The 72,089-nt window shown below is 35.7% G+C and overlaps 1 protein-coding gene across 10 annotated transcripts; it reads right to left on the bottom strand.

Annotated features, from left to right (window-relative positions):
- Positions 1-33,167: 33,167 nt before the first annotated feature.
- Positions 33,168-68,700, bottom strand: LOC109065259 (zinc finger protein 618-like). 10 transcript variants are annotated; one of them, XM_042757163.1, is made up of 14 exons: positions 68,235-68,698; positions 65,867-65,961; positions 60,552-60,604; positions 53,402-53,672; positions 51,749-51,826; positions 50,545-50,592; positions 50,299-50,388; positions 45,027-45,098; positions 42,454-42,543; positions 40,812-40,904; positions 38,166-38,210; positions 37,789-37,866; positions 36,780-36,902; positions 33,168-36,373 (listed from the first exon to the last, which is right to left on the bottom strand). In XM_042757163.1, exons 4-14 carry the CDS (start codon positions 53,637-53,639, stop codon positions 34,842-34,844), a joined length of 2,487 nt encoding a protein of 828 aa, XP_042613097.1. In that variant the 5' UTR covers positions 53,640-53,672; positions 60,552-60,604; positions 65,867-65,961; positions 68,235-68,698; the 3' UTR covers positions 33,168-34,841. The 10 variants fall into 10 exon arrangements, with proteins under 10 accessions (XP_042613097.1, XP_042613102.1, XP_042613104.1 ...); XM_042757168.1 differs by having other exon boundaries at positions 68,334-68,698; XM_042757170.1 differs by lacking the exon at positions 68,235-68,698 and adding an exon at positions 67,987-68,192.
- Positions 68,701-72,089: the final 3,389 nt, after the last annotated feature.

Below are 72,089 nucleotides of genomic sequence, written 5' to 3'. Positions count from 1 at the left end.
TACATAACCGCAATTGGCATTATTGGATAAATGGTTATTGGAGAGTGAATCCATGAGTGAATTTAATAAAAAACGAAATGGATTACAGCCTAGATAGTGGGCAAAGAGTGTATCCTTTATAATCACTAAAATACGCTGTCACTCATCTTAGTTTATCGTAATCTCACAACTAACACTGCTCAACTAATCTCTTATTTACATTATATGTTATATAGACAGGATTCACCATTGTGTTCATGAAATCAACAGTTCCTTTTCGAGTCTTTCACACGTCATTGTGACTATTTAGTCACTTTAGGGAAAACTCCTTTTCACCAAAATGCTGAAGCCTTAGAGAATTCTGCTCAGCCCCGCCCACCCGCTATATAGCTTGGCACTGAGCGCATGGAGAATCCTTCTCCTTCACCCAGCTATGCTGTCTTCAAGAAGCCTCTTATCACTCAATGTTGAAGGTCTGCTCTTCAGAAGATGGGGCCTGGATTGCTGTTTTACATTATATGGATAAGTTGTCTGTACACTTCTTGACCTCAGCCGCTGAGCTGCAGAGACAGAAGCCATGGCAGCTTGGGTTTGAAAGTTTAGGTAATGGGCCTGTGAAGTGTCAATTCTCACATCCCCTTTATTCACCTAAACCTCCCATGTCTCCCTCAGAATGAATATTCACCACCTTTATACCTGGGCTGCCCCCACGCAGATGCAGTGCTCCCTGAGTTACCCTCCAGTACCCTGTCTACCCTCCAGTAACCATAGACGAAAAGGACTTGGGTTCCAAATCACGTGGACTCAGTTCCCACGTTCTCATAATTCTCATAATTCTGTTGTGTTTTTGTTAAGGGATGACACAAACTTTTGGGTTGGCCTGCAAAAACCCATCATCACTGTAGCACTCTATTATTGTGATGGAACAGAAAAAGGCCCTCTTCAAACTGTTGCAATGAATTCTCTAGAATGACATTGTATGGTTTCAGTTTGTCCTTGGAACAATTACTAATTTAAACATTTTAATTACATACTCTTGGCCATATATAGCAGTGTCAAAATCCCCAGTCACCAGCCCAGTCCACTGGAAAGTACTTTTCCCAGCATCTCTTCTGGTCAACACCTGCACTCAGACAGCCATCACCACACTTGCCATAGATGATCTTACCAAGCGCTGTATAATCTTCCTTGTCTGGTCTCCTCAATCCCGGATATGAGGAATTACCTGGCTTCAGTTAGTCTTCAGTTCCAGTCTTCGCTAAGCCTTCACCGCACACCCGCCAGCACCTGCAGCTAGTGATGGGAGAAGCAAACCTTTTTGAAGCTTTGAATCAACTGAACCAATTACTTGACAAAAAATGATTCACTGTCTCAAAGAACTCGAAAAAACACCACACGCTGGTGACGCCTGCTGGTCAAAATGTGTAAATGCAACAAAAACTCAGGTTAAAACATGCCTAAAAACTTTTACAAACCCTTTGCACATGTTTCATGAAAAGTATAATACATTAAATGCAATAAAAAATAATCAAAAAATAAATAAGAAGTGTCTATTTATTTATTTATTTAATTTGCAGTGCTTCTTTTGTGTGTTTTATGGAGAGCTTGTCTAAACAGGCCGGTAAGAGACTATTATCTACTACTTATCCTTTTCGAAACACAAATGTTTGATTAAAAATATCTACAAATCCATAAAACTGATCCGAGATCAGGTAAGTGGTGATATCAGTGAACTCGCATGATTTACAGGATTACAGATTTCAAAACGTTTTGAAGCAGTTAAAACGTTATGAAATCAGATGACTTTGGCAGTTTTATAGGCGCTCCGAACCACTGTTTCAAAACAAATGATTCACAAAATGTTTCGAAGCTTCACAAAGCAGAGCTTCGAAAGCGCCCATCACTACCTGCAACAAACAAAGGACTGTTTATGCTCAAGCTAAGTGCTATCTATCTTCACTGAATTATATACTCACCTGTTTACCATACTGCTTCACTGAAATACCTGTGATTTTTTTTTTTTTTTTTTTGACATAATCTCTGAGTCTTCTCCTTCTGTGCTTGTGACACATAGTTATGCACTGAAAAATATAACATTTAAAACAAAAATCAATAACTTACAGTAATATTCATGCAGAACTGCAAGTGTATTTTTAGCCTAAACTCAATGGATATTGCAAACAAAAGTGATTTCCCATAAGCAAACTTGCTTTGGCATGTAGCCTAATGACTTTATTAAATGAATGCTACTATGACACTGCACTTACAGTTCAGTTTGGATTCATTAAGTTCATTAAGTTAAAAGCTACAGTTTCTATAGTTGGCCTTACACACGCACACACACATACACAAAACATGTTTGAATGTTAATTTTGTTGATTCATATTCACATATCACTTAAAAAAAAAAAAAAAGAAAAGAAAACATATAGTAGTTAGTCATAATCTTGTTACATTTCTTAATTTTACTTTCTTTTGTGAGTGCCATTATTAACCATGCACTCTTATCCCGCCATGAAATCCATCTCAGGGCACAATCATTTTGGATCCTGTTATGAAGCATTACTACAAGCAATAATTCCTATCCCAGGACATGTGTGATGTAAAACAGTCTCTCCTCATGGTTTTTCTAGTCCATATGGAGGTGGTTAGAGGCCTCATTAGCTGCTTTGTGTTAAGCAGTTACAGTGATGTGCTACTATAAAAACCCTGTGCTGGTGAATTATCAAGGCTGAGAGGTTTACAGCATCACCCTCTGACTAAACAACAGTTCTACAGCCTCAGTACAGTCACAGATGGTGAGTAGGACCAAACTGAAAATCAAACAACTGTAAACAGTATCTCATTCAAAGTTTTAATATTCAGAGTGATAACGTTTGAATGATGGTGATTAAAATATCCACCTCCACATAAAAAAAATAAAATAAATAAAAATAAAAAACTTTCTTTAACCTCTGTCTGATGGCATAATGCAGCAGTTTCAGAGTATCTGTCAATTTGACACCGAAAAGCCCATAAAATGTACAAATTCCCAGACACCACAGGTTTAACGCAATAAAGTTCCTAATTGGATATAATTAAAAGCAATTCTGCCATTCAATTTAAGCGCGTATGCAATTTATAAACCATCATTTATAAACCACCATCAACACTCATATCAGGAGAGAGGCTCAGGAGAGGACCCACACATTTCAAGTGCTGTAAAAAGCATGATTTTAAAAGAAATGTATTCTTGTTTAAAGAGGATATACTGCATTTTATTGTGAAATATCTCACCTGCAGTTAGAGATGTGCTGGGATAAACTTTTTGGACATTAATAAATTAAATGAAATAAGTAATTATTACACTTGTAAGACTCGCAATTTATAATGTTATTACTGAAGAACACTATCATTAAAATACCCAATAGCATGATCATAAAAGTTAAACTACAGACCAGTAACATCTATGCAAGTGCAAGTATATATAACTGGTTAGTTCAAACTTAACAAGAATTGTGTCTTCAGCCATCTAGTTTTCTGAAAAGATTTCAACGAATTTCATTCCCATTTATTTGTCCCTAATAAGCGTATTACAAAACAAACTGTTGCTGGTTCTTGGCCTGAAACCCACTTTCACATCATTTCTGACCCAGTTCTGTTCATTCAATATAAAACAGAGACCAGACAGAATTCAGCATGCAGTAATTTTAACTGTAAATGTAAATGTGTAGAACTGTTGATCTGTTTGACGTGAGTCTCTCTGGTAAGGAACTGACTGCCTGAGAGGTAGAACCAATAAAGACAGCTAGTCGTTTCCTGTTTTCAACAAACAGCTAGACAGTGTAAAACTGAAACACATGTTTGATAGGTCATCAGAGGGGCTTGATGTAAAACACAGCAACTTAAACTGCAAAGTAAATGTTTTACTGCCACCTAGTGTCTCCTGAGGTGAGACCAAGAGTGAGCAGAACTCCTCAAAATATTTAAATGTTTAATATAGAAAAACACATTGCATTGATTTATTCTCTATAACCTATTATGATTTGATACTGATGAATAAGGACACATAAGTTGCATTATGCGCAAAGTTAAATCTATCAAATGATGTTACTAAGCAGGTGTCTTAAACTACCCAAATGTATAATGAGTAAAAGCAGCTGGCCAGTCAGAGACTCTCCATCTGGTCTCCTCTTTTTATGACTCTCTAAAATCAGTCTATCTATCTATCTATCTATCTATCTATCTATCTGTCTATCTGTCTGTCTGTCTGTCTGTCTATTAAAGTAAATATAAAGTAAATTATTTACCTGAAGTACACCTTTTTTTCTTTTTTTTTTCTTTTTATTATTATTATTAATTAATGTATTTTACAACAATTTTTATCATGGCTGTCAAAGTTACCACGTAAATGCATGCAATTAATTTATTTATTAAAGGGGTCATATGATGCTGCTAAAAAGAACATTATTTTGTGTATTTGGTGTAATGAAATGTGTTTATGCGGTTTAAGGTTCAAAAAACACATTATTTTCCACATACTGTACATTATTGTTGCTCCTCTATGCCTCGCCTTTCTGAAACGCGTCGATTTTTACAAAGCTCATCTTTCTGAAAAGCGAGGTGTGTTCTGATTGGCCAGCTATCCAGTGCATTGTGATTGGTTGAATAACTCAAATGTGTGACAGAAAGGTTACACCCCTTACCATACTGTGATGCCATGTGTCCCGGTGCGACGAGACAAAATCAATAAAACCCAATACAAACGAGGTATTTGTTGGATCCAGTGGGGACATAATTACTGATTATAATGACTTATACTGTCTTTTTAAGCGTTGCATATCACGCCACGTAAAACCATGTCTGCATTTGTGATCGGAGAAACAACAAACAACAAGCGCTACTCTATACTGCTCAAAACTCGCATTGGAATCATAGGTGGCAAATTCTTTTAATATGAAAACGTACTTACAGGCTGTGAGTCAGAAGCGCCAGACTGTCAGCCTTTGTGCACAGCCTTCCCAGGATTAGGAAATAGTCCCCTGTAAAATGCGCTGCACACATCTGAATATTTGGGTTGAACTGTTCTGGAACAGTGTTGTAAATACAACTTAACCACTGATTTCTAGTCGTGTCCTCTTTTGGAAGGCCAAACACAGTAGTTTGAAACACACAGCGTCTCCACGACTTTGCGGCGGCGGCAACAATACTACAGCGGGAATCAAAGTCACTTGCAAAGCGATAGGAAAACTTGAAATTGGATAATTTATAGATCACGGATGTGACTGATGCAGTGCCCTACAGGACAGAGAAACTTTAGTAGGATGCTTATTGAGTAAATGAGTGAATGAGACAACTGAAAATGTAGAAACTGCTGACCAGCTAGTTTGTACTGTGTGCTGCTGCTGCTGTATGATGTTTCCTCCTTTTAAACAAACACAGATTATAAGATGAGCTGAGTGTCCAGCAGAGGGCAGATGTTTGATGAATTGACCCTCACCTGCACTGCAGTACAGTCAAAACTCTTCTTCAGAAAACGTCCTGTTGATTCTTCAGCTTGTGCACTGAGAATGTGATGTCAAAGCACATGACAGGAATGTCCAGAATCATGTGAAGGGAATCAGATGATCAGAAGTTATGGACTAGCTCATGTTTACTCTTGTGAAAAAAAAAAAAAAAAAAAGTGTGCTCGATTTTATGGAATGTGCACTTTTTACTATACTTCAAATTTTAAAAGTGCACTTGCAGATATTATAATATTACTCAAATCTATGGCCTCTTAAGTGTAATTAAAGAGAGACACTTTCATAACGGTTTCTTAAGTACACTTTTTATAAATGCACTTCGTAATAATGTATAATCAAACGTTACTTAAACTTACATTTTAAAACATAACGTTCTTGTCATGCTTTAAAGAAGTATAATGTTTATGTATTGACTAATATACTAAAGCAAAAATAAAATAATTGATTTTATACATAACTGACTATCATGTTTTATAAAGTGACTCATGTGATGCTCCTCTTCTTTCTATTTTATAAAGCATATTGATCTGATATTAATATCTTTATAGATACAGTAGGGTCACTGAATCTGACGGGTCAAATGTATAGCTACTGAAATGTGATACACCTCTTTTGTTTTCATAATAATTAATTGTAATGTTAAATAACATGACTAATGTGTGGTGTCAGCTCCTATTCTTTCTATTTTATAAAGCACATTGAAATCTTTATATCTTTATAGATACAATAGAGTCGCTAAATCTGACAGGTCAAATTCATAGCTGGCAAAATGAGATACCCTTCTTATAATGTTTAATAACAGTGATTCTGATGAACAGGGTGTGGAAGGGTCATTCATTCATTCTGGGTCCTCTGAGGGGCTCACTGTACATGAAACAAGCTTATGTCTGGAGAAAACAAACAATACAGATGGCAGCCAATCAGAAACTACTCAAACTTTGAGAACCATTTCTCCTTTCTTAGGTCACTTTTTTCAAAATACTTCATGCAGTTCTTCTTACCAACTTCCAGCTTAGCAAAGCATCCAAAATGCACTAAAAATACCAAAACACTTCATACATGTTAAAAAGTGAAAAAAGTGAAAGTCGTGACATTTGCCAAGTATGGTAACCCATACTCGGAATTGGTGCTCTGCATTTAACCCATCAAAGTGCACACACACACAGCAGTGAGAAGTGAACACACCGTGAACACACACCCGGAGCAGTGGCAAGGCTATATATCCAGCGCCCGGGGAGCAACTGGGGGTTCAGTGCCTTGCTCAAGGGCACTTCAGCCATGGGTACTGAGGGTGGAAGAGAGCGCTGTTCATTAACTCCCTCCCCCACCTACAACTACTGCTATCACCGAGACTCGAACCTGTGACCTTTGTTACAAAACCAAAACTCTAAAAATAATACCACACATCCCCCACACCCCACACCACACATAAAAACATTCTTCCATAGCAATACTTATGAGTTAAAAAATCTTTGCCAGATTTCACCTCCAATACTCACTCAACGCAACAAAACACTTCATATTAGTCTCATATTAGCTTGTTCCACCATAACAATGGCAACAATTCTCACTCAGAAAGCATACATTGTCAGTTATAACACACTGACCTAAAAACACTAACAACAGGGAGCATTAAATAAATTATGAACTTTTATCTTTGAAGTCTGAATGATTTTTCAAATACAATTTACTATAGAATAACACCTATGTACTTTGTTTTCTTTGCATATAGAACTTTAGTTGTAAAAAAAAAAAAGAGAAAGAAAAGAAAAGTAACACTTTTAGCATAGGTGAGTGTGATTTTACCAAGTACAACATGTCCCTGGATCAACATCCTTGTTGATCCTTGAACAACATTCCAATAAACCAATCAGAACTGAGGGATAATTTTTCATGAAATATCTGTTTTAGGCTTATGATCGGGGTTAGGTGTTTCTGATTTTAGGAATAAATGATGGGTAGGGTTAGGTTTAGGGGTAGGGACTGGGTTAAGTCTATATTTTTGGACAGTAATGTTGATCCAGGATCAACAAAAGATGTTGATCCAGGAAGATGTTGATCCAGGAACATGTCTTACTTGGCAAAATCACGGCGACCGCATAGCATAGGGACCAATTCTATATAATTAGTTGCCGATTAATAACATGTTGACTGTTTATTAATACTTATAAAGCACTTATTTATACATGACCATATTCTACATCCCTTATCCTACCCAATATCTAAACTTAACAACTACCTTACTATTAAGGGAAAGTCGTAGCCTAATGGATAGAGAGTCATACTCATAATCCAAAGGTTGCAAGTTGGAATCCAAAGGCTGCTGGCAGGAATTGTAGGTGGGGGGAGTGAATGTACAGCGCTCTCTCCACCCTCAGTTCCCAACCCTAACCCCAACCTCAACCCCCAACTGCTCCCCAGCACCGCAGCATAAATGGCTGCCCACTGCTCTGGTTGTGTGTTCACAGTGTGTGTGTGTTCACTGCTGTGTGTGTGCCCTTTGGACGGGTTAAATGCAGAATACGAATTCTGAGTATGGGTCACCATACTTGGCTGTATGTCACGTCATTCATTAATAAGCAGCAAACTGGGAGCTAATTGAGGCACACATTGCAGTTAATGGTTTGTTAATAGTGTTAATTATACCTTAAGAGAAAATGTGTGTATGTGTGTGTGTGTATATATCCCTGAAATTCCAGGGCTGCAATAATAATTTAAGAAGTAGTTTAATCACTGTGAGGGTTCTAGTCCTCCCCCTCTCCTGTATTTGGCTACAAGTTCCCATCAACCTCATATCTTATATCTTCTCTGGTAATGCATCTTGGAAAGTGCCTTCTGGAAAGTCTTATCCAACCCAGGCAGTATTCAGGAGAAATGTCTTCACACCCCACATTCATTATATCCAGTAAAGTCATCTGGTCATGTGGATGGTGGTCACATACCTTCCACTTCCACTCTTTTACGGGGTTTAAGAAGGGGACTGGAGGCTAGAATAATACTGACAAACTGGAATGTGCAAAAATGAAGGTAGGGATTTGATGCCCCTTTCTTTTTCTCCTCTGCATTGACAAGTCGATTACGCAGGTCATCCAGAAAAGAAATGAGCCTCTCTGTATTGTAGGGGCCAATGAGTGGTTTGAGTGACAGCAAACCATCACTGGACACTTCATACATTGTGATGTTAACTCCTCTCTGGCCTGGGACATCTCGTTCACTGTCAAATCACTTTACTTCTCCTGCAGCATGTTTTTGCCAGGTTGAATCCAGCTTCATACACAAAGATAAAAATGCAGCTCACTTATCTCCTTTACTCTCTAAAATATGTATTTTTACAGTAAGTTGCATCATACATAACAATGTATGTACCCTGTTTGGTTACTAACAGACATCTTACTTGGATATGTGTACAATGTGCAATTGCTGCATCAGTGTTTTGTGTTTCTCTAGAACCATATTTGCATTTCCAAAAGTGATATCATCTGCCAGCACTCTGTGCCGAATTTCCCCAAGTTTTACTGGATTGTTGGCAATTACCATGTCAACAATGGCAATTTCATGTACATCTAAAAGGATTTGTATTCTCCCTTCTCTGGGAGGCAACCTTTGAATCCTAAATTGCAACAATTATGGTAATATCTTCCAAAATGTCAGTACATGTAAAAATGTCAAGGTATTGTGTTACCGTAATATGTAGCTCAATTATAACTGAAGGATGCTCATCTCATCTGTTGTTTTGCAGGAAAATGTGTAATATTGATGCAACTGTTGAATGGTGCAAATATATGGTTGCACCCTTAGATCAGTCTTTCTCAAAGAGAGACCATGGCTTACAACATGGGCAATAATTGTTACCCTTATCACATCAGAGATCACTACTCTTGGATGTCTTCTCCTTTGTCCTCCACTAAATCCCCCTCTCTGTACCACTCCTCTTTTCCCACCAACTGATGACTTTGATCCTTATTTCCAAACAAAATCATTTAAACCCATCCTCTTTTACTAAACCACGTTAATGAGACTAAATGGGTAAGTTTTCAGCTGAAATTGCAATTAGCTGTGTTTGGAATGAATATCAATTCATTTTTCTGATAAAATGGTCTTTATTTCAAAATAATTTCTGCAGAAATGCATAAAATTTACCATCATCTGTTTTAAGTGGGTTTCTAAAGATTTTGAAAGCAGTGTGTTAACATTTGAAAAAAGTGTGCAGAAAATATATAGTGTTTTGCAAGTGGTGGAGTATGAATGACAAAAGAGTTCATGGTTTTTGGAAGATGAGGTCATTGAACGCATTTTGTGTAAAGGCAATGAAAAAAGATTAAAAAGACCATAATGGCACAGACTTCTGTTTTGCTGACTGTGTGAAGAGTTTTGACAATCAAAAAAAAAAAAAAAACTATGTTCAAAAGTTTTGAAGCATGTAAATTGGCTTCTAGGTATAGTTTTGCCAGTGGATGTGTCTGAGTGAGAGCTGAACAGAGAGAAGCAACTGATCCAGTGAATTAATGTGGTTGAAGGAGATCAACAATGTACTTTGGAGCTAGACCATGCAAGGCTTCATAAACATACAACCTTGAATTAGACTCTGTAGGTAACTGGTAACCAATGTAGTAAAGTAAGAATACGGGTGACGTGCTCTCTCTTCCTTTTACCCATTAGAAGTCTAACTGCTGCATTTTGGACCAAGTGCAAATGTTGCAAAGAAGAAGAAAATTCCACCGGGATGTAATAAGTGCATGAATCACTAATTCTAATTACTTATTTGAGAGGAACTGTTTTCATTTGGCCATAGACCAGAGATGGAAAAAAGTTTCCTTTAACAACAAAACTTATCTGCTTATCAAATAATAAGTCAGAATCAAAGCTAACATTCAGGATATTAAGACTATTGTGCAATATTAAAGACAAGGTACCTAACTGATTTTCAACATTAGTGACACACAATGAAGAACTAAATGCAATGGCCTCAGTTTTATCTCCGTTAAGCTTAAGCTACCATCATTAGACCTGACAGGAAGGTAAAGTTCTGTATCAACAACGTAACAATGATAAGAGACACTATATTTCTGAAAGATAAAGCCTATAGGAAGCATATACAGAGAGAGAAAGAGGGGGTGGGGGGCAAAATGGAGCCTTCTGGGACACCACATGTAATCAGTATTGAAGATGAGTTATTATTACCAATACTTTGGCCTTTAAGATATGAGAAAAAACAGCTAAACACAGGCACTTAAAGGGGTGGTTGATGAGCTTTTTTCGAAAGCTTGATTGTGTTTATGGGGTGCCCCTTACGAAAAAGAAGTTTATTCAAGTGTGCTATTAGTATACTACTTTTAAACTAAAAATAGGAAAGTATGCTTTTAGTTTACTTTTTATGTACTTCTCAGAAATGGGCTTTATGTACTTCTCAGAAATATACTTAAAATTATATTTAAGTATACTTGACTTATACTTACAAAAAGTCTATTTGAGCTATACTTGTGCAACCAGAATCCTTGTTTTCATTGTTATATGGGCGCTAGTACACATCTTCTGTACAGAATTTCCAAAAAAAAAAAAAACACAAGTGGAGAAGAAAAAGAAACAACAGATACTAACACATGTAATCTAACATAATCATCTGACATGAAACAGCATCAAAACTGTAATGTTATGGAATAAAATGATGAAGAGGTAATAATTACAGTCAACCTTCGGGGTGTTGATTGACTCCATCTACGTTCTCATTATCATTCTAAATCCAATTCATAGTATTTTTTCAGCTTTTTGTTCAAAATGTTATTTCTTTATTTTTTTATGAAACTTACCCACACTAAAGTGTTTAAGAAAAGAATGCATGAAGCTAAAATAAAATGTTTTTGTTTACAAGCAGATACTCTGTTCTTTCTTTGGATGTTTTGTATGTTCAGATATTCATATAACAAAAAATATACAAATTAAAACCTAAATAGGGACATAGTAATACTTAAAGTATGATGTAAAGTTCACTTAAAGGAAACTTATGAGTATACTTGCAGTATAAAACTACTAAACTAGTAGTTTACTAAGACTATACTTCAAACTGTACAAAGTATTTAATTAGTATACCTATAAGTTCACTTTTAGTATAATTGCAGTACAAACTACAAACATAGAGGTAAACTAGTTGTGTACTCAAAGTTTGCTACTGTAATACTTAAAGTATATTTAAAAGTATACTTTTATATACTAGAAAGTGGGCCAATTTAGTCCCAAGGAGTATTGAAACAGTACACTTACAAGTATACTACTAGAACACTGATATTTGTATACTTGCTACATAAAGTATACTTAAAAATATACTTGAACTTTACTTAAGTATACTTAATAAAAAAAACTTGAAGTATATTATTATCATGACAAAAACATAATTAAAGTTAAACTTAATTCTACATTATTACAAAGCACTTTTTTTTAAAGTGAGCACTTAGAAACATAATCATGAAAGTGTCTCTTTAAATGACTCGCTTTAAGTGGCCTTTAATTTGAGTAATATTTTCAAGAAGTATCCTTTTCAAAAAGTGTACTTTTAAAATTTGAAGTATACTAAAAGTGCACATTCAATTAAGCACATTTCTTTTTCACAAGGGTTTATTAAACATTATAGTCAGTTATTTTGAAATAAGTAATAGGGCTAACATATTTAAGTAGCTATGAATTTCACCTGTCAGATTCATTGTCCCTGCTGCATCTATAAAGATATTAATATCAGATCAGTTTGCTTTATATAAAAGAAATAAGAGCAGCTGACACATCACACGTCACTTTATTAAACATGATAGCCAGTTATTATGAAAAAAAGAGGGGTATCATGTTTTGGTAGCAATGAATCTGACCTGTCATATTTCCTGCCCCTACTGTATCTCTAAAGATATCAATATCCCGATTTGTCGGACTGGGGCTAAAAAGTGGCCCTGGACTTTCTGGCACAGAGCAGCCCACCACACCCAGTCCGCAATACACCACACCATAAACCCACCAACTCATTATGCACAGAGCAATTTTTAACACCACTAACTAACTAACATAAAAAATATAAAATAATACAGAAATATAAATGTTTTCTATTGTTTTTTTTTTTTTTTTTTTTTGAAATGCTTATCATTGAAATGAATGAATGATTGGCATACTACTTTGCATTAGAATTTGTCTTTCCTGGTGTATATGGCAAATAGTAAATACTTCTGAAGAATTTAAAAATTAAAGAAAAAAATTGACCAAAGCAGAGATTTGTTATATGGACATGTTATATGATATGATATGATATATATATATATATATATATATATATATATATATATATATATATATATATATATATATATATTATATATATATATATATATATCATCTTCTAATATGCTGATTTGCTGCTCAAAAAGCATTTCTGATTATTATCAATGTTCTGGTTATTATATGTGCGGCTTCATATTTTTGTGGAAAAATGTGATACATTACCATTCATACCATTCAGTATGGGGTAAGATTATATATATATATATATATATATATATATATATATATATATATATATATATATATATATATATATATATATATATATATGTATATAGTGCCTTGCGAAAGTTTTTTTTTTCCTTCATTTTTTTTTTTTTTTTTTTTTTTTTTTTTTTTTTTTACGTTTCGTTATGTTGTTGCCTTATGTTAAATTGCTTTAAATTACTTTTTTCCCCACATCAATCTACACTCCATACACCATAATGGCAAAGCAGTAAAACAGGTTTTTAACATCTTTGCAAATGTATTAAAAATAAAAAAAACTTTAATTATTCCATTGCATTAGTATTCATACCCTTATCTGGGACAGTTGAAGTTTAGCTCAGGAGCATTCAGATTGCTCATAGATGTTACTACACTTCGAGTGAAGTTAACCTCAATTGAATGTGTATGATTTGAAAAGGCACATGTCTTAATAAAAGGTCTAACAGCTGAATGCCTTTGCATAAACACAATTAATATTGATATTTCAACAATATTTACGCTTGAAGAAATATAGGCTACATTTGTTTACATTTTGCAGAACAGACGGAAGAAGATCCGTCCGTTTGGTTCATTGTGTTCATATGTTCAGCAACTTAGCCGTCGTGTTAGGAGTTTTCATTCTTCTCCTTGTTAGAGGTAACTTATACATATATAATAATTAATATACTTTAAAATATAATTTAATTCAGTTATGCAAATCAGAATTTTCATCAGCTGTTACTCCAGTTTTCAGAGTCATGATCCTTCAAAAAAATAATTCTAATATATATATATATATATATATATGTATATATATATATATATATATATATATATATACACACACACACATACGTTACATACATTTTATCTATATATCTAAATAATAATAGATTCAAGATTCAAGATTTCTATTTGTCACATACACGATTATATAGAGCATATATAACCAGCAGTGAAATCTGAGTCAGGTCCGCTCCATGGACAGAGCAATTATTAAAGAATTCAACACAGATGAAAATATACATAAATATAGGTATGGAAGATTGAAATAAAAGTAAACAATAAAAAATATAAGAATAAAAAATATATATATAAAAAGATGTATACTGTAGAATTAAATACAGAATAAAAAATAATGTGCATTAAAGTATACTATAGTCTTAAATATTAAGATACACAGGAATGTGCAAGAGGCGAATGTGCAAACAGGTTGACACTGTCAGTATGTCAATATGAGGTAGAGAATGATGACTATCTTACTGATTAAGTGGATATTAAGTGGAGACATGTAGATGTTAAGAGGCTGGTTTTGAGTTTAGGACTCTGATGGCCTGGGGGAAGAAACTCCTCCTAAGTCTCTCAGTTTTTGCCATCAGGCTACGGAAGTGCTTACCAGATGGCACCAAAGTGAAAAGATGGTTACTGATTTGATTTGAAGATTTGATTTGATTTGAAGAATTTATTTCACACACACTTCATCATTTTAAAGACAAAATTACAATAGTTACAGAAAGGTTAATGTGTGTAAAAAGGGGAAACCCCAAAGAAGCTATTAAAAGCTTTTAGGAGGGGTCCCAATAACACCATACAACATATAACATACAAGAACAAAAAGCTCAATCCATAAACACAAATAAATATAAATACAACAAGACAAGCACTACAGCAACAGACGATCCCAGCAGAAATATAACACTTTCAAAATGATCAAAAAGTATATATTAAAAGCAGTTTTTCCTTAAGATTTTTCTTGAAAACGGAGACAGAATGCAACAATTTAAGGTTTTCCTCAAGCTCGTTCCAAATCTGCGGACCTCTACAGACTACAACATTTCAATCGTCTTATTTTACCAGTAATTAAATGTTTTTTCCTTGTATGATTTTTTGTATGATATGTATGCTGGGTCGCGGCTGATTGGGACAAGTTCACATAACCTGTAATTTAATTTATGAACAACCTGGAATATGATACAGGCATTATGAAAAGTATTATATTCGGTAAGTCTTAATAGACCAAGGCGATGAAACAATGGACGCGAAGGGGTATTTGGCTCAGACCACGTTAATACCCGTATAATTTTTTTTCTGTAAAGACTGTATTTTTTTTCAGGTAGCTAGTAAAAGTGTTACACCATATGACATTGCAATAATTTATATGGGACTCAAACAAGGTTTTATATAAGATGACAAGTGCTGACTGTGGGAGAGAAAATGTCTTATTTTGAAAAATAATCCAACGTATTTTGATAATTTTTTTATTAACTGATCAATATGACATTTAAATTGTAGACATTCATCAATAAAGATTCCGAGAAATTTAGTGGTGTTTACTCTTTCAATAATTTGTTCATTTATTTTAAGACCGAAATGCTTATTTGCCAATTGATTTTGTTTGGAATGAAATACGATGTAGTTTGTCTTGTTTATGTTAAGAGATAATTTACTGCACCGAAACCAGATAGCAACATTTCTTAACTCTCTATTTATTATTTCTTCCATTTCATCTGGACTCTTATGTGACATAAATAAGTTTGTGTCATCAGCGAATAAAACCTTGTGTAAACCCATTGTGGAATTTTCAAAATCATTTATATATATTAAAAAAAGAAGAGGGCCCAAAATGGATCCCTGAGGGACTCCACATTTAATGGGTTTACTTACTGAAATTTGTTTATTGATACTTACATACTGCTGTCTACCAAACAAATAACTTCTGAACCAGCTAAGGGCTAATCCTCTAACTCCATAATGGTGTAATTTATTCAATAGGATGTCAAAATCAATAGTATCAAACGCCTTAGATAAATCTAAAAAAATACCAATACCGCTATCGCCTTTATCAATGGCATCATTGATCTTTTCAATCAGATCGAGTACCGCCATGCATGTGGTTCTTTTTTCCTAAAACCATATTGAGAAGAAGCAATAATATTTAATTTATCAAGGTAGCCATATAGCCTATTGTACACTACTCTCTCTAAAACCTTAGAAATTGTGGGCAAGATTGATATCGGACGATAATTGCACATATCATTTTTATCCCCAGATTTGAACACGGGTATAATTCTGGCAATTTTTGTCCTTTTTGGTACAATTCCAACAAGCAGAGAGAGATTAATACAATAATGGCTCCATGATATTAAATGCTATGGCTTTCAGAATTTTACCACAAATTTCATCCTCACCAGCAGTGTACAAACTTCGTAAATTTGTAATTATTTTATAGACTTCATCACAATTAGTTGGTTTCATAAAAAAAGAATTTGCATAAGAGCCCCGTAAATAATGGTCGAAAGTGATACCCTGAGGTTGAACTATTTTGTTAGAGAGTTTTTCCCCAATAGAGTTAAAGTAATTATTAAAATTATTTGCTAAATTAATGTCATGCGTATATTTATTATCCAAATTTGAGGGTAAGCCCACAGCATTAGGAAGCACAGCGTTGTTTTTGCTCTTGTTAAGGACTTCATTTAGCACTTTCCAGGACCTCTAAGAGTCACCATGTGATGCTTTTATGAGATATGTATAGTGGTTGTTTTTACTTTTCCTTATTATATTAGTAAGTTTATTCCTGTAACTAGTATATATATCCTTGTTCATAGCACTTGGGCATTTTAAGAAACGTTTATAAAGCTTATTTTTATGGGTGATGGATTTTAAAATACCCTTTGTGAGCCAGGGGTTAAGACCAGTCGCGTGGTGTCCCGCGTTCTTTTCAGGGATAGTCCAACAAATAGAGTTTGTAATTTCGTTTATCAAGTTGTCATAAGCAGTATCAGGATTGTTGCAGTCATAGACTGCTTTCCATGTTTTAGCCTGTAAATTTTCACCCAGTAGTTTCACTGGAGTGGATGGAGTCCTTGATGATTTTAACAGCTCTGCTTTTGCAGCGTTTGAGGTAGATGTCCTGGAGTGAGGGGAGAGTAGACCCTGAGATGCGCTCTGCTAAGTGCACAACTCTCTGCAGGGCTTTACAGTCTTGATTGGAGCTGTTCCCATACCACACTGAGATACACTGAGTCAATACACTTTCTATGGCCCCTGAGTAGAAAGTTTTCAGGATTACTGGTGAAACCCTGAATTCCTCAGCTGTCACAGATGGTACAGATGTTTACACCAAGGTACTTGAAGCTGCTCACCCTCTCCACAAGGGTTCCGCTGATAATAAGAGGAGTATAGAGCCACTGCTGTCTCTTCCTGAAGTCAACAATCAGCTCTTTAGTTTTACTCACATTCAGAGAGAGACAATTGTCCTGGCACCATGATGTTAGTTTCTCTACCTCATCCAAGTATGCGGTCTCATTATAGTTGTGAATGAGGCCCAGAACCACAGTATCATCAGCAAATTTGATAATAGATGTGGAGCTGTGGGAAGACACGCAGTCAAATGTACTTTTTAACCAGTCCCTCAAAGACCTTCATGACTATTGATGTGAGGGCAACTGGACGACAGCCATTCAGACAAGAGGGTTTATTGTTCTTAGGCACAGGGATGATGACAAATATTTAAAGGAGGTGGGAACCACCGAGGTAGCAAGAGACTCATTAACCCTCTGGAGTCTAAGGGTATTTTTGGGGCCTGGAGAAGTTTTGTCATGCCCTGACATTTGTGCTTTTTTCAGTTTCTTATAAATATCTAAATGGCTAAAGTCTAATCTCACTGCAATCAGCACAAACTAGGCTATAATAATATGTGAGCAGCATGTATGTACATGATTGTGTTTTTGAGAAAAAAAATGTTATGCGTGGTTAGTGTAAAACTAAAAATGTTAAATCACTTGAATAAGGCAATAAAACACATACAGAAAATTGGTTCCCAGATATTTTGAGAACTGGAGCTTGTAGCCTAGAATTTTTTTTTTTTCTAAATGATGTGAAAATCATCTTGTTTACTCACTTACAGAAAACAATATATTGATTTAAATTTTCTAAGACACTTTTTGTTGGTAAAAGTCATATGCGAGTAGGCGTCAACTATCATGAATTCACACCTGAGAAGACAAAGGCCTGCATAATGAGCTGCATAATGAGCCATTCAGTCAGCTGTGTCACTGAGAGGGATGAGTTACAAGAAAGAATGTGAGGACAAAATAAATGTATATAATTTTATGTTTGTAGTTTATTTAGAATATATTTAATTATCCCACAACATAATTTAATACTCACTTGTGAGTGCAGTTAAACAGTTTATTAGGAAAAATCAAAGCTGACTTTCAAACTGAATTTTTTGCATCATTACTCCAGTCACACAATCCTCCAGAAATCCTTTTAACAATCTTATTTTCTACAAAAAAAACATTTATTGTTATTATTATCATTATATAATTATTATTATTATTATTAATGTTGAAAAGAGCTGAGAATATTTTTTTTTTAGGGTTTTTTAGGGGGGATAAATTGAAAGAACAGCAATGATTGTTACATTTGTTACAGTTACATTTATTGGTACATTTATATTATTTACATCAAGCTTTTGAATGGTATAGTAGTGTATATTGTTATTGAAACTTCATAATATTTCACTTGATTATACATTTAGTCAGGAATTATAGTTTGGAAAAAGTCTTTGGAAAAAGTCTAAACTAGTAAAATGTTTACACGTTATGTGAAAACTAGTACAAGTAGGCTATATAAATAAATAAAAAGAGACTTACTCATGTTTATGATCTCTGCTGAATAAAGTGCTTCATTCTTTTTTCTGAGGAAATTCAAATCTCAAATCCTCAACCACATCACATCTTTTTGGGGTGAATTCCTCTCATCGCGAAGCAAACAGTAAAATAAAAAAAACTTGAAGAACAATCTCGCTGCGTTGTCTTCTGTTGTGTGGGCGTATTCAAAAGCCGCGCGCTTCAGTGAAACATTTGAATCTCAAAAGCGCGCTCGGCGCGGGGGGCGTGGTCGCATTAGAAGATAATGAAGGGAGACGTGAAAAACGGACATCGCGTTGTTTTCATATGGATTACTTTATCACAGAATATTTGTTTTCAGCAGCACTTGTTTAGTTTAAAAGTAGACATGTCAGGCTTTCTATAGATATCTCTCTCTCATGTCTCTTCGTTGAGTCAGTTCATATTAACAACACAAATTAATAACACATTTGTATCTGAAGATCAGCGCAGACAAAGGCTGCAGACAGCACTCCTTGTTTGTTATCTTTATTTTATAAGTGCACAAAGTTTTGTTGTTATTATGTTGTATACAAAAAAAGTAGACCCTTTACAGATTCGATTGATGTATTGCACTTATCTGTACGATCAAAACTGAAAGTGTAATTTAAGGTCTTTTCGGGGTTATCAGGAGAAAATACCCCAAAACGCGTATACGCGTTAATCGACTCCAGAGGGTTAAAGATGGATGTAAACAAACCAGCAAGTTGATCATTGCAGGACCTCAGAACACGGCCAGAAATCCCATCAGGTCCGGCTGCTTTCCTGATGTTCACTTGCTTTAGAGCCCTCCGAACCTCGTCCTCCGACATGATGATTACATGATTATCACTGCTCTGACTGCTGCTTTCAGACGCGCTGATCAGCAGACTCGCACTGCTTAGATTGTTTTCAAAGCGGCCGTAGAAAGAGTTTAACTTGTCAGCCAGCGACTAATCTGCTCTCACCTCTGCAGAGGATTTGTTTCCAAAGGCACAGATGGTCCTTAGTCCCTGCCACGTCGGGAGTCATTTAGCAGAAAATGAGACTCTATTCATTCCCTGTATCGGAGTTTGGCGGCTCTTACTGCGTGTCGGAGAGCATAGCACGATGCTTTGTACTTGCTCATGTTTACTCTGCAAACTCGCTGACATCAGATGAAGTTGCCCGAAACATGTCCCAGTCTACGTCATCAAGAGCCGACTGTAGCATGGCTTCAGAGTGGGCGGACCAGCGCATCACCGCCCTCTGCACCGGGGTTCTTGAATGAGCCTTTGTTTATGTTCCTGTGTGAGGAAAATGGCAACATGACCCGATTTGCCAAAAGCTGGTAGTGAGCGAGCTTTGTAGGCATTCTTAAACTGAGAGTAGCAATGATCCAGTGTATTCAGTCCTCTGGTTGGACAAGAAACATGTTGATAAAAGTTCGGCATAACCTGCCTGAGGATGGCTTTGTTAAAGTCCCCAGCGATGATAATAGCAGCGTCAGGATGTTTGTTGATGTTGCTGCTGAGCACATCTGTCTGCTTGTGGTGGAATGTAAACAGCATTAACGATGATCGATGAAAACTCCTGGGGAAGATAGAATGGGCGGCAAATAATGGAAAAATGTTCCAGATGAGGTGAGCAGGAGCGCGACAGAGTGGAGATATTCCTGGGGTCACACCATTTCTTGTTAATCATGAAACACACTCCTCCACCTTTGGATATACCGGCCTCGGCTGTTCTGTCCATCTGTAAAACAGAGAAGTTATTAGACGGCGTTACAGCAGTGTCCAGGACCGAAGTCATGAACCATGTTTCATACAAACAAAGGATGTTACAGTCCCTAATGTCCTGATGGAAGCTTATCCTGGCTCTAAGATCGTCCATCTTATTCTCCAGAGACTGGACATTGGCGAGCAGAATGCTCGGTAGTGGAGGACTGTGAGCTCTTTTCCTCAGTCTTTTGCGAATCCCAGCACATTTCCGCTGTGTTTCTTGATCCGTCGCCTTGGGTGGTTATTCAGGTGGCCATTGTTCATCTCAGCATTCCAGAGAATCTCAGCTGGCCACAATGGGTTGGAGGATAAAGTGTCCTGAAACAGGTCAGTGAAGTGGTGTCCAGTGTCCAAAAGTGTTTCTTTGTCGTAAATGATCAGTGCAGACGTTATGTGTGTTAAAAGAGAAAGCAAAAGTAAGTAAAAAGTAAATAAAAACACAATCTAAGTGGAGTGACCTGGACGGTGTCCGAACTCGGCGGCTCCATCTTGGAAGACTATAGATATTCTGTATATGATCCAAAGTAACTAGTAACTAAGTACTTGAGTAGTTTTTTTATCCGATACTTTTTTACTCTTACTCAAGTAATTATTCAGACTATTTCTTTTACTTTTACTTGAGTAAATATTTCTATAAGTACTTTTACTTTTACTTGAGTACAGTTTTTGCATCCTCTACCCACCTCTGGTGTCAAGCCACACATCTGGGGAAGAGTTCAGAAAAAATTCTGCTACATTGATGGGTCACAGAAGCATGTAGTCTCTGTTACCCTTAATGGAAGAAGTCTGAAACAACCAGGACTCTTCCTAGAGCTGGCCTTTTGGCCAAACTGAGCAATTGATGGAGAAGGGCCTTGTCTAGACTGGTGACCAAGAACCTGATGGTTACTGTAGTTGAGCTTCATGTTTATATGTGGAGATAGGAGAACTCTACAGAAGGACAAACGGAGTCTGGGATTGAACCCAGTCAAATATTTCTGGAGAAACCTGAAAATGTGTGTTCCACACATCCAATCAAACAGAGCTTGAGAGGTGAAGAGATGAGGAGAAGGATGGCAGATAATTGACAAATGATGATAAGCAAAGCATTAAAGGTCCTTGCACACCAAAATTTTCATCACGGACAGAAACCTTGAACACTGAGTCCGATGGGTATTAATCAATCTGTTGTGAAAAAAATAAATAAATAAAAATTCACAAAACAATACAAAATGGAGTCTTCAAGCAGTGAGGATAATTTTTTTTCCACTCTCTTCTTAAAAAGAGAAAAAGAAAGATGAAATATTTGGGGTCCAGGAAGGAGAGTTCCACCTTGCAACAGAAAATTGAACCCGATCTGATTTTCTATTTTTTTCTTGTGATGGACGAAAGTTCTTGCATACTCTGAAATTCAGAAATTCTGTGCAAAATTTTCACACGTTAAAAAAATAAATATGAACTCACGTTGATTCAATCATATGCACACTCCCTCTGAAACTTTAAATGGCAGGTCAAAACCAACTTGTTCAGTTGCATACCGCCACCTACTGTACCCGGGTGTGCAACTTTAGGGCTTCATGTACTTTACATACAGTAGTTATAATTGAGAGAAAAAAAAAATAATAATAAATAAATTCCCACACCTGTATACAGGTCCTTCTCAAAAAATTTGCATATTGTGAAAAAGTTCATTATTTTCCATAATGTAAAGATAAAAATTAAACTTTCATATATTTTAGATTCATTGCACACCAACTGAAATATTTCAGGTCTTTTATTGTTATAATACTGTTGATTTTGGCATACAGCTCATGAAAACCCAAAATTCCTATCTCAAAAAATTAGCATATTTCATCCGACCAATAAAAGAAAAGTGTTTTTAATACAAAAAAAGTCAACCTTCAAATAATTATGTTCAGTTATGCACTCAATACTTGGTCGGGAATCCTTTTGCAGAAATGACTGCTTCAGTGCGGCGTGGCATGGAGGCAATCAGCCTGTGGCACTGCTGAGGTGTTATGGAGGCCCAGGATGCTTCGATAGCGGCCTTAAGCTCATCCAGAGTGTTGGGTCTTGCGTCTCTCAACTTTCTCTTCACAATATCCCACAGATTCTCTATGGGGTTCAGGTCAGGAGAGTTGGCAGGCCAATTGAGCACAGTAATACCATGGTCAGTAAACCATTTACCAGTGGTTTTGGCACTGTGAGCAGGTGCCAGGTCGTGCTGAAAAACGAAATCTTCATCTCCATAAAGCTTTTAGGCAGATGGAAGCATGAAGTGCTCCAAAATCTCCTGATAGCTAGCTGCATTGACTCTGCCCTTGATAAAAACACAGTGGACCAACACCAGCAGCTGACATGGCACCCCAGACCATCACTGACTGTGGGTACTTGACACTGGACTTCAGGCATTTTGGCATTTCCTTCTCCCCAGTCTTCCTCCAGACTCTGGCACCTTGATTTCCGAATGACATGCAAAATTTGCTTTCATCCGAAAAAAGTACTTTGGACCACTGAGCAACAGTCCAGTGCTGCTTCTCTGTAGCCCAGGTCAGGCGCTTCTGCCGCTGTTTCTGGTTCAAAAGCACACGCCTGTGCACGGTGGCTCTGGATGTTTCTACTCCAGACTCAGTCCACTGCTTCCGCAGGTCCCCCCAGTTCTGGAATCGGTCCTTCTCCACAATCTTCCCCAGGGTCCGGTCACCTCTTCTCGTTGTGCAGCGTTTTTTGTCACATTTTTTCCTTCCCACAGACTTCCCACTTAGGTGCCTTGATACAGCACTCTGGGAACAGCCTATTCGTTCAGAAATTTCTTTCTGTGTCTTACCCTCTCGCTTGAGGGTCAATTATGGCCTTCTGGACAGCAGTCAGGTCGGCAGTCTTACCCATGATTGCGGTTTTGAGTAATGAACCAGGCTGGGAGTTTTTAAAAAGCCTCAGGAATCTATTGCAGGTGTTTAGAGTTAATTAGTTGATTCAGATGATTAGGTTAATAGCTCGTTTAGAGAACCTTTTCATGATATGCTAATTTTTTTAGATTTTTCGGGTTTTCATGAGCTGTATGCCAAAATCATCAGTATTAAAACAATAAAAGACCTGAAATATTTCAGTTGGTGTGCAATGAATCTAAAATATATGAAAGTGTTAATTTTTATCATTACATTATGGAAAATAATGAACTTTTTCACAATATGCTAATTTTTTGAGAAGGACCTGTACTGTGCTCTAAACCCTGTATCTTTAAGAAAATTAAAGAGAGTCTTACTACATTCCCACATTTTCTCATCTGCCTGCCACCCAAATCCCCTTCAAACTCCATTCTTGTTCCAACTCATATATCTTATCTTGCAAAGATTCTCCTCTTCTCTTCCGGCTTGTTCGGATGTTCTTGCTTACTGCTCTGTGCTTTGCTTCTTATTTCTGTACTTTTCTCCAATTTTTCTAAGATTTTTACTTCAGCAGATCAGCACAGTGCTCAAACAACAGATTTTTGGAAAAAACACTAAAACTAAAAACTCTTTGGGACTGGAATAATACTACAAAAAGAAGACTTTGCCTCCCACTGCCAACAGCTTACATTCCGGAGATGGGAAAACAACTGCCTACATTCAAACAGAAGAGAGAGAAAATGCCTCCTGTTAAATATACTTGTTGCATGAAATGTTGCAAACTTCTACAAAGGATTGTGGTTCTTAAAACAAAGTTACTTGCTGGACTTCCAAAACAGGCGGAACACAGCAGACTGTCATTACGGACCCCCTCAGCATACAGCCAGTGAGTCCCATGAATCTAGTGAATCTGTACAGTTTATACCAAGTGTAGAGGAACAAGCCGAAACTGATCGACACACTAATCGATGGCACAAACAAGGAGTGAGACCCAAAGGCACACAAGACATCAGATTGTCACAAGTTTCTCGTATTGCTGCCATAGCATCCTCTACCCCAGATTCAACTATGACAAGGCTTGTGAATACTGGTATTCTACCACCCCCTATACATCTTGAGAACAGATCTGAAGCATTAATGAATGAGGGTGAGGAATCCCCAAATGTGATTAAACATGGATCGGATCAGCCAACTGCTAACATCGCTACTAACAGGCGCTCAAGGTCGAGCAGACAGCGGCATTCAGCTCAGAGCGCAGTCGAGCCCAGGACTCTGATAGTGGGTGACTCTATTATCAGAAACATTAGTAGCAGAAATACAACAACATGCTGCCTTCCTCAAGCAATGGTCTCTGATGTGGAACTTCGGAACATTCTGATGAAGCACAACACTGCAAATCGAATCATCATCCATGTGGGGAAGAATGATATTCGGAAAGAGCAGTCAGAATTCCTTAAGAAGGACTTCAGTGAACTCTTTAAAACACTTCAAAGACTCAAAGTTAAGTCGTTCATCAGTGGACCACTCCCAGCAAGGGGAACTAATATGTTTTCACGGTTGCTTGGGCTGAACACATGGCTACAAAGATCGTGCAATATAAAAGGAGTGAATTTCATTGACAACTTCAATCTTTTCTGGGGCCATAGTCAACTGTTTAAACCAGACGGCCTCCACCCAAATAAACTTGGAGCTAGAGTGCTTAAGGACAATATCTACTTCTCCCTACGTCATCCTTTAGCAGAGTGTGTCAATCCATTCAGCACACACACACCTGGTCAGTCGTCATGTGGTTGACACATCCCACAAGGACACTGATAACATGACGCAGCCACAACAAGCACTGCTCATGGACACTATCTCGGCTGAGCCTTGCCCACAGAGCTCATCACAGACAGATTGTGATGTATCAAAACAACTCCAAGACTCAGCACCCAAGGACTACTTTCTGGAAAACAGCCAGGGAAGCCAAGACAACATATCACAGTCACCGGAAACACCAGAGACACAGCCCATCTCACCAGACACATTATCCCTTTCTCCAGCATCTCCACTTCTATGCTTCTTACAGAAGATGGAGGAACTGGTGTATGCTGGGACCAAACTCTCCCACTCTTTTGCTGCAAGTCCCCAGATATCAACTAAAAAACGGTGGGCCCCCCAACAACCAAAGCCTGTGGGCCCTGCTCCTGTGAGAGCTCTCCAACCGCTGCCACAACACCAGGGCCCAAACCCTTCATCTGCTGTAGGTGAACCAAAAAAAACTGATAGCAGCTCTCAGTGATATGTGTCGGGTCCCCGCTATAATAGCAGCAACATTCACAAATGTTTACAGAACAAGCGGGAACCCAGTGTGCCTGTAGCTTTCTCTATTTCTGTTTTATCAGGTGATAGAAAGTCTAAGGCCTTCTCAAGCCGAAGGGCTAACTCATCTAATCTGCGGCCTAAATGTGATATGCATCACACTAAGATTGCTGTAAAGACACAAAGCACTGCCATCAAGTTAGCATTTTTAAACATTCGCTCACTAAAAAATAAATCATTTCTAATCAATAACCACAAACAATCTGGATTTTATGTTTCTAAACAAAACATGGCTAGAAGACAGCTGCAGTGCAACAGTCCTCAATGAAGCATCCCCTCCTAACTTTACTTTCATGAGTGTCTGCAGGACTGTTAGGAGAGGTGGAGGTGTAGCTGCTCTATTTAAAGATGTCTACCAATGCAAGCTAGTGTCATTTGGTCAGTACTTGTCTTTTGGATATCTAGGGATTGTGCTGAAAGGTGCTCCACGTATTCTATTTATCATTATTTACAGGCCTCCAAAATACTCTCCAGCCTTTGTTGAAGAGGTCACAGAAATGTTATCAATGATTTCCTCAGCATTTGACTGTTTTGCTATTGCAGGGGATTTTAATATTCACATAGATAATGCAGAAAACAAAACTACAAAAGAAATGATAACGGTTTTAAACACTTTTGACCTGTTTCAGCATGTGCAGGGACCCACACACAAAGGTGGACACACTCTAGATTTGATCATTAGTAGGGGTCTAAACATTTCATCCATTGTTATTAAGGACGTAGCACTATCTGATCACTTCTGTATTTTCTTTGATTTATTGATCTCCGCTACCACTGTATCTAGGTCTGTCTCTGTCAGAAAGAGATGCATTAACGAGAACACTAGTGTGCTATTTATGGAGGCTATATCTTTAACACCAAGCATTTCTGCAGACTCTGTTGATCTGCTCCTTGATTCCTTTAACTCAAAAGTTAAGAATGTTATTGATGATATTGCTCCTGTAATAGTCAATAAGAAAATTAGCAGACAGAAATCAGTTTGGAGAAAATCAATAGCAGTTCAGAGTATGAAAAGACAATTCAGAAAAGCTGAGCGGATGTGGAGGAAGACGAAACTTGAAATTCACTATAGCATCTATAAAGACAGCCTTCATGCTTTTAATGTGAAACTAGCCACAGCTAGACAGTTTCTTCTCAAACCTTATAAACAGTAACTTAAACAACACTCGTACTCTTTTTGCTACTGTTGAGAGAGTGACAACCCCCCCCCCGCAAAAGTCAGAAGTCAGATTTCCAGTGATATGCTCTCAGACAGCAAATGCAATGAGTTTGCTTCCTTCTTTTCTGAGATCATCAATATCAGGAAGGCGATTAGCACATTTTCAAGTAATGCAGAGGTCAGACAGATTCGGCCGCAATATCAAAAAGATACTATGTCTATTTTTGAAGCAATTGATAGCAAAATTTTGGAAGAAATAGTGCAGCATCTAAAATCGTCAACCTGCTATCTTGACACACTTTTTCAAAAGTGTGCTTAACTGTTTAGAAGCAGATCTCTTAGAAGTGGTAAACGCCTCACTTCTTTCTGGGACATTTCCAAATGTGCTATATAAATAAACTTGCCTTGTCTCTCTGAATTATTTATTTTACACCTCATAATGATATGCTCCATCTGCATTTTTCACATCAGTAGCAAGCACTTTGAGAGGTGTTTTGACAATTCAGAGCCACCGTACAAGCGAACACCAAAATCCAGAATGGCGTAAACATTGAAGAAAACACTGAAGTTAACATTGAATCGCTCGGGATAATCCTGCAATATAATTCCTGCTTGAAGGTCTCTCCTTCCTTTCTACACAATCTCAGGATTGAATAGACCCAATATTTCATCTCTCTTTTTCTCTTTTTAAGAAGAGAGGGGGCAACAAATGCAATGGGTTAAGCATTATGAACAAGGAAAGTGAGTGTATATATATATATATATATATATATATATATATATATATATATATATATATATATGTATGATACAGGAGCTGTTTTATTTAAAGCACTATGATATATAGTGGTCTTCTGCAGATTGAGCAGAAGACCACCATGGAGGAGCAGAAGTCCACCAGGCCAGAGCAGAAGACCACCATGGAGGAGCAGAAGTCCACCTGGCTAGAGCGGACAGAGCAGAAGACCTCCACGACGGAGCAGATGGAGCTTTGGTCTCATCGACTGGTTTAGTGCAAATCAATCCACTTACGGCCTCCATAGCCGTGACAGGACAGGACAAGGATTTACAGATGGCCTCCATAGCCGTGACAGGACAGGCAGAGAGTTCAAAGACGGCCTCCATAGCCATGACAGGACAGGCAGGAAGTTCACAGGTGGATACTACTGACACCTCTGGAGGTTCTGCCTTGCTCAAGGGTCTCACCTCAGTGGTGGTACTGAGGGTGGAAGAGAGCACTGGTCATTCACTCCCCCACCAACAATCCTTGCCAGTACCAAGACTCGAATCCAAGACCTTTGGGTTACAAGTCTGAATCTCTATTTGATCAAAAAAAAAAAAAAAAAAAAAGCTGAATTTCCATCAGCCTTTACTCCAGTATAAAGTGTCACATGATTCTTAAGAAATCATTCTAATATGAAAAAGTGAAAAAAAAAAAAAAAAAGTGAAAGTGATGTGACATACAGCCACAGTATGGTGACCCATGTATGGTGAATTTGTGCTCTGCATTTAACCCATCCAAAGTGCACACACACACACACACACCGTGAACACACACCCGGAGCAGTGGGCAGCCATTTATGCTGCGGCACTCGGGGAGCAATTGGGAGTTCGGTGCCTTGCTCAAGGGCACATCAGTCGTGGTATTGCCAGCCCGAGACTTGAACCCACAACCTTAGGGTTAGGAGTCAAACTCTCTAACCATTAGGCCATTACTTCCCCACAGACTTATATGGTGACCACATATGGTTATTTATTATTAGAATTATCAATGTTGGCAACAGTTGTGCTGCCAATTATCATTATTTATTTATTTATTTTCTGGAAACTGCTATACTTTTTCAGGATTCTTTGATGAATAAAAAGTTCAAAAGAAATCTCGAAATCTTTTCTAACAATATAAATCTTTGCTATCACTTCTTAACAGTTTAACACATCCTTTTTTTAAAGTTCTAAAGAAAGAATAAAAATTTACTGACCCCAAACTTTTGAACTGTAGTGTATTTTGTTAGAAAATATTACTTTTATAAATAAATACTCTTCTTTTTAAGTTTTTATTCATTAAAGAATCCTGAAAAAAGGTATCACAGATTCCATATATATAAGCAGCACAACAGTTTCCAGCACTAATTATAAATCGGCATATTAGAATGAATTCAGAAGGATCATGTGACACTGAAGTCATGGAGTAACGATGTACTGGAATAATTATGCTGAAAATTCAGCTTTGCATCACAGTAATGAATTCGATTTTAATGTATATTAAAATAGAGAAATGTTATTTAATTTACATCATAATATTATTTCACAATATAAATTTTTTTCCCTGTGTTTTTGATTAAATAAATGCAGTCCAGGTGAGCACAAGAAACTCTAAAAAATTGTTCCGATCCCAAACGTTTGACCTTTAGTGCATATAAATTATTGTCATGGTGCAGTAACATAAAACATTCCCTCGTCCACTTGACTTGAATATGGTGCACTGTCAGAGAAAAAAAAAAAAAGTGCAAGATTTGTACCTTCAGGGGTACGACAGCTTGTCACTGGGGCAGTTCCCTCAGAGGGACACCTTTGTTCATTTTTTTACCCCAAATGGATGATTGTTAGTATAACCAAGAGTATTAATATGTAAACTGTTGGTATGATTTCCACTAAAACAGAAGTCAGGGCATAACATATTGAGTGGTTCATCCCCCTTTAAAAACAGCTTATACTGTAATGTAATAAAATATTGCCACATATAAATGCACTATGTATTCTATGCAATTGCTTGGAATTTAACGAAAGAAATGACCTTTAAGTGCATTACATGTCCAACATTCCACACTTTTTGGGAATTAAAAGGGACACTAAATGCATTTTTATGGATTCATGTAGGTTAGTAAGTTTTTTTTTTTTTTTTTTTTTCTTCACCAAAAAAAAAAAAGTTTAAATATGTGTGTGTGTGTGTGTGTATATATATATATATATATAAACTCCCTCCACCCTCATTTCACTGTCAATAACAGCTTTAATGGGCATTACCACTTTCAGAAATGCAAGTAAATATCCATTGTGGTGATTGGTGAACGTGATTGCACGTGTTTAAATGCTTGAGATGGCCAGCACTAAAAGAGCCTGAAGAAAATGAACCAATGCAACCACAGCGATTTCAACTGTTTGTTTCAGCACGGTAATTGCTTGTGCTTGCTAAATCTATGAGGCCTATCCATATATCTTTCTACAAGTACACTTATGGAACCAGAACACATTTTCTTCCTGGAAATCTGTGTATGTACTGATTGATTAGCAGAACTCTAACAATGATACACTTGGTGTCAGCGGTAAACACACCAACAACATATGGAGAATAATTAACAAAAGTCTGTTGTGAAATGATACAAACCAAGCCAAATATTCTTGTTTAATCGCTTGGGCACTTTGTTAAAAATAAACTTCAGCCATGCATCTATAATAGTTAGATTTTTTGGAAGGATGTGCATAGTATTCGGAAGTGCAGTTCCTCTACATCCAGGACCAGAACAACATCCCACAAGTCTTTCTTGACATCTCACAGCAGCATCGCTCTTGTAGGTGTTGGACAGGCAGGAGTTGTTCAGTGCACACCTCCTTAGTTTGAATATGCATGTTAAGGGGCATGTAGAGGAAAAGGAGTTGTGACTTCACAACAGGGGCATTATCATTTTAAACTGGGGAGTTTTCTTCAAACTTGCAGTGTTTTCATGGTAAAATAAACTCTTAAATAAATAAATAATGTAAATATTAAAGACTTTTTTTATGACAATTTCAAAGTGCACTTGATGTCAGAAAGTTTAACGTACACACACACACACAGATATATATATATATATATATATATATATATATATATATATATATATATATATATATATATAGAACAACACCTATAAATTTCAGTTATTGTAACATGATCAAAGTAATATAAAGAGTGACTATCAAAAAAATAAAAAAAATAAATAAAAACTTTTTTTTGCTTGTTTGAGGATATTTTATTCACACAGCACATACTACAGGAGTAGATAGATTCTTAGAACAGCGCAGTGTACTACTGACAGTCGATAAGGAGAGAAAAAACTCTATCAGTCATGTTTAGAAAAATAGTGTTGTTAAAAAAGTATAAATTAGACCTACCACTAAAACAACTTAATACACAAAATCAGGAAAAAAAAAAAACCTAAAAAAACCTGTCAAAGACAAATGTAGGCTGGACTAATGGGGGGGAAAAAACTCTTAAACAAACAAAGAATATTACTAATTGTACATCCATAAATAGTTGGGATTAAAACAGTGTTTTTTACTTTCAGAGACTAGTATTTGTCAACAGAAACTCTGACTGCTGCTCAGGAGCATGTTGCATTTGACCAGTTTTCATGTTTCCTCAAAAAAAAAAAAAAAAAAAAAAAAAAAAAAAAAAAAAAAAAAAAACAAAGATAACCTTCATGAAGTCTTACATATTCATAGACTGAGTTTATCAAAATAGCTGAAATGCTTGAATAGAAAACAGAGGTAAGATGTTTGGAGACTCTTTGCAAAGAGTTTTCTGAGACACTTCTGCCCTCTTGTGGTTACAAAGAAAGACGACAATATTCAGCAGCAGCTGTTTCTATTTCTGGGCCTGGTTTATCAAAGTCATTTTTACATATGAACATTTCTGCACATGCTAGCCAGTACAATAATCTATATTTTGGGGTATGAGAGATACCAAGTCCGATCAACATGCGCGCCTGCTCTTTTTCTCTTCTGCAGATCAGTTTTGTATGAACTAAGCTATTAAGCAATTCAGGTTCTATGGCCGCGTACACACTACTAAATACGGTTGTTACTCCTGAGTGCTTATTTTGCATTCAGACAGATCGGAACTCTTCCCCACCTTCTTAATGAGGTGGGGGAGGGGGATAAATAAATAAAATACTAATACTGGAACCGCGTTTAAAGTTGGGCATCAGTCGGGTTAGGTTTTGTAACCACGATCTTAAATAGCGTTTGTTCAAAGATGGCGGTGACTGACGCAACACTGTTTACAATGTGGTATACAAAGCTGTTACACACATGTATAATATACAAGGATGTATAATATATACTTTTTTTTTTTTTTTAAAGCTAACCCGAGCATTTAGTGTTCAGTACTTTTATTGTTGTTTAGATTTGGCGTGTGAACACGAGATGCTTACATTAAGTTATGGCGCCATCACGTGGTTCAGGGCTACATTTGACAGTGACGTGTGATTGACCTGAAGGCTTTGAGGTTGGAAGCGGTACATTTCAGTTTCCTGTCTTCGACTTCGTCTGGAACGAGGCATTCATCATTCTCAGGTAGTGACAAAAACATTAACATTAAATTCAAATAGCTCACATAGAAGAAAGCACAGGAAAAGAGGTAGGCTATGTGTCTTGACTCATTCCTACATTTTGACACAAGTCTTTCTCTATGGCAAAACAAACCTAATAAAACCCCCCAAAACTGTATGTTGCTCTCATTTTTAGTGACTTTACTGGGAAACCCAAAAGCACAAAGTAGGTTATAATAAGCAGAAAAGACAACACTGCAAAGAGTGTCAGCTTCAAGTGATCAACGGCGGTTTAGGTAAAATTGCACAATAACACAATGCGTCTTTGGTCGCTAATCTTTGGTCAAACATAGCGGACACCAAATAGGTTTAACTTTTGTCAAACATATTTATTGTTCACAGACACGAGATGCCAAAATGAGAGTTTGCTGTGCTTATCATAGCAATCCAAAATTCTGTGATGTGTACGTCAGTGTTTGGGATTAACAACCGTATTTACTAGCATGTGTGATTCTCAAACTGTCTAGTACCTACAACAACAGAGGAGTGCCTATAATGCCTGTACAGGTATTCAAAGTCAGTCCCCTTCTACATAGAGCAAATATTGCCTGTAACCATAGGAACAGATAATGATAGTCAATAGACTATAAAAGGATTTCAGTTTTTATTAGGGACTGTTCATATATGTGGTCAAGACAAGAACTCTCCAGTTCCGTCCACGCCCCATCCCTCATTGGCCCATTTCCTAAATACTTAAGAGTTTTGTCTCACTCTCTTTCTCACTACACAATACCACCATTTTACATAACCTGAGAGAGGTTGACAGCCCCAAGCGCACACCTCATGCTAACCCATTTCAGTGATGTGATAGACTACTTCACTGCCATTTCAGTCCTACAGCATATAAAACTCAACCCTCAAAATTTGGTTGTGACTCCTGAAAATCTATGTCAATCACTATTGTTACAGAATGTGGCTGTCACTCTTTTATAACAGATCTGCGCATGAACAAAACCTTATTTAGCACTCAATAGGACTGACAACAGTATTCTGTTGTTGTGTGAACATTTACTATGCGTTTGTAGATCTCCGCCACTTTATTAAAGATTAAAAATAAAAAATAAAAAAACACTCTTATATTGTCTGCATGCATATATCTGTATAATCACACAAAGATGTTCAAGGCATTACAAGACAAACTATATAATACTAAATCACATCTCTCCTTGGAAAAACTACTGCAAAATACTTTTGAAGATCATTTATTTTTATCATGGAAGTGAAAACTGTTACTTCTGTTCGTTTACTAGAACAATTTGAAATAAACAGTTGTTTAAAGGCAGTGGAAATTTATGAGGGCGAAACCGTTATGAGGAAGCATGAGTATTATGAGAGAACTCTACAAATCTGTTCGGAAATGGCAATTATTCACAATGACAAGCTACTTTTAAAAGATACTTTGGTCCTAATCTAGTTAATGTTATCTCTAATCTAATTACCTGCTGCAGATAAATGATGAAAATAATGGTAAGAGGAATCCAGTGCATAAATAATGAAATATTTGTTTAGCTTTATCCCCTTAAAAATGCATTCAAACAATAATGCAATTAGCTGCCTCTGTTCAATGAGGTTTGTACTGAGACAGTGAGAGACAGACAGTTTCTGCATTTCGTAGCCCTATTTTCACTTTTTCAGAAACAAGAACTGGAATAAAAAAAGAAAAAAAAAAAAAAAAAAAAAAAAAAATCAGATCTACTGGACCAGAACACCGCACAACATCAGATCATTCCTACTTCCATGACCCAATATTATTGGGGATCCAATCTTGGGGTTTAAGTGGCTGTTTCAGGTATTGCAGATTGTATTGTAGAAGGAAATTATCCCAGTGAGCTGTAATGAAAAAGAAAAAAAAAAAAGAGGCTGCTACAAAGGTGCAAGGCATCTAAGTCAGCTTGACAGTATAACTTCTGCTACGGAACATTTATTGCAACGTTATTGTGAGAACTGACAAAGTAAAATAAAAAAATAAAATAAATAATTGTAAAACCGTTTATCTATATGACCCTAGTATAGTTTTGAGTTCTGCTGGCCTTACACTCCTGAGGCTTAACACGAGCTTATCACACTCATCCGGTTAACTGAGATTACTGATTCAGGGCCTGCCTACAACAAGACTTACACCTCTACAAGCTTGATCTGCCCTCTGATAAACCACTAAAGAGGTATCGTTCAGATGTCACAGCAAAGAGTGTTTGTGGTTTTTATAAAGGCGTAATTGCAAAGAAATGGCTTTTTCTAAGTACCCCGTTTTTTCCTTTGCTAGATGGAAAGTATGTTGTGTATGATTTCAATAATCCATCGACAGAATTTCAGATGGATTCCACAGAAAGAAAAGACAGATGTTTGAACCACATACTGATAAAAACACCATCACAATTTTAAGTGGTAGTTCAACTGAAACATCAAAAACACAAGTTCACATCCATGTCCTCGGGCAGACTGTATCTTCATTGAGTTGCTTTTGTTGCAACTGCCTATGCCAAGCTACTGTATTGTCTGAAGGGGTGTTTGTGAATTGTGAAGTTGTCAATGTACCATTCCTTAGTAAACCTCTATCATGTGCCTCATTGATAGACACTTACTGTAAATCAGATTTTTGGAAGGGGTAATGTGAAGTGACCGGTACATCTGAATCAAAATGTCTCCATTTCAAACAGTCTATGGTGCCATTAGCTGAAAGCCCTGAGCCATCTCAAGCAAAATTACTCTTGAGGAAGACCAGCTTGTTCATCTCCTCCACAGTGACCTGCTGCTTTCTCTTCATTGCTAAGGTCTGCTCGCAGATGCTCATGCACTCTCCATGCACAGCTACAGCCGGTACAGCCAGCAACCACAGCGCTAACCTTGACAGTCTGGGGTATCGGTCCATGACTGAGCTCCAGTACTGCAACAGGTCACCTGTGCCATTGAAAAGTGGTTCGCCGAGGTACTGGAACAACTCTTTTCGTACCTGTGGCTCTTCACCATCACACGATGGCCTCTCCAATCCACAGTCCAGACGGCCACGCTTGGGTGCTGACGGTCCTTCACTATCCCGCTCGTCCACTGACGCACCCCCAGAACCACCGCTTCCGGCTTCCCTCATATTAGCAGCCATATCACACACCCTTGAGATAATGTCCTCGTGCTGGTACGCAGGGACTGGCCGCAGCTTCAGCTGTGGATCCAGGATCATTGCGACTTGATGGACACGTTCCACTTTGAAGTTCTCCTTCAGGGCTTCCAGGAAGTAGTGGCAAAGCTTACTGCCAGCACCCGCTTCACCGGCTTTGGAGGTGAAAAGTTTTTCGAGACGGAGGTAGACGGGAAGGACGTGTTGGAGCGTGGGGCAGCGTTCCACACTCAGCTCCTGTGCTGCCTGTCTTAGTGGCGCAAGCAAACATGCAAGCGTGCCAAGCAGGTGCTTGTTCAGGCCTTGCAAGAGTGGCACAGTGCTCTTTGAACGGCCGTACGCTTCACAAGTGGCCTCAAAGTTCTCGTGAACCTTGAGCAAGGCCTCTGCAACTGCATCCCAGCAGGGTGGTGCGGCAGGCTCTTCTGCAGCTTTCCCTTCATGACTGAAGCTGGTTGTCGCAACAATGTCGCGACAGGTAGCCAGAAGCTCTCCTAGTTCATGGAGCCCTCGGGCTTGCAAGCTGCGGCGACCGAGAACAGCCTGAACCGTGGCTGTTAGAGAGCAACCTGCGCAACGAAGGCCAATTCCGGTGCGACCGCAAAAGGCTAACAAAGACAAGCGTGGCTCTGTCACATAGACTGTTCGGATTTCTGACATAACAAATTCTGACAGAACATTCTGGACCCAGTGGTGTATCTGCTCAGGACTCTCCCTTAAAGAGGCCTCCTTGAGTCCCAGCACATAGCGTCGGAGTCGCACACCCTCTACTTGATACGCTGTCAGCAAATAGCAGGAGTCTGGTCCTATTGTCTGGGAATGGCAGGTCACTGCAATACCCAAGGAAGAGTTGGACCCCAGGGCGCAGGTAACTTTCACTTTGACCTGATTGTACATTCGAGGCAGCTGTTTTAATGCCAGCGAGCTCATATCTCCGAGGGCTTCACGGATGGAGTAGGCCCCATTACGTGAACCTGTGTCCACCAGGGTCTGCGCAAGCTTCAGGAAGTCTTTGCTGCTGAGGACGCCAAGAAGGCCGAGGTCTACGCACATTACTCTCAGCAAACGTTCGGCCACTTGTTGTCTCTCCTTTTCTGGGAGTAATCTGCTCTCTGCAAAATCAGAATGAGACAAATACATTAGGCTAAGTTATCTTTACAAATTAACTGACTCAACAAATGCAAGCCAACATATAATCAAAACCAAAAATATAGTTAAAAACTGCTAAGACATATACATGTATGGCACTTTTGCCTTTTATGAATCTTTAAATAAAACTTAAGAAGTGCATGCTGTGGATTAATCTGAGCCATCCCAGATTTCCAAATAAATGTAGAAAGTCAGCAAGACCATTTTAGCAACCAAAACAAAGTTACTAACAAAAGCAATTGAAAAATATAATAACTGGTTAGCTTTAATAGCTTTAATTTACTGGCCCAAGCAAATAATAAACTTAATTGAGTGTATTGTGAATCAAGTGTGAATGGACTCTGTTAATGCTGGTAAGAAAGAACTCACGAAATGACGGTACGTGGTTCCTCTGTTGTGCCGGCTGAGGAGATTTCCACATCTGCTCCTGTGTGGCCACAGGCGCTTGGCAAGGCTTCGGAGACTCATCTTTAACATGGTTCTCATTATCAGCTAAAATTGGATTAAAACAGAAGGAAGAAAAGAAACACGTTATGTACTCATTCTCTGCAAAAGCATAGGTATTCAATGAAAACCAATAAAAGAAACACATTCAGGGGTGAAAACAACTTACAAATGAGAATGATCAACTGATCAAGTTCCACACAGAATTAACCATTTTCAGATTTTCTGAGACGATTTTGACAGAAAATCTGTGGAATTGAGCATTCTAAAGTAATCAAGAGGGTTCCCAACGGCCAATAATTTTGCATTGCTTTTCCATTCGTTTTCTTTTTTTTTTGGAGGGGGGGGGTTCATTCGAAAGAAACTGAACTTGCGAATTTCAAGCCTGTTAAATGTTTAAGTGGTAAGCCACAATTTTGTTTTCTTTTGACTGCAGACATATCCAAGACTTTTGTTTGGCTTTAACTTTTTGGAGCTCATTGACTTTCATAATATGGAGCCAAAGCATTTTTATAATGTATAAGTCCGTGTTCCGCTGTTGAAAAAATCATACGAGTTTGATGTAAATGAGGAACTGGTTTATTTGTTTGTTTGTTTTTTGGTGGGGGGGGTCCTTTTTTGATGACAATGGGAACCCTGTTAAACAAACAGGTATGCTGGGAGTGTGAACATGACCAAATGAATGTGCAGGTGCGGATTCCATGCACGCCTATGAATAAGTGATGAGTAAAGATGTCAAATTTACTGATCACACAGAGCAAAAAGCACACACATATTATGCAGTGCTCACATAATGCAGTCTGTAAAAATGTGCCCATTTCATAAAACTGTTACCCAAGTGGTGATGCAAAGAAATAATGTGAACAAAAAAGAGTGAGTCCAAATTTGGATGAGCTCACAGCTGAAAATGTTTTCATTTTCTGGGCTCACTCACCAGCATGGGACTGCATGTGCTCCAGGAGGTTGTTGTAGAACTGGAACTGAATTCCACAGGCTCCACACGTGTAGGTTTCTGGAACACAACGTCCAGTTTCTCTCAGAACACAGCAATGTTCTCATAACAGAGCGTAACCGGCTAGCCTCATATAAAAGTACTACATACAGCTAACAAATTTAGGTCAGCGTCAGGCATTCAGGCTAAAGGTTTTTTACTTAAAGGTTTTAACAAACCTGCAAGCCATGCAAATGGCACAAAGATGGGCATGAATGAGGTCAGTCATGATTTACAAAAATAAATAATATGCACTATATGAAACATGAATGATATCAAGTGAAAATGAAAAAGGTAATATGGATTTCAAAAATACATACTCTGAGGGCTGGGACGGGAAGAATAAGTCCGGCTGTTTGGAGTATCTGGAAGATAAATAGTTAATGTTATTTTTTTAACCATGAGTATACGTCCATGCAAATCACAACCATTTATAGTTAAGGTTTCAAAATTAATACAAAGGCTATAAATTATTAGAGCACTTAGAACCTACTGTATCATATTAGATATGCACATTTAGAAGGCCTGATCAAAACTTTACTAAAAAACATCATGCACCAAATCTTCTACATGCCTTCTGTGATCATATTGATAGCTTATACTTTTATAGTATTTTAGTCTTAGTGAAGTAAAAGGCCTTTTATTAAAGTTGTGAAAATGTCCATCGTGGAACATGTGTTTTTACTTTAACATTTTTGGTGATTTCTATGAAGTAAATGTAAGAATAACCTTTATATTGTTACCTGTAATATTTTAAGATGAACACTTACTGGACTGAAGCACGTTAGGTTTACTTAATCAACATTTTGTTTTTTTAGAAAAATAGTTAAATTCTGAGTATCAAATAATATCACAATCATTATATTATTTAACTTCACAATAATTATAAAAACACACTGAAAAATTATATTTAAACAAAAATTAACAAATATATAATAAACAAAATTTATATAATCACAACAATAAAATATCAGCACCTGCACTAAATTTGATACTTGTGCACGTTTTGGGCCCCTGAATAAAACTGAGGTGTTTTTTTTGATCCTATTGTTAAATATATTTTATCAAATATTGATGCATAAAAACCAGCACTGATGTATCAAATATGAAGTATTTTATCATACTACACCTGCACTAAATTTGATACTTGTGCACGTTTTGGGCCCCTGAATAAAACTGAGGTGTTTTTTTATGGAATGTGAGTATTTTATCATACTATATGATGCATAAAAACCGCACTGATGTATCAAATATGATACTCAAAAACATATATTCAAACTTTTTAGATTTTGTTTAAAGGGATACTCCACCCCCAAAATGAAAATTTTGTCAAGAGAATCACTTACCCCCATGTCGTTCCAAACCCGTAAAAGCTCCGTTCATCTTCGGAAAACAATTTAAGATATATTGGATGAAAATCTGGAGGATTGTTTTATTTCAAATCAAAGCTAAATACAAGTAGAAACAGTGCATCCTTGTGGTGCGGATGACACAGAAGAGCATACACAGCATACGGTGATATGAAGAGACACAGAGGAGACCGTTGACAAAGAAATTATTGAATAAAGTTGTTGTTTTTGTTGTCTTCGCTTACAAAAAGTGTTCCCGTCGCTTCATATAACCCAGATTACACGTCTGATGGCAGATAGAGTATTCTGAAGACAATTTACTTGGCAGTCTACGGGACAGTCTTAAGCCTCCCAGTTTTCATCCAAAATATATTTAATTGTGTTCCAAAGACGAACGGCACTATTACGGGTTTGAAACGACATGGGGGAAAAGTGATTAATGACAAAATTTTCATTTTGGGGTGGAGTATCCCTTTAAGTGTTCAAAAAACTGTTTCACTTAAACAATGGATTTTTTTTTTTTTTGGATTATCATTTTAAATGTCAGACTTTACAGGGTTATAAATGCCAGAATGTTTTTCACTGGATACAAAATATAAAAGCAAGCAGCATCTGCAAACAAAATGATGGTAGGCCGACCTTTGTCGTCCTTTCTACAGAAAGTGGGAAGTTTTACTATTTTAAAGATATGCGTGTGTGTGTTATTTTAAATCTTCCATTTGCGGGAACAGGCTCTCATTCTTGTGATGTTTGCAGTGATTAGGTGTAAATGGTTGAGAACGGTAGTGTAGCGTTATTCTCTGCTCTAGTGCACTTATGCATTCTGTGTGTTAAACTTCACTGCTGTGGTGAAGTGGAGGCCATTCCAGCCTCGTATTCATGTTTAAATAGAAATCTTATTTTCTAGTTTGTAGCGATGCAACTTCAGTTGAAAAGATTAGACCAGTCTGCCAAATGGTGAGCTGTCCTTTCATCATTTAGCACATTTCTGTGTGGACTGTTTTATGAATCTGCTACAATGCAATACAGCTTTGGCAAATTAAAAGTTTGCGCAACACAAACTATATAGGAGTGCACAGTGAACCCTCAACCAGTTAAGCAAACAGTGTAACTCAATTTACAAGCAAAGAGGTCATTCATTCATAAAAGGGGTCATTATAAATATAGGAAGTATTGAAATGTACCATAAAAAAACAGCCTGTTGAATTTCATTTGGAAACACTAAATTATGACAGCAGTTGACTTTGACTAACATTATATGAAAAAGAAAGTGTTGAATATGTGCTCTTTGAGGGACATTGTAAAAAAAAAAAATAATAATTGTAAACTCAAGAGAAAAAACAAAATATACTCCTAAAATAAACAAAACTAAAACAAAACCAAAATCACATAAAAATCCATAAATACAACAATAAACAAAATAATAAGCAAAAAAAATATGCTTAATTTGAAAGGAAAACAAGTTTATTTTTCCCGTCATTTTTGGAGGTCGGTCTGCAGAGAGATGCTGCAGAGCTTTGATTATGACAGTAAAATATCACTGTGAGCAAAGGGCAAACACTTTACGAGATTCAAATATCAAAGGTGAAAGATTTCAAAGATTTCAATGTCTCTTACCACTGGAGTTCTGGGAATTGTTGATGTCAGCACGACTGGGCTGGCCTGACTGGCTAGACATTTTCCCTTCCATTTTAAGACCATAATTTCCTTCTGCAAATGCAAAAATCAAAGCAGCTTAAATAATACATATCAGTCAAAGATAAGAAATTTTGAAATGCTCATTTCGTCCTCCTTAGTGCATCACTCAAGATAAAACGGGCACTTTCCATGATTAGGAAAGAAATGGGATTTTAAAACTAATTTTCTTTGATTTATGGGAATTTGGAGTTGATCATTATTTTATTTTATTTTATTTTTTTTTGTGTGTGTTGTTGTTGCCAAGCAACATATATTATAATAAAATCTTTTGATATTCATGTTTTGCCAGTGCTTGATTTGTGGAAGGCTCCTAAGAACGTGAATATTTTTCCTGTCTGCTGCCTTTCACATTTCAGGATAGTTTTGGTGATTATGTGTTCATGGTGCTATCAGCCACTAAAACTTGTCAGATCATCATTTTTCTTCACATCTAGAGTGATTAAGTCAGATGGCAGTTACTCCACAAATGACTGGCTCAGACAAATAAAGAAAAAGTTCAATGTCCAGTCCAGAAAAGAGTGCCAATAAACAAAGATGTCAGCGTACCAGACAAGCAAAAGCCATTGAGATGAATGGGAATGCTAACGGAGAGCTTTCTCCAGGGACAGGATGTAGAAACCTTTGCACAGATTTTATTCTAAAAGTGTGCATAAGCTCAACAAGCTTGTGCAAAATTCCCTTAAAAAGTTCAGTCTGCAGAAGATCTTTAAGCTTTATTCTTTAACATTGTCTCTTTGCCCAAAAATAATCACATTTGGAGCTTACAATGACTTCTTTTCAATGCTTAAAATAATTGTATGCAAGCCCAATTGGGTACTTTATTCATGGAACGTGCCAACCAACCAAATACAACAGTGGTAACATATGTGAGAGTAATGATGTTGATGGTAATTTATAAGCATCACAGACAAGTGATAAATTCTTATATTGCTATATTTCTGGCAATGATTATGCCAGTAGTAGAGATTTAAAGTCTGACATGTTTCTAATGCATAAGATTAACCGCCCAACATCTCTCACAGACAAATAATCATAAGCATCCATAATTAATCATTAAAAAAAAAAACATGCTTTATTGCAATCAACCATCTCAGCATCTCCCTGCAAAACCACGACTCTCTAAAAATTCTACAGCTCATTTAGAATAATCAGTCACTTTGAAACAAATTGAAATTTAATTCCGGTAGCATTGCTACAGTCTCTCTGACCCATTTCTATATTTTCACCATACTTTAAATAGCTTTCAATGTCAAACTCCTCTGCATATCCTCAATGCAGGACTAAGAGATAAATGAGAGGAGAGACGAAGGACAAAGATAATAAGAGAGACTTTACAGCGAACACAATAACAATTTGAGATTCTGTACAACAGAAATTATGATCTTGGTATATTAAGTTACATAGTAGTTTTGTGAACAAGCTTCCACCATCTCCATATTTAATGATTAGAGCTTCCTTTACTGTGAGTGTCTAATCTATAACTTCTACATGCCTCTATTCATCTATTGGCAGAAAACTGCAATAAACAACACAAAACACTGGTAAAGAAGTGAGAACTTACTCATTGGAGCGTGAAGAGCCACATGTTCCTGATAGGGGTTGAAGTATTTGTACTGTTTTCCACAGTACTCACACGTGTAGCTTCCCGTTTCTACAGAACACAAAATACAGTAATTAGTCAACACAATTTTTTAGTCAAACACACATTACTGCTGATAAACATAATGATTCTGAGCTTCATTTTTCCACTTGAACCATGAAGACTTATTAGTATCAGATCTCTGTTTCTTAAAGTGGTAGTTCACCAAAAATGTACAAATTCTGTCATCATGACTCACCCTCATGTTTGTCCATACAATTCAAAACTAGATCCCATTGGAGGGAACAAAAAATAATAAATAAAATAAATAAAATAAGGTGAAGTACTTATATATATATATATATATATATATATATAAATATATATATATATTTTTATAGAAATGTACTCAGGTTTGCATTGACATGAGTTACTTGACAGAATTATTTTTTTGGTGAACTATTCATTTAAGCCTGTGATTTTCAACCAAGGGGTCATTATTTAAATAAAGACAAAATAAGCATCAAAATAAACTTAAATTATCTATATATTTCTTATTTAAATTCAACTCTTCCGCAATATATATTTGTTTTTTTTTTTTCCTTTGAAAAACCACGGTTCCCACTTTCTTAGAAAACATACATATATGTAGTAACACAATTTTAAAAGTGTGCATTTTAGACCTGGAAAATCTGTGAAAATAAAAATTAAAAGTTGTTTAAAAAAAAAAAAAAAAAAAAAAAACACTTGATGGGCATTTTTTAAATGATTATACATTTTTTTTTTTTTTTTTTTTTTTTTTTTTTGCGGTTATGCTAAGATCTAAAATATTTTAGTGTGTTCCCAATTCTGCAGAACTTCAATTTTATCAGGTAGCAATTTTGAGTAAAAAAGTATACATTTAAAAATTATCCTTAAAAAAAGATAGATAGATAGATAGATAGATAGATAGATAGATAGATAGATAGATAGATAGATAGATAGATAGATAGATAAATAGATAGATAGATAGATAGATAGATAGATAGATAGATAGATAGATAGATAGATAGATAACTGCAGCATCTTTAGCACTCAAAGCAGCAAATCAATTTTATTGCACTTAAGCTCCGCACCTTACAGGTGTGCATCTTACATGCATATAAGCGGATAGCAGTGTCATTTTGATCAGCGCTAACATCCATCAGAGACAGAAATAAACTGAGATCAAGGAGTTTGCTGTAACTGCCCTCTGATCACTCCAGCCTTGGAAGAATTCTCTCATTTGCAGCCACATAACAAGAGTTACATTGCAAGCACAGAGACAGATAATCTGATCATAATGTTGCAGAGGCCCGGTTATATGCACACTGGCACCTAAGCAGTATCCCACAATTCATTTGCATGATTCTTTTTAGTCTTCAGAAGTAGGGCTGGGAGATATGGCAAAAAATATTACCACTATATTCTTTTCATATCAAACGATATTGGTATTCATCACGATATTCATTTGCTATTAATGGGGAAGGAAATGCTTTCCACATGTTTGTTCGATCTTGAGAATGAACGTAAACATAACTTGTTTGTTCAGAATTAAACTCCACAGAGTAAGATACCTTTTAATTTGGGGCCTCGTAAAATCAGTTTTATTTTCCCCTAAATTCTGGTGTCCATTTTTTTTTTTAATCTGGATTCTTTGTTTAATGATTTAATATGAATTTATAATCAAAAATCATGTCTAATGAAATGAATTAATACAACTTGAAATGTAATTAAATGAAAATATAACAACTAATTAACAATAAAACATTGCATTTCAGATGCTGCACAACAAAACTGTATAATTTAAAACATGGATGAAAAAAATATCTAGTTTAATTATTATTACCTTGAGCAATACATTTTAGTGTACAATAGTAATACATGTTTATCACAATTTCTTCAAATTAAACCAGACTTTTAATTTGACGGTTTGGTGTTAGTGAGTTTGACAATAGTTTTTCTCAAGTGAAATGCTGGTGAAGTGAGTCTCAGAGCAGCTCTGGAGATGAAGTTGATGTCCTCATATATTGAGACGGCAGACGCTGAAAATACCGTTAGCATTTGCGTAGTAGACGAAAGCAAAGTCCCTGTGAAGGAAAGTCTGTTCACTCGGCAGCCTTTTTTGCAACGGTTTCGAGCAGCTATTTCAGGCATCCAAGACCAAGTCCTATCTACTTGAATGGGAAAAACAGATATCTCAAAAACTGCTTGCCAAATCAGATTTAAAATACATATTTCAAATCAGCAACAAAAACTGACATCATAAATGTTACTTCTTACACTCGAGTTAAAAAACAACAACAACAACCAACGTGCTTAGTGCACATCTCAGCACACTGACTGATTCTGTGGCTTTTAGACTAATCGATATCGAGTAAAAATATCCAGAGATTATTATTGTATTCACATAAATTTTATCGCGATCTTGATATAACGTTTATCGTCCAACTCCTAGATGGAGGTCCCATAATGTCAGCTTCTGACACAACATCAAAGTGACTGATATGAAAGAAAACCATTTTAAGAACTCTTACTTGGTCCCATTTTCTGGAAGGATTCAGTCTCCTCTTTAAGGTCTTCTACTGGTATCACATGGTCATACGGATCTGGATAACACAACAAGAAGTAAGCCTTTTCATTTTAAAGCACAGTTGGAGTCTCAATTGTGTAATCAAGACAACACAAAATCACTGGTTCTCCCAGTGTGGGTCTTAATAATGAGTTCATGTCATTAACGATAGCAATGTTATAAACTAGTATTTTGTCATTACAAAAAGTGGAACAGTATTTACAAAGAATGAGACAAGGCTTTTATGAGGAAGATTTGAGGGTATAATGAATCAATAGCTCCTCAAACACCATCTTAGAAAATTCACCTTTCATGAGTTAGAAGAAACATCAAGTTGTACTTTATGATTAGTAATAAATGTGATAAATAATAATCAAGAGAAAGTATTGAGAGTGTGTTTTTTTTATTTTTTTTGGGGGGGGGGGTTGGGTTATTGTTCATTAGGAAGGTTTTTGGTCAAAAGTACTATTGACAACGTAAAAAAAAAAAAAAAAAAAATAGCTTGCTTCATATTTTTTTCTTTAAAATGAGGCATTTTCTCCGCACAAATATTGTACAAAACAGGACCTGAAACTTTTTTTTTCTTCAACAAATGATCAGTGCTCAACCCTCAGAAAATGTTGACTGTCAATTAGGGATGTAACGATTCACTAAACTCATGATTTGATTTGATTTGATTCGATTCTGATTTTACGGTTCCATTCAATTCACAATTTTTTTAACAGATTGTAAATTAAATGTGTCATTTTATTATTGCTTGGACAAAATGTTGCACGTTTCTTTGTGAAACTGAAATATAGTTATAACAATATACTAATATAGCACTTGCATATTATTGCTCTTTTGTTGCTTCTATTGTCCTCATTTGTAAGTCGCTTTGGATAAAAGTGTCTGCTAATAGGGCTGGGCGATATATCGCATGAGATTGTCATGCGCATTTCATCAGTAAAGCCGGTTGCCTGATTACCGCTAAATCGCCATCACCTGCTTTCAAATGGAGTGGCATTTAATAGACAGAGCCGTAGATTACTGACAAGCTACGCAATATCGCGTTAATTATCGCAGATGAATCGCCTTTGATAATGAACGCGATATTGCGTAGCTTGTCCGTGATCTGCGGCTCTGTCTATTAAATGCCACTCCATTTGAAAGCAGGTGATGGCGATTTAGCGGTAATCAGGGAACCGGCTTTACTGATGAAATGCGCGTGACAATCTCAATGTAATTTATCGCCCAGCCCTAAATAACAAAATTAAAATATAATGTAAATGTAAATAACAAAACTAAATTGAAATTTTAAACCAAGCCCCAAATCAAATAAGTAACACAAATAAAGTAAATATTTTCATATAAACAAACTAAGGCTTTGTCTGTGCGCTTTCCATTTAAAATTAGAGGCAACCACAGCATTTTAATCATGATCCAAATAAAGATGCTGCATACATGCAACATGAGCAGTTTTTAATCTACATTAGTATGTATAATTTAGAAATTTGAAGTAAAAACAGAATGGTTTGACTTCAGTTTTGTGAAACTACTATACAGAAACTAAACAGAAACAGCAGATGAGCAGATTCACTCTCTGCCAGCAGGTGGCACTTAAAGCGTTTCCTTGGTGTCCGCTGTAAACAAAGCAGCGCTTTTTATATACTTATGAACTTTAATATGCATTATACAGAGGCAAGATGAAAAGAAAAAAAAATACCATCTAAACTTTTCTAAAGACAGTAAGTTCCCCTCAGACATATATTCATATAAACTCCTACCCCTAATTGAAACACATTTAGTTTTGCATCTCAACTGATTTGAATAGTCACATATTTGAATCGATTTTCAGCCGGCTCGCGGTAAATCATTACATCCCTACTGTCAATTGAAATGTAGTATGTTGGAGATCAAACTAAATATAAAATGCATAAAAATAAAACCGCTTCAATAGTTGGGGTTTGTGGTCTTTAAAATACAATATAAATTTAGAATTTTGCAAACCTTTGATTTTGTCAATGTCAAAAAAAAAAATGGGACATGTATAAATACAGTAGCTTATCATTCAATAGTAGTGCTGTTAAAATTAACACATGCAATATTTTTTATTTTATTTTTCAGTTTAATGTGTTAAAAATATTTAACGCAATTAAGATGGGGAAGAACTAGGGTTGGCCACCCCACTTACAACTGCTCCTTTAGTCTCTTTTTCCTTGACAAAAATTGTGTTTATTTAGACGCAAAACGTCTTTATGAGCACATCAAATGGAAGACATTTCAGACGTGCACGCCTTCACCTCAGTGACAGGTGCTAGACAAACAAGTGTGCAAATGATACAGGTAAACTGACAACAGTGAACTGTGGTCAGATGAGATGTTGTCAGGCCATATGTCAGTATAATCCAATTTCCCTGTCCTGTCAGCCGATATACTGTCCTCGTAGCACGTGCTCTTCAACGAATGCACAAATGCAGCAGCGCTCGCTGTAACCTGTATTATTTCATTATAATGCACAAAAGAAACGACAAGCATGCAATGTCATATTTGTCATCAGTTAATTCATGAAGTTACCAAAAAGGCGATTAATGCTGCCTTAAAACAGTGCATGTATGTAAATTTGTTATTTACAGTATGAGTCAGATTTAGAACATATCTCTGAAATGCAGTGCTTTTACAAACTGTCCAGCCCAGCACTGTCTCCCTCATCTAACACACCCGATTCAACTTGTCAGCTCATTAGTGGAGACTTTAAGACCTGAAGTCAGTTAGAATAGATAAAAAGATGGTGTCAGATCCGCATCATGTTCAGCAGCAGCAGCTCTTAAAGCAGCTGCTGTGATGTCTGTTCATCAAAGAACTAAAAAAAAAAAGCAAATCAATAACTTTTGCAGCTTTAAGGATTCATCCATATTTAATTTAGAATTTTGTATTTGATAACTTTATTCAATTTCTGTATATTTCATTTTCTACTTGCTGAAAGGCACAGGTAGCTAAATATAATATTTATTATAATGGGTTTATGTGAAGTTAACATCAGTTATACTGTAATATTGAATAGCTATAGTCAATGGTTAAATATTAGGGGGAAAATCATAGAGGCATCAGTAGTATTGATACTCGCCTTCACTCATAAAAAAGATGCCATTAAACAAATGTTAAAAATTAAGGATGCAAGATATTATCGGACCGATATCATAATCGGCTGACAATGGCTTTAAAATGTAAATATCGGCATCAGCCCAATATGAAAAATTATGCTGATATGTCTTGCCGATAAGAGGAATACATTAACTCACATGTGCTCATGGGTATGCTAGCGATTAGATCACTTCATCAGTGTGGCTCAATCTTGAAGCAAAGTTTTGCCTGAATGGTGATTAGATTCACTGTCTTGGATTGCTGTATTTAAACTGAGAATGCACATACTGAATGGTGTATGATAGAGTAAACAGTAATAGCACATGCAGTGGCAGCCTCCCCTTGGTCCTAAAGCCCATTCAGTAAGGTGTTTTAATTCCGTAGGGGGCGGTGTTGGCCTACTTCTAATCAAAAGAAAGTAAAATACATAAATAACATTTGGACTGCGTTTCTGATTACATAAAGCAGTAAATGATGTCATAAAATCATGAGTATGTTTTGATTTAAAGGTCAGAAGCTATAGCTTAAATGAACTAAAAAAAAAAAAACATGACACTTGTAAATTAAATTATTTTTATATATACTGATATATTCATTAATGTGTAATATGTTATGTTTTTTAAACAAATTATTAGCTCTAAAACCTATTTAGAATTTTTACAACTCTTTTGCTTTAGACCATCTACAAATGTTAAATCATAAAATAAAATGTTAAGGTTACTACTGTATCTTTCTGGATCAATTAATATATAGTTTATTTATAGTTATTTTCAAAGCATCAGTGTACTGTCATTATAAAATAACTTAATTATTGTGTATTTATAGTTAATAGTTATGGTTAATTTCCACAGAGGAGAGATGGTGTTGTTTCCAAACAAATGGAAATATATTGGTTTCGGCATCGGCTATCGGCCAAAATGAGTTGAAAAATATCGGCATATCGTATATCGGCAAAAATCCAATATCGTGCATCCCTATTAAAATACTGAGTGTCTATTTGCACTAAGTGCGAATAGCCCGCCTTGTTGGCAGAAGCCATTTACACAAACTCTGCCCACCAATGTGTGATTTGGCTAGTCAACATTACCAAAGACAGCCGATAGCCATTAGCTCCAGTGGTCCAGATGGTCAAACTTGTGTCATACTTATTTTGACGTGATCGATCCGGGTTCAAATCCGCCTTTTAGCAAACTTTTTTTCTCCCTTTTCAAATTTCAAATCACATCAGAAAAGCATTTATTTTGAAGTAAATAATCAAAAAGTTGAAAATAAAGTATCGGGTAGGATAAGGGTAGGTGAAGGGAGGGCTTTATTGTCCTTTTATAAGTGGTATAAATAGCAGAAAATCCTGCTATTTTAACAGTGTAAATAGAATCTATAGCTATTTGCAATTAGTGTAAACAGTATATCACTGAAAAATGCTGCTATTTGCACTTAGTGTAAATAGCATCCATCGATATTTGCACTTAGTTTAAATAGCATCTATCGCTAAGAAAATATGCTATTTTCACTTAGTGTAAATATCCTCTATCGCTATTTACACAGTGCAAATAGCCGCTGCCTTAAAAGATATGCTGTCGTTATGATGTTTCTATGTTAAATTGAAGATTGAATGTGAAATTAATGGGATTAATCGTGATTCAATTCAGAAAAAAATGTGTGATTAGATAATTTTAATCGATTGACAGCAGTGGTTAACTTGTTATAACTAAACTAAACTAAACAAAAATGTCATTGTATCATCATTAATTCTAGAAATAATAATGTATTTTTTTTTTTTTTTAAATGGGTGAAAAGTGTTAACATAATATTTATAATATACATATTTAATCTAGTACACCTATTAATAGTTTATCAACAAAAACAGAATTTGTGCTCATAAAAGGTTAAAAAAGTATTGGGCGTACCCATTTAAGTAATAAGTAATGGAACCCATTTGTACCCTTTTTTGTGGAAAGTGCCTTGAAAGATTATTGAGTGATTTAAATGAAAATTTGTGATCAACTGAATGGCAACCATGTGTTTACTGACACAAAAAATAAATGAAAATAAAAATAAAAATAAATTTCACACAGTTTGGATATATTACATATCAAAGGAATAGACAGCCTCACCATCAACTGCATGGAGGTCTCGGTGCTCCTGAAAACAGCTGTAGTACTTGTATTTTTTCCCACATACGTCACATGTATAGCGAAAAGAACCTGGATTAGAAAACAAAGACTTGTATGAACAGACACTTGAGAGACCATCGTGTGACAAGATGTTAGTCAGCTTTTTTCACAAAATTTTACTCAATTAATTTTAAAAATTCCAGGTAAATTAGACAAAAATCTGTCCCATGAATAAATGCTACTCACTATTGATTCCCAGAGATGCCCCTTCTCCAGAAGCAGCAGCCTCAGTCTCTGGACAGCAAGAAACCACACAAAATACAGTCAAATATATAACTTGGTATTGAAAAATGTCAAATGTGATGATTCTGGTTTTGATTTGGATTTCAGCTCCTTAAGCATTACATTCCAATTCAGTACTTTTAAGGAAGCATTCGTCACCCAATAACTTAACCACACTTACATTCAAAGGATTTTAAAACTATATATTTTAATGTTATTGAAAAAATTAAAAATAAAAATCATGCTTCAGTTCACCAATGCAGCAACCAAAAAACATATATATATATTTTTTTTTTTACATATTAAATATATATATATGTGTGTGTGTGTGTGTGTGTGTGTGTGTGTGTATTTTTTATCTATGATGGCATTAGGTATTATTAGATTTTTACAGTACATTTTCAAGTCAAATTTTGGTTTTAAAAATTAGACTGAGATGCTGCTATCCTCTAGGTAGAGTTACCAAAAAAAGCACACCTCTGATACTAGCAAACAATGAAAGGGTTCAAATTGGCAGAAGGTCTGGAAGGTCTGTGAGAAGCACTTTAAAAGCCAATAACACTAATGAGAAATGATTACAACTGAAAATCTTATAAACTGACTGTAAGAACACATCAGATGTTAATGTTGCACACGGATGGTTCTTTGATGAGCAGATAGTCTAAACTAAACAGTATTTTTATCAATCAAGAATAGGCAACCCCCCCCACCTCCCAAAAAAACTCATTGCTCAACCTTTAGAAAATGTCAACCAAGATGTAATATGTTGGAGATCGAACTAAACTTTGATTTTATATGAGGTTTTATTTGATTTATACAAATATAAATGTGCAAACCTCAAACTGTCAATAAAAAAAAAAAAAATGTGACGTCTAAAAACAGTAGAGTCATGGGAGACCAATTTGTATTCTGTTCAGGTTCTTAGATCAAAGATTCATTAACTGACTCATAAGAGTCATTTGTTTCTGAATCTGATGTTTGGTGTTGCATGTAACCAGTCAAGATGTGTTGTCTGTTTATTGTCACCAATTTTTTTCAAAGTGCACTGTCACAACTCAGCTAAAACAATTTCGTTTGCAGTTCTGAATACGAACTGGTCTATGACTCTCAGCCCTACAGAACTTACAACCATCTGATTCAGATTCAATAGGTCAAGAGCTGGCCGCACCTGTGTGAGCTCGGACATGCGTCTGAAAGCAGTTGTAGTACTTGTACTTTTTGCCACAAACTCCACAGATGTAAGAGCCTGTAAGAGAGAGGACAGAAAATGGAAATATCAGACAAAAGTGTTTCAAGTGTTAGTAAGGTGGCAGTACACATTGTGCTATTACATCTTCAGGCAGGTTGCATGCTTTACAGTTCAAAAAAAAAAAAAAAAAAAAAACACCAATGGAAACAGGTGAGATTTTATGATTAGCCCTTCCTGACAAACATGAAACTGAAGATAAAGAATTAAAGAAGGTGGAGACTTCAACTTGACAACACAGCACATGAAAAGTATTTTCCCCCAACATATTAGTACACTACATACAGATATTAGGATTGACATTTCACCACAAAATTACTATTCTTTTTGTGCGTAAAAAGTAAATATATAGTTTTTATTCCCTGAATGAATAAAATTATTACCATTAATAAAATGCATTCGTCAATAAAATTAATTTCATTAATAGAATCAAGGTCTTATAATTAAAGGGCAAGGCAACCTTATCCTCACAGCACAAGCATTAAAAATGGTAAAGTGCCATTTGTTAATATTAGTTAACATGAACTAACAATGAACAATACTTCAACCGCCTTTATTAATCTTAGTTCATGCTAAATTCGACATTTACTTACAAGGCAAATCAAAAACAGTATCTGTTAACAGTAGTTAATGCACTCTGAACTAACAGAACCCAAAATGAAAAATTGTAAAACATGAAATTCAGTTTTTCTTATGAGTGTTACTAGTCTGACCGTATTATAAGTGTTACTGAATGTGCTGATGTGGTTTCAAAAACATCTAGCGTAATTTGGCATTTCACACTATTCGGTGAGCTTTTCATTTTTTTACACCTAAACCTGCCAGTCATAAAACCTGGAATAATTATTATTGATATTATTTTTTAAATGTTTAAAGGTGCTGTATGTAGGATTGAACTAGGTATTGCAGTCCAAATTCAAAATATTGGAGAGGGTTTTTTCACCTGGCCCCTCCTCCTCAGATTTGAAGCACACGCAGGTTGCCAGATTGACAACACAAGCAGGAACGAGCACACTTGATGATGAACAAAATGAAATGTGCTGTTTTTTTCCACCATCTGGCAACCTGGGGTGCTGAAATACAATTGGGTAAACTGGCAGTGGGTGGGTTTCACAAACCAAAACAAACACAGACATTCCGGAGCATTTTCAAAGGAGAATAACTGACTGTAGCATTGTTTTTCAGATAAACAACTATGTTAACTTAGCATGTTTCTTAAACATCTGCAAACATATTATGGTATTTTTATGCTTTAGTAGAGTCAAAAACTTACATACAGCACCTTTAAGAAGTCTCTCCTTCTCACCATTTATTTTATTGTATAGTAAACATTCAGCTTTGATCACAGGAATAAATTACATTTTACAATATATTAACCCTTTAAGAGGTTTTTTTTTTTTTTTCAGGGATATCTTTAGATCTTAGTGTTTTATTTTTTTTTTTTTATTTTTTTTTTTTTTTCCATTGAATAAATTAATACCTGAGAATGTTTTATGAAGTTATAAGAAAAAACAGACATAAATGCCAAATCTGTACATTATGTACAATAGGGGTGGGGGGGGGGGGGGGGGTTACCTTGTGTTTGAGAGTTGCGAGAACTTCCCAAAACCACGCAGATCTCAGCAGGAATGTTGCCGTCACTCGCTTTGCCGTTACTGGCCACAGACTCGGGGGACGCCACCTCCGTCTTTACGCTCACTGAAGGAAGCTTTGGAGACGTTGTCGGTACCGCCTGTGTGGCTCCAGCCTCTGTGGGGACAACAGCTGTGTCCTTCGGCTCCTGGCTGGGGTTCGGCACCTCCTGACAACTCATGACTCCAGGTCTGCTCAGCAGGAGCTAAGGAAACTGCAAACGTCAAAAAACAGGAACAGGATTTTAAGTTCCCAGAGAGCTCAAATACTTTAAATATTTGTACATGCATTATATTTAAATGTGTATTTGTACATTTATTATATGTTTAAATGTATAATCTTAATATAACTTCATGTCTTGTAAACTATTAGAGAACTATAAGAATAACTTTAGAGAAGAACGAGAACCAATCATAAATTCAGAAACTCCACACAGCAGCCTAACCCAATTTAACACTGAATTTAGTAATGCCGAGGAAGTGTTTTAAAGACATTCATAACAGTGCAGAAGAGCAGAGATTTATGTTTAGGAGAATAACCACAACTGCTGTATATATATATATATATATATATATATATATATATATACACACATCGCTCAGAACTCTCTGCAGAGAAATAAAATCAGCTTGATGCATCTGCACTGCAGTCTACAGAATGTGTGTGTGAGCAAGTGTATGTATCTACCAGGGATGTTTTCTACAGAAGCCCTGAACCGCAACATGGAGAAAAAAAAAAAAATCAGGTGGAATAATTTTTATTTTTCTCTTACATTTTTCCTGAACATTATGCCCAAAGATTTTTTTATTCCTTTCTTTCACTAAAAGTTATTTTTTTGTATGTTTTCAAAAACTTTTTTTCTCTCTTCAAAGCTTCAAAGAGACAGACAGACAAAGAGAGAGAGAGAGAGAGAGAGAGAGAGAGAGAGAGCGCTTGTATCTTGCAGTACTAACCCTGGCCACCAGATGCCACTGCATTTGGTACTGCATGCAAAATATTGGCTAACTATTTTTTCCCCTCTCTCTCTCTCTCTCTCTCTCTCTCTCTCTCTCTCTCTCTCTCTCTCTCGAGGGGGAAAACAGAGGGAAAGTTTTGAAAAGAGAAAAAAAAAATGGTTTCTCAAGAATTTTTGGGAGACGGGAAAAAAAAAAACACTTTTAGGACTCTTAAGACACTACCTCTTTTTATTTATTTATTTATTTTTCTTTCCCCATTGTGGTTCAGGGCTTCAAAGTTTTCATTGAGGAGGTTAGAGAGGCTGTTCCTTACTTGCCAAAGAAAATAATAATAATAAAAAAAAAAAATTAAAAAAAAACCGGACCATCACAAAACATGAGATTGAGCAATGCATAGATCCCTTGTTTTTTTTTTTTGTTTTTCTTACGCAACACCGTCCAACAGCAGCACATAAAGATGCTTCCAGCGTGACATGAATGTGAGAGGCCGGGTTAACTAAAACTAAATATAGTTAACTACAACTGATACCATTCAAATATATATATATTTTTTTTAGTTACATGAACATGAACTAAAAAAATTATATATATATATATATATATATATATATATATATATATATATATATATATACATACATATATACATATATATACATATATATACACATATATATACACATATATATACACATATATATACACATATACATATATATATATATATACACATATATATACACATATACATACATATATACACATACATATATATACACATACATATATATACACATACATATATACACATATATACACATATATACACATACATATATATACATACATATATACATACATACATATATACACACACATATATACACACATACACACACACACACTGTGCACACTATATATATATATATATATATATATATTTGTATCAGCTATTACTAACTAACTGGTGGAAATGAACAGACCAGTTACAAATGTCCAGACTGAAAATGAACATGAACCTAATGAATGAATTAAAGCTGTGGCTGTAATCATCAGTGTTTATAGAGGATCTGCTGTAGGGCTGCACGATAATGGTTAAACTGATAATCACGATTATTTAGATTAAAATTATTAATAACGATTATTCTATCCTGCTGAAAAAAAAATAAAATAAAAAATAAATAAATGCTAAAACCAGCCTAAACTGAGCTGGTTTTAGTTGGTTGCTCCAGCTCTCCCAACCTGACCAGCTAAGGAAGTGGTCAAAACCCCTCTAAAACCAGTCTTCTGACCAGCTTTGACCAGCAAAGACCAGCTGGATGACCAACTAAAATCAGTCAACCAGCTTAGACTGGGTTTAGCATTTTTTTTTTTTTTTTTTTTATTCAGCAGGGAAATGCAATAACATTTAATTTGTCCTTTAACCAACCTCCACTGACTATACACTGACTTCATTTAACCAACTATGATAATACAGAACTCATGGTTTTGGTTAGAGTTTTGTCATCTGTATTCACATTACATTTTCTAAGTGACAATTTGTTTGCAAATGGGAAAAAGCCACTCAGATCGCACAGTAAATTTGCTCAAAGATCGTTAATACGCACTGAAAACTAACATTGCCATGCCATTTTCAACACAAAAACTTTAGAAACTCTTAACATAAATTCCAACAATTCCAATTTATATACATTTTTCCCCATTGTACTGTCACAGGTAGGAAAAGCACATTTATTCCTCTAACACAATAGATCCATTATTGAAACTCAGTGAAAGTTTGATCATGGCACATTTTGTAACACAAACAGTACAAATGGCTTGTGAAAAAACACACATTGTCTATATGACACTTTCATGTAAGCAGAATATCGCTTTGGAGAGAGATCGCTAAACTCAGCGCTTGTTCCGCCATCAGTGCCAGATTGCACAAATTAAATAAAACACTGGGCAGAAAGTGTATCCTTAAAGGAGAAAAGCTCTGTTTTGGGGCTTAAAGCTCTTCACATCTGGTAACCACAAGCATGAACGCTAGTGAAGACTTGTTAGCAATGCAAGATAACGCAAATGCCAAATTAAAAACACATTTCAGGATAAATAACGAGCCGGCCAATATCGTGAAGATTATTTTTAATTAACCGAGAAAGGTGGATATCGTTATCGAGATTAAAATACGATTGTGCAGCCCTAATCTGCTGACTAATGGTGACTGTTCAGAAGAACCAAGAAAAAAAAAAACATTCTAGGAAGATTCTTTTTAGGTTTTATTTTTTGCAACCATAAAATAATGTTCCCAGAACATTGTAGGGTGGTTATTTTTAACCTAAAAATAGCTTATACAGAACGTTCCCTAATGATTATTCTTAAGTTATTTTTATAACCCTGTAAACTATCTTTGCAGTGAAATGTTGTGCAGATGTTTTTGTGTAAGGACCACAGAGCCCTGAAATTTAATAAAGCATTTACTAAAATACAGAAATTAATGGTAATTTCGTTTTACTGTCTGTCTAACTGACTCATTCGTTTATCAGTCTCTTTATTGAATGATTACTTAAACTCAATGCAGTTATGAGAGTAAATATGATTTCAGAGGGATATGACATGCCTAACTGAAGATGACATGATGTTGATCGAGAAGTCTTCGTTTACAGATCAAAAGAATGTCCCGCTGTACAAACTGTACACTTCAGTTTTAAGAAACTAATGCACTTTAAAGCAATAAATTGTTTATTCATTTTATATATACACAGGTGCATCTCAGTAAATTAGAATGTCGTGAAAAAGTTTATTTCAGTAATTCAACCCAAATTGTGAAACTCATGTATTAAATAAATTAAATGCACACAGACTGAAGTAGTTTAAGTCTTTGGTTCTTTTAATTGAGATGATTTTGGCGGTTCTCTCGGTTGGTTGTGCATCTTTTTCTTCAACACTTTTTCCTTCCACACAACTTTGTTAACATGCTTGGATACAGCACTCTGTGAACAGTCAGCTTCTTTGGCAATGAATGTTTGTGGCTTACTCTCCTTGTGAAGGGTGTCAATGATTGTCTTCTGGACAACTGTCAGATCAGCAGTCTTCCCCATGATTGTGTAGCCTAGTGAACCAAACTGAGAGACCATTTTGAAGGCTCAGAAAACCTTTGCAGGTGTTTTGAGCTGATTGGCATGTCACCATATTCTAATTTGTTGAGATAGTGAATTGGTGGGTTTTTGTTAAATGTGAGACAAAATCATCACAATTAAAAGAACCAAAGACATAAATTACTTCAGTCTGTGTGCATTGAACTTATTTAATGCACAAGTTTCACAGTTTGAGTAGAATTACTGAAATAAATGAACTTTTCCACAACATTCTAATTTATTGAGATGCACCTGTATATATATCTGTGAATAAATGTTATATTTTATAGACCATATTTGGTGCTGATTTTTATTTGGTGTAAAATCTGGGTACCTCCTAATCTTACACATTAATGGCCAAATTTAATCTTATTTAATTTAAAACCAAGATATGTGCACTGGATGATTACTGATGTACAGCGGGGTAATCATTTCAGAGTAAAGTGGTTAGGGGAATGTTGTAATAACTTTATGGGAACATAATTTTAATGTTCTACAAAGCAAAAATGTTCTATATCTGTTAAGAAAACTTTACTGGTTAATTAAAAACAAACCAAAAAAAAAAAAAAAACTAACATTCTAAAAAAGGTTCTAGGAGCCACAAATTGTTAGCTGGGTTTCAAGCAACAAATGGGACACAAGCTGGTCTAACTTGGTTTTAAAGTCAGCATATTCTTGCATCACATGTAAAAGAGAGTACAGTGTGGATAGCACCTCTTAATTACAGTGATGTCCATCAGAAGCGGAGCCTGGAGGCATTATTAGTGTGCACAGGTACGTTCTTTCACTGATTCATTTTGAAAACCAGCTCCGAACTGTGGTAACTATGAGCAGAATTTCAACACTGTCATCTAATGAGAATTGATTACTCTCAGGCTATTTCAGGAGATGACTGGGAGAGATTAGGCTGACAGCCCTAGTTTCCTTCAACCAGAACACACCAACACGTTCCCGTCATGAAAAACAGTGGCATGTCTGTCAAAAAAAAAAAAAAAAAAAAAAACGTGAGTACGTGAAAAAAAGATTTTTTTTTGTTTTTACTATTTTACATTTAAATCGAAGTGGTGGAAAAAAAAAAGAAATATATCCTCTTAAATTTCATCTGAGTGGGCAACTCAAAAAAGCCTTTTCAATTTATATGCTAATGATCTCGGAATTAAAATTTAATAACTGGGAGATATTGAAAAGCATACTTGAATTATACAAAAAATAAATCCTGAAAGAACAGACTAAAATTAGAAATTCAAGGCAGCACGCAGGCCAGCGCTGAGCCCTTAAACACTTATGATTAAATTTTTGATGGTAATCAAAATTGCAAAACAAGCAGGAGATGAAGAGACTGAACCTGCTCCATTGTTTCACTATAAAACTAAAGAGAGATTTCTTGTGTTCTGGATCAGGGCATATATATAAAAGAACACACAAGTGGTGCACATTAGTGCTGAACAACATGTAAAAAATATTTCAGTGATAATCAGCATAAAAATATCACAATATCCCATAATATTCTCAACTACAAAAAAATAAATAAATGCTCAATGCACATACCAGCGTGTCTTGATTTTAAAAAAAAAAAAAAAAAAATATATATATATATATCAGCCAGCTATATATATATATATATATATATATATATATATATATAATATAAAAAAAATCATAAGGTCTGACAGTAGAGCACTGCTTTTGAGTTTGGATTAGACATGTGGCGATATCAAATTAGTATAATAAAATAGTTGCAATAAAACAACACAAAAATGTATGAAGTAAACAAATGTTTCAAATGGTGACTCTGAGATGCTTATAATGTTCATCTGGGAACAGCATGCACCATTCTATCAGATTTCTGAGGTAAATCGTTTATAAACCGAAGCCAACACAGGAGAATACATCATCTTTCTAAAAATGCAAATTGTTCATCGCAACTTCAAAATAAAAGTTTAAACCCTCGCTCTGAGTTTGCATGTTTTGGCTTCCACGTGTTTTTTTTTTTGTTTTTTTTTTTTAGAAATTACAGCGGCTGTAGCATTTTTTATCATAAAAAGTGGCCACATATTAAAGGTAAAGTGGACACTTGAAATTAATATTTAGTAAATATTAAAAGGGGTTAGATTACACAGGAGGTAAAGTGTTAAAACAATTGTCACCACCCCCTGTAGGCATTTGATATTATACATAATGTACATAAGTTATGATTATACTGTTTTATTACATGTATTTTAACAGTTTTGTTCAATAAAAATTACTCGATTAATCGTCACAATAATCGACCGATTACTCAATTATAAAAATAATCGTTACTGAAACCCCTAATTTATTAGTTTTAAAATTATTTCTAACTTAGTAAATATGAAAAAATATATATAGTTTGAAATCAAACATTTAAAGTTTGTTGATTGTGCATGTCTATACATATTTGTATGCAGTCTACAAATGCACACGTGACAAATGTTCATGAAATTAAACGTTTATTAGATATTTAAAGACTTGTTTAAATTATATAAAATGCATACTTGCTGAATGCTGACGGTAGATGAGCAAGTATTATAGCATTTGCCTTTCTATTAATAATAACAGAAGAGCATTTTTTATAATACTTTGCATCAATTTACTTTCTTTGTTTAACAGCTCTATAATAATTTATTAGATAGAGCTGTTAAACAGTGACAGTAAATTATTAAAGATGCAAAATGGGAGCTCTGCGTTTTGCCGGTCAAGATAAAGGTCCTGCATGCTGTCAAAATAAAAGTCTCCCTTGTAGCACATCGGACTATACCAATAATTAAAAAATGTCAAATATTAGTCAACCATTAGTTTCAAATATATTAAAAAGCAAAAGATTAACTCTAAAATAACAATAAAAGGAATATGAATATTTTCAGATTTTGTATCTGGCAGTTTCAGTCCAAATTAAAATGTTAAAATGGTTTAATTGTAAAGAAATGTTTGAAGATATATATTAAGTCCAAGTATTTGGTGGTGTTTGATGAGTACAGTGCATGTTGAATGCTATGATACCTCATATTAGTGGATGCTGGCACATGTTGGATGCAGATGTACATTTACTGAGCCTGCAAAACATATTGCACCGATCAGAAAATTGTATTTTACTTTTAAGCCTACATGCTGCAGCAAGATACACCACACTTCAAAATAACAGTCATTATATTTAGTGAAATGTTAACACACTATCATTATGTCTTTTTTTAAAGCTTGAAAGTCCTGAAACTAGTTTGGCAACCTGTAATTGAAAAAAAAAAAAAAAAAAAAAAAAAAAAAAGATGATGAAATTAAAAATATATTATTTATTCCACAGAACTAAAAAAAAGTCGTGGGATTTTGCAACCCACATGAGGGAGGTTTTTTTTTTTTTTTTTTTTTTTGTGAACTATTCCTTTGAGATACTGGAGTACTTCTAGGTGACTAACCAAATGCAAGCAAATCTGTGACACTGACCATGTTAACTCTTTTGTGCAAAAGGTCAGATTTTCTTACTTCCACTGAAGCACATAAGATGCACTTTGGAATATTCACAAATCATGCTGGGATAACATGGATCATCAGTTTTGAACAATCTTATAGAGTCCATGTCAACCTGAGCACAAGCTGTCATTTCAAACAAAACCAGGACGTGGCAAATAAAAAGAAAAAATACAATACAAATTCTAATAACTGCCGAAACTTAAGATGGTACAAGGTATTATTGATACTGTATTCATTACAAAACAAGCTGAAAGATCAAAGAAAGAACTTTAGTTACTTGTCTGACCACAAAATTGGCCTTTTAAACTAAAAGATCTCAAAATAATGTTTAGCTAAGGGCTATTTAAAAAAAATAAATAAATAAATAAACATTTTGACAATGACAAAACTGAAGTTTTCGTCATCATTTAATCACCGTCAAGTCGTTCCAAACGCAAATGTTATGCATTTCTTTCTCTTGTCTATTTTTTTTTTCATCCATACAATGAAAAGACTGTTTTAGACATTTTGAAGAATATTCAACACATTCACACAGTTTTGGAACAACATGAGCTTGAGTAATTGATGGCAATTTTAATTTTTGGATTAATTATCCACTTAAGAAACTGGACACTTAAACTAAATTAATGCAGCACTTTGTCCTAAGGCGAGCTCGGGCTGATTAGAAATTTCCCACGGAGCAGAAGGTTTGCTCTGTATCTGTACTGAGACTCCAGATCATGAAAGCGGGGCCTCACGCTCCTTCAGGCTTCAGGATTTAAGTAGGAAGTGCCGGAATGTCGTGAGACAGGTTCCTTTAAAATTTGTTCAGACAATCGATGTGTGTGACAAGACACTAGAGCAAAGTTACCTTCTGAAGCATTGCATAATTAGAGTTACCCTTAAATATAAGAATATCACAGAGCTGTGGGACACTCATGGGCCAGCGATAGCCAGCATACAAGCATCAGTGCGGAACGCCAACATGTCTGCTCAGGCCATGTGCATGTTAATTTTAAATCTGCCAAATTACTCAATACTTATCATTACGATTAAAATCATATCTTTTAATTGTTACATATTAGATTTACTGAACTATTGGAAAATAAAAATTAAAATGAAAAAGATATTACTACGTGGTTTTATAAATCAAAACTTTTACATTTCCAGGAAAAATTAACTGGGTCGTTCCATGTCAAATGGGGATTTTAATTGTTTTGTTTGTTTGTGTGTTTGTTTGTTTGTTTTCCAAAAAAAGAGAAAGAACTACATGCATACATACATACATGTCATGCATAAAATAAAATAAATAAAAAAATAAATACACTCAAAGAAGAAAGCCAAAATATTAAATTAAATGGCACGAAAAAAAATATTTCCTGAGTAATCAACTACTTTTTTTTTTTTTTTTTATAAATGTAGTGACCTAAATTTGGTTTTTCACCACTGAAAATGTGTACAATTTAACAATTAACTCGCTGAGATCCCTGTATCTCTGGAACCAAACCATGTAATGCCTTAAAAATAAAGATACCACAAATCAACAGCTGTTAACGTAAACAGTTTTCTTTCTTTTCTTTTTTTTTCCCTCTCCCCTAATAGACCTACCAATGTCTGTGTAAAAATAAAAATAATGACACTGTCATCTTTCTAAAGTCATTTTCCCCTGTTGGCTCCAAATCTCAGGCGAAGACTGCCATTTTGACCCCCCTTCTTCAAATTATACATCCATGACATTTAATATTTTGGCTTTCATCACTGTTTATGTTTGTCTTTCTTCTGGGGGGTTACTTTCTAAATTTGGTTGATCTGACATAACGACTATAGAATGTTTATAACTCATCATACCCATCCCTAACATTGCCATTTCATTTCCAAATAATAGCAGACAAAATGCAATGTCAGAATGCCCTTAAAAAAATTCAAAATACAATTATTCACACAACCCTAATTTGGTACTAATGTCATCGCCGAGTGCTCTGAAGTATGGCGCTTTAGCAGTGAGAGTTTGCTATGAGCAACAAACTGTATGAAGTCAATGTAGCATATTATGAAATCTAGGTTCCCAGAGTGATGTAATGTTAATAGTTACCAGAATCAAAATTAAGGCCCAAATTTACATATCCTACAATGAAATAAAGGCAGTTGGCCTATGCATTATTCTACAGATTCACAATATCAGAGTCATTTTGTATTCATTGCTTTTGGGAAAAAAAGCAGGGCATAAATGGAGTTTCTAAGGGATTTAACAGAAAACACCGCACAGCACAGCAACTGTGTTACTTTAGAACTCAGTTTCCACACTTTATGAAGAATTTCAAGCAGCAGTTCACCCAAAATATTTTCCGTTGTCGACATTTATTCAATGTCATGTTGTATACTTCATCATATCAAATATGCTTTTTAAATGTATTTTTCAAGTACCGTTTACCTATCATTAGTTATTTATTAATAAATATCATTTTTGAGTCACACTACATTTCCAGCCAGAATTAACTTTGCAGTGTCATAAAAAGGTCAAATTATCATATTATAATTTTAAGAAACTGAATTGACCTTAACACATAGTGATGATTGTCTGCAGTTTTCCTTTCTATGACTTTATTTATATTCACAATGGTCTGAAGCATGTGCAAACGTGACCATTATTTTCCTAAATTTCCACAAAAGAAATTGTGTGGCAAATTTGTGTAAAGTTTAGCAACCTTGAGCCTGACATGAAATCTGAGTGGCCTGACTCTCTGCCACTGAAAGTCCATCCCATCATTACACAACGCTGAGGTGATAAAAAGGCATGCAAATGCTGCTATCAACTCTTAAGCAGATTTCTTGCAATAAAGTGTCTTTTTCTTCCCCCACATAAAATTGCACCATATGACTTCAGCTGACAAAAGTTTCTATATTCATATTTTTATTTGCACTTTTAATATTTTACCAAAATATCAAAATTCATTTTAATTCAGAAACTAAAAGCACATACACACATGGTCAGAACTGTTGGCACTCTTGGTAAATATGATCAAAGAAGGCTATGAAAATAAATTTGCAATGTTAATCCTTTTGATCTTTTATTTAAAAAAAAATAATAATCACAAAAAAATCTAACTTTTCATTGGAGAATAAGAATTTTAAATAGGGGTAAATATCATTATGACTTTTTTTTTTTTTTTTTTTTTTTTTCAAATACACTTTGGACACAATTACTGTAACCAGAACAAAGGGGCATGTGTCTACATCATCCTAATGCATGGTGAGAAGGAGAGTTTGAGTGGCCAAAGACTCTTCAAGGATCACAGCTGGAGAACTGCCGAAAAAAAAAGGTTGAGTTTTGGGGTCAGAAAACCTTAAAAAAAAAACACAATAATCAAACAGCCCCTATAAATCACCACATGTTGTTTGGGAGGGCTTCAAGAAAGAAATAAAAATCAGGAAAATAAAATGGTTTTCACCAAAAAACAAACTCCAGCATATTCAGTTGTCATACACGACTGGAACTTCAAACGGGACTGGCTTCCATGGTCAGATGTAATAAAAAAAAATAGCTTTTTAGCAGCAAAAGGTTTGGTGAACACAGAAAAAGTACCTCATGTGTACTATGAAATATACTGCTGTATATATACTGTTGTGGGCCTATATTTCTGCTGGAGGTCCTGGACATCTTGTTTAGACACATGGCATCATTGATTCTATCAAATAACAACAGATAAAAAAATCAAAAAGTGGCTGACTCCGTTACAAATCTTATAATGGGCCATTTTTTATTCTTCCAATAATCTAAAAACAAACCTTAAAAACAACACAAAAATGGGTCACTGGGCACAAAATCAAGCCTCTGCTATGGCCATTCCAGTTCCCTGAGCTGGACCCATAGAAAATGAGAGGAGTGAACTGAAGAAGAGAAGCACCAACATGGAGCTGGGAATCTGAAGGGTCCGGAGTGATTCTGGATGAAGGAATGGTCTCTGATCTCTTGTCAGGTGTTCTCTAACCTCATCATTATAGGAGAACATTTAGAGCTGTTAAACTGGCAAATGGAGCTTTCAAAAAGTATTGAATAAAAGGGTACCAATAATTGTGTCCAATGTTTAGTAGAGAAAAACATTTTATAATGATATCCCCCCATTTTAAATTCTTATTCTCCGATGAAAGGTTAGATCTTTGTGATTTTTTTTTTAAATAAAAGATCAAAAGGATTAATGATGCAGATTTATTGTCATAGGCTTCTTTGATCATATTTACCAAGGTTACCGACAATTCTGACCACATGTGTAAATGAAAAGCACTCAAAATGTATGCATGAATTGCATTTACAGTATTTTGAATAAACTGGCTTTTTTTTTACCCATATTCCAAGCCTTCTGAAACCATACAATAGCTGTATGCAAAAAAAAAAAAAAAAAAAGCTAATTTAAAAAAAACTGTTATTCACTGATGATCTCTCACTCTACCAAAGCTGTGAAATCTCACCTGCACTGAGAAAAAAAAAAAGTTTGAATGAAGAATGAGATCTGAGAACGGCAGCAGGAAAAGAAAAATGACTTTAATTTGGGTTCGTTTGTCAAACAAAGCTATACGGTTTCAGAACAGTCAAATATTTCAGACAAGCGGTGCAGACGGATTTAACAATACTTCTATGGCAGTTCTTTTTGCAGCTTCAAAGCTGTAGTCACCAAGTCGTATGGAAAAGAGTTAAGTGAAGATTCTTCAAAAACTCTTATTTTGTGTTTAACAGGAAAAATAACAGCATATAGCTTTGAACGACTATTTCTATATTAAGATGAACTATTCCTTAAAGTAAAATGGAAAGGCCACCCTGCATTGGCTCACATGGTTAGAAACAGATGAAAACGTCATCAGTAAAGGCAGTTTACCTTGTGGTGCAGAGCTCGCAGGAGTCAACTGCTCTATTCTACTTCCTCTCCTTCCTTGTCTGCTTTTCTTGAATTCAGCCAAACAAGAGTATGATCTGAAAACCAAAGGGTTGATGGGTTAAAAATTAGCCACTTGTTCCAAGTTACATCTACTGACACTGAAATGCAGTGGAAAATTACAGACCCTGGACGCCATGCATGGAAAATCCCTAAATTTATTGCACAAAAGGGGGAAAGGCAAGCTTCTGAAAATTTCCATGAAAATTCTATTCTTAGATTAGTAACAGTTGGAGGGCAGAGTGTGGGTTTTTGTTTGAGGAGCAAATCCTGACCAAAACAGGCCTGATTCCACAATATTCAGCTGAATACTACTTCCAACCAAAGCATTTACAACTCCAATAAAACCACTGCATAAAAGAGCATTAAAAATGCAGTATATCTGCTGCTTTGACACCTCCATAGAGACGCTGTTTCCTTAAGCGGAGTCTCTGTGTTTTCAGATTTGAAAGGAAAAAAATAATATCGCTTTTGGAATTTATGTGGCTCCAAAGTTCTGAGAGCACAATTGAAAACATGAAATGAACAAATACTATGAAATTAATGTACATTTTCCAATTCAACTTTTCTTAAATCATTATGCCGATAACACAATTTGTACTGAACTTGACTTAATGTGGAATGAATTTTGTATTAAATTCTAAAAATGCACAAGAAGCATTTTCTTCTATTTTGGAGGCCACTGAAAATATATTTAGTTTTTGACATTTGTTCATTAAAGGGATAGTTCACCTAAAAATAAAGTAATAATAATGAAAATGCCATTTACTCACTGTCATCTTGTTTCAATGTTGCTATCTTTTGTGGAACAAAAATGTATCATTTTTTGTCCATACAATAAATGTCAAAGATGACCAAAGTTGTTTTGGAACATCTTTTGTACCCCACACAGAAAAAGAGTTAGGAATGACATGAAGATGAGTACATGACAGAAAGAAATTAGGAGAAAACACCAGATCACAAAGCACACATTTCTCTCATTTGTGTTTTCAGTACAAGTAAAGGTGACTTGTAAGAATTCAAAAATAAATCAAGTTTATAAAACTATATCTCCACATAAAATGTCCATCTAGATAGCAAGTTGATCTACGATTACAGCAGCAGCTGTTGATTACGGTCAACACATTTGTACAGGTACCTGAAGTACTGAATAATAATAATAATAATAATAATAATCTGCTGACACACTTTATTCCTAATTTTACAAAATATTTTTTAAATATTTGAAATTCAGTCTTTTAACACAGTTGTTCCGTGCAATGCGACTTTGATTTAAAGAGCTGTTTGCAGGTCATTGAAAAGGAAACTCCAAATATTCTCACTTCCCTCGTGTAACCATAGCAAAATTATTCAGACACCCAACACGTGTGAACATTACATATGATGCTCAGCTGCTTTCTGTTCATGACACAGGAACAAAATGCCATCTATTCTGCACCCAGTGTCAGATCTGACTGATCATTACAATATGCTGTGAATGAAGAAGGGGGATAAAATCAATAGTGTGTGAAAGGAAAATGCCAGCTGGTAAGAGTGGCTTGTCATTTAACACTATTTTGTTTCCTCACGACACTGGGAAAATTTGCTGCGTTTCGAAACGGCTTGACTGATAAAAACATATTTAAACGAACACAAAACAGCATGAAGTTTCTCTTAAAGGAGTAAACGCAAAAGCATCCACAACAAACGAATCTACAAACAGACTAAAGCACAGCGGCAGTGATAAGTGTCGAATATTAAAAACTGCATCCTCGCAAGCAAAATTAATTGTAATTTCTTAATTTTTCGAAATATCTACCGACAGATGGCGCTAATTTCGCTGCAAAAACGAAAACGACATTTACATTCGAATTTCATCAAAAATAAAGCCGTCTTTCACTAACCCCACTTTCGTTACTCTCATCTGCATCGAAGTTCAGTTCATGAAGTTGTTTAGGGAACGACCGAACAGTTCAAGCCAACCTTTCTTTCCAGTCGCCAGAGACGATTAAAATTCACAGGAAAATTCAGCAAACATGGCTGCTGCGTGTGCTTTTTGTGTTTTCAGATTGTAGCTACCCTACCCCGTCTGAATTCAACTCCACAAATTTCCTGCAGATGCCTCTGGTCGATCCAAACACACACGCGACAGAACAGAACGAGCAATGCAACAATTCACTGCAACACAAACTCGCTGCAAAACTTTATTTCGAAAGCAGCTCCGCAAGAAAAAGGAAAAAAAAAAAAAAAAAAGAGAAAAAAAAAATTCAACAGATCATGCACTGCACGACACATTCAGATCACATTTGAGAGAACTGGGATGTGATCTTACCGCGCACACAAACATGAGCTCCGGAGGATTGCGATCAAAGCGCCCGTTACATTGTATCATTTGTGAATGAGGAAAGACGCGGCTGCTCCACTTTGTTACCTCCCAAAATGATGCGGGTCATGCGGAGAAATTTTTCTGGGAATGAAGAAATCCTCCCCTACGGATCTCAAAATGACGAAACGAGCGGGTCTTTCCGGGGCTGTTTTAACTCTCTCTCTTCTAGAAACAGAGCTCCCAAATCTGATTTCAGTGAATTTGTTTGTTCTCTGCCTGATATGTCCAAGCCACTGGCGGCCGATGCTTCACTGGTGGTGAGGTATATTAATGTTGCGGTCTGCCCCACGGACACATTCATCCGCCATCATGCAAGGGCAGGTTCTCAATTTCCAAATGCATTAATTTTACACAAAGCCTGTATGTGGATGATATCACGTCAGCTGGCCCATCTTTTGGGTTAAATAAGCAAATTAACTCAAATGTACGCTTCCATGTAAATTTGAGCATGCAGAGCAAGTTTTTTATTTTTATTTTTTTTTTTATGACCAAACTACTTTTTCATCTGCTTGAATAAAGTAAACTCTTTTATTTAGACCCGCAAATTACTTGTTTCCCAGTTTGTTGCCTACATTTTAACTACAGTGTTTTGAGCAATTTTAGTAGCCTATGTTGTGTTGCTATAATATTTTACAGAGGGATATAAACATGTTGTGGCAAGTATATACAGGACATGATTTACAGAACACGAAGATTATATCTGCAGGTTATTTTATTTTTTTATTTTTTATTAATTAATTTATTTATTTATTTCTCAGAAACCATGACAAATTAGAAGTGAACCTCAAATCAAAGGACTTTTATGTATACTGTGCTGTTTCCTTTTTTTTCCATCTTCACTTCTCAAACGGGTCCCGTCTCGTCAGCGCCTCTAGCGGCGAGCCTGCGGATGGTCTGGGAAAAAAATGTGATTCATGAAATTTGTCATGCAAATTCAATTTTCACAAAGACAAAAATATCACAGTGTTTCTTTGAGTCCTCATATTTCGAAGCTTGCAAATCACATTCTGTAGTAATGATTATCATTGTCATTATATATATATATATATATATATATATATATATATATATATATATATATATATATATATATATATATATATATATTAAATAAAGATGACAAACTTTAATCCCTCGATAATCCATGGTATTGCAGCATAATTTTCCAAACAGCATCTGGTCAATTAAATGTAAACTTTTTCACAAGTGAGTTAACATGACCAGAGCCATAATTCAAATTAGTTTTGGAAGTGTCGGAAATGTTTTGTCTGTATTGTACTTATGATTTAAATTTGACAAATAAATAAATAAATAAAAATCCTGAAACTTTATTTTCCGGTTTGGGAAAAAAGAGAGATGTTTGTAATCTCAAACACCATCTAAAGTAAAAAGCCACTTTCCACAACATAGTTAAATGGTTAACTAGCTAAATGTGCTATTGGCTATTTTCAGAAAACATCAGTGAAAAGAAAGCAAATATGGAACACAAAACACTTCATGACTAAACAACAAAAAATAAAACAATAATTAAAAAAAAACTACTGTAATATCTGTTGGCCAGTTATATAAAAATTGCAGCATATAAAACTCAATTTACAACATTTATAAAACATAATAAAAATATTGTTGTTCTGTGAACAGTTATTTGAGTAAAAACAATTTGAACCAGATGTTTGTAACCATACAAAAGCATATAAAACCACATCTTCTGCATTTGGATAACTCAAAACTACAATTGTAATTGTAGTCCTTTTCCAAACATCAGATATATTTACATTGTGACTTGTATGTGCAATCAGTTACATTTGTGTTTGAAAAGGTGTGACCCAAATGTTCCATGCCAAACGACCCATACAGGGAGATGAGCAATATAATTAGAATTTCTAAGTGACTGTTTGCAGGGTCTCCAGTGGGACGTCCTAACAGTATGGTGACTATTGTTTGTGACACATTTGTCTTCAAGTATAAAGTTCTGTCCCAAAGTCAGGGTTGAGATTCATTGAAAGCTCTCATTCTAACATAACTTCTGATTGACTGTGCTACAATACTACCTAGAATAAATTAATTTTGCACACAACAACTATGTCAAGCTTCCAGATTTTATATTAGAAGAAATCTAATATATTTACAAACCACCAAAAGACTACTGAGTCAAATACAGCAAAATCAAACACACAACTCCCTGCTGAAAAGAAGAAAAAAGGGGAAAAAAAACAAACAAAAAAACAACAGAAACCATTACAGACATTCTAATGGTTTCCACTACCATTACAAACAAACCATCAACCATCAAAACCATTATCTAATTGTTTCAGAGTGGCATATGTTGAGTTTTGATATTTGGATAGGGTCATGTTTTTGATTGGCCTTTGGACTGGTTTTGTTTGTCAGACCTGGCAACCCTGACCAGTAGTGTGTTTCGGCCCATATTCTATTAGGATTTAGTGGTTTTAATATGCTACCAATATAAAGCAACAATTTACCAGTAGAGACCCACAGAGACCATTACAGTTTTCATTAAAACCAATCAAATTCCCATTATGACCATTAAAACATTAATTTTTTTTCCCCAGCAGGTTGATCTCCCTTTTGAGATAATCATTTAAAAATATAATTGAATGCAGCTCACTTAGAGTTCACATTTACAGGAAAACTGGAGTATTTAAAGACTATCTTAGGAGAGCTAAATTAAATGATATTCAGAATTTCTCATTAGCTGATGATGCTAGTGGACAGAATTTCCCCCCTTAGACAGGAGAGATTTAGGAAAAGAACTAGTCCTTGGATGGATCAGAACATATTGGAAATATTAAAAAGTAGGAATAGGACTCTCTTGATTTATAGGAAAACCAATAATCAGGAGAAAATTACAGCACTTAGAAATTTAGGACAGAAAACTATAAAGGAGGCAAAAAGTACAATATAAACAAATTCTGTAGTTTTTACAAAATAATTTTCGCAGCTGTGGTTGCAAGAATAAATTTGTAAAACATACAGAAAAAACTGTAAACAAATTTAAAGCCATAAAAAGTCTCGGTTAAGTATGTAACCCTCGTTCCCTGAAGGAGGGAATGAAGATGTCACGTCAGTGACCGCCGAATTGGGATCTTGCTTCGAGAGACCAATCTACTTTGAGTGTAACTAAACAAGCCAATGCACATTGGCATGCAATTATTGCATTCAGCTGCCACTGATCACAGCGTCAGCATTAAAAAGCAGCCAGTGCAATGCATACCAGGATTTCGCTGAGGAGCCAAGCTGGTGACCCGGCCGCTCAGCGGTGGCGACGGGATGTGACGTCTCCGTTCCCTTCTTCAGGTAAACAAAGGCTCTGAGGCTATACCATGGACTTTTCACATATGGGATCCACTTAGGTCTCACATATGGAACCCAGCCTTCTACCAGTTCTTAAGGATTCATCGAGTGAAGGCCTGCCACTGGACGTTCCGCTGCATCTGGCCGTCAAGGGGATCGAGGAGCTCAACATAGGGCACATAGCCGGGCTGGGGCCTCAGGATTACATGGGAGTCATCTGGCCCAATATCTAGGAATGAATCGTCAACCGGTCCCCTACACTCTTGATGGAGGCCAATGCAAGAAGGATCAGAGTTTTCAATGAAAGAAACTTTAGCTTGACTGACTGCAAAGGCTCAAATGGTCCCTGCTTTAGTGTTTTAAGCACTAGAGACAGGTCCCAAGAGAATATGGAGGGGGGCCGGGGAGGATTTAACCTTCTCATCCCCCCTACGGACCCTGATGGCCAGGTCATGCTTAACTACCAGCAGCAATCGCAGTAACATG

The sequence above is a fragment of the Cyprinus carpio genome, chromosome A5 (genome assembly GCF_018340385.1).
Source record: "Cyprinus carpio isolate SPL01 chromosome A5, ASM1834038v1, whole genome shotgun sequence".
Taxonomy (NCBI): Eukaryota; Metazoa; Chordata; class Actinopteri; order Cypriniformes; family Cyprinidae; genus Cyprinus; species Cyprinus carpio.
The sequence above is the reverse complement of the archived record's forward strand: the minus strand, read 5'-3'. Positions and strand labels throughout refer to the sequence as shown.

What these genes read in the sequence shown, in the direction of transcription:
- LOC109065259 (XM_042757163.1), bottom strand. Translation starts at nt 53,639, where the DNA reads ATGAGTTGTCAGGAGGTGCCGAACCCCAGCCAGGAGCCGAAGGACACA. An exon ending in GCATGTCCGAGCTCACACAG is followed by an intron (nt 50,593 to 51,748) that starts GTGCGGCCAGCT and finishes CTTGCTGTCCAG; the next exon opens with AGACTGAGGCTGCTGCTTCT. An exon ending in CAATTCCCAGAACTCCAGTG is followed by an intron (nt 38,211 to 40,811) that starts GTAAGAGACATT and finishes TTTATCTTCCAG; the next exon opens with ATACTCCAAACAGCCGGACT.